We start from the raw sequence: 72,089 nt of genomic DNA, 5'->3' as shown, positions 1-72,089 counted from the left end.
CACCGCAGGATACCTAGCCTCTGACCTGTACTTGAAGCCATAATACTTATGTTGTTGGTCCAGCTGAGTTTCTGGTAAACAGTGACACCCAGGATGGTGATGCCGTTGAAATGTCAGGGGTGACTAGTCAGACGCTATTTTGCTGCCGATAGCCATTGCCTGGCACTTCTGTTGGGTGTACGCTACTTGCCACTCATCAACCTATGCCTGACTGTTGCCTTGAGTTTACTGCATATTGTAAGGCTGCCCTTACCCTTACACACACTACAACGGTAGAGATTTGGTATTAGTATTGGTATTGGTTTATTATTGTCACTTGTACTGAGGTACAGCGAAAAACTTGTGTTGTATATCATTCATACAGGTCAATTCATTACACAGTGCAATGAGGTAGTACAGGGTAAAAACAATAATAGAGTACAGAGTAAAGTGTCACAGATGCAGGGAAGTGCATTGCAAGTAGACAATAAGGTGCAAGGTCACAACAAGGTAGATTGTGAGGTCAAGAGTCCATCTCAACGTGTAAGGGACCCATTCAATAGTCTTATCATAGTGGGATAGAAGCTGTCCTTGAGCCTGGTGGTATGTGCCCTCAGGCTCCTGTATCTTCTGCCTGTTGGGAGAGGGGAGAAGAGAGAATGACCCAGGTGGGTGGGGTCTTTGATTATGCTGGCTGCTTCCCCAAGGCAGAGAGAAGTATAGATTTGGATGTTATTTATGGAAAGCAGAATGAGGCATCCCAGCCATGAGTGCATTAGAATTGTCAAGGTATCAGAGGTGTGGAACTAGGCTGAAGCACCAGAGAAGTCAACATGTCTAATGTTGTGGTGTTGGGAGTTTTAAAGATTAAAACTAAATCATGAGGGTTGTTGGTAAAGGTGGATGGTCACGGTCTTTATCCCAGGGTGGTGGAGTCTAAACCAGAGGACATAGATTTAAGGCGAGAGGAGAAATTTTTAAAAGGGACCAGAGGGGCAACTCTTTTCACACAGAGAGGAGGTGGGTTTGTGGAACGAGCTGCCAGAGGAAGCTGTAGAGGCGGGTACAATTGCAACATTTGAAAGACACGGATAGAAAAGATTTAGAGGGATGGGTCAAATACAGCTCAGAAAGACATCTTGGTCAGCATGGACGAGTTGGGCCGAAGGGCCTCTTTCCATGCTGTATGACTATGAGTCTGTATGAAGCTACAGGTTATTTGCTTGTCTGCTGTCAATTAGAGGGTTTAGTTGGGAAACCAAGTCTAGAATGTTGGATACTAAACTAAACAAACCTCTAACCATTCACACACTCTGGATATAAAGAGGATTGTTGAATCACTGCTTAAATCCAATATCTCAGATGCAATTTATATAATGTTTCTAATTGTTAAAGAATTGTCTTTCTTTTGATTATCACCTTTTTATTCCTTTAATCTCTAAAAGTGAACTGGTAATATATAGGTTGCCTCTGTATAGTGAGGAGACAGTGGGCTAATATTCCAGGCCAACACTTTAATGCATGGTATTATAACACAAAAAATCAATGGGCTTCAGATTAAACTTTAAACCCAAGTGGTATCTCCCAGAACAGATATTAGTGTGAAGAAGAATGAAAGATTTGTGGAAGCTGAGTATGTGTAATTGTGAGACAGAATTGTACAGTTTAGGGGACACAAGGGCTATGGGGATCCGGCAAGGATGTGGAGTTGAGACTAAGGTTGTATCGAATAGTGGACAAGATTGAGCAATCCTGTCCTGTCTTCTCCTATTCTTCTCTCCCTATGTTCCTGTGAATCCTCTAACATGATGAACAGACATTAAACACGGACAGCTTGGATGCATAAATCACTGCTCACACACTGATTTATGGAGTGATCTGCTGTATGCTGCAGGTCAGATGTCACCATGACCTGTTGTACCACATTGGTCAGTGCAATAACAGAAAGCTGCTACCACACAGTGAACAACTGTTTTCAGCCAAACACCAACACTTTCTTGCAAATGATAACCTTAAAGCTGAGGGTTGAGATTCTTCTGAGCACACATCTCCCCATTTCCTCGCCTCTCCCAACCCACAGGAACCTCTAACCAAGGACCAGCAACCAACTCTTTAAAGTAGTCCAATCATGAATCAGGAAAGGCTTCTCTCTCATCAGCAGAGACACACACTTGCTGTATTCTTGCACAGCAAGATCCCACAGACTGCAAAATGACGATGGACATCATCATAATGACACTAGCGATATTGACTGAGGGTTGAATATTTCCCAAGACACCAAGGAGAGGTCCCTCTGGTCCTCTTCAAAATTGTGCTCTGGGGATTTTTACTTGCACCTGATGGGGCCTTGGTGTAGTGTCCCACCTGAAAGACAGGACCTCCGACAGTGCAGCACTCCCTCAGTACTGCACTTGAGGGCCAGTCTCGAAACATAGAAAAACATTAGGAGAGGGCATTCTGTGCTTCACAACTCCTCCACTATTCAGTATGATCAAGGTTAATGCTTACCTCAATCTCATGTTGCCTCTTCTCCCCATACCCCTTTGATGCTCTTTGTGTCTACAAATCTATCCAGCTCCTTTTATATATATTCAGTGTCTTAATCTCCACAGGCAAAAAAAAATGTTGGTCTTATCTGTGATAGCAATGATCCAAGAATGAATAAAAAAAGACCATCACAAGAGCCACTGAACAAGAACAAGTGCTCACTAATGTTCAACAATACAACTTGTGTTTTAATAGATCTTCTTGGTTGGGCTGTGGCCTTCCTTCTATTGATTCTGGGGCAGTAACTGCCCACAGTACCAGCATTGACACTGGGAGTTCATTCTGCAGGGGTGCCATTTGAGAATCTGATGTCCTGTCACTTGAAGGTCACTCGGCAAGGTTCCCAGGTTCAGTGCCCACCAACAAGACATTGATTATAAGATTTCTGTAGCAGGGTCAGATTAAAATGAATACACTCAAAAAAAACTACCTGCATATACATAACACCATTCACAACTCAAAGGCCATACAGATAATGCAATCTTTCTGAAACAAAGTCACCCCCATCCACAACCATTCACTCACTCCACCACCGACGCACAGTAGCAACAGTTTGTACCACATGCAGGATGCAAATCACCAAGACTCCTCAGACAGCACCTTCCAAACCCACCACCTCTACCAGCTAGAAGGACAAGGGCAGCAAAAGCAGGGGGGACACCACCCCTTGGAAGTTGGCATCCAAGCCAAATACCATCCTGACTTGGAAATATATCGCCGTTCCTTCACCGTCACTGGGTCAAAATCTTGGAACTCTCTCCCTAACAGTATTGTGAGTACACCCACACCTCAAGGACTGCAGCAGTTCAGGAAGACAGCTCACACCACCTTCTTTCTCAAGGGCAACTAGGGATGGGCAATTAAATTGTTGTAATGCGGGGCAACCAATTTGCACACAGCAAGCTCCCATGAACAGCAATGTGACAATGACCAAATAATCTCTTTTTATGATGTTGGGTTGAGAGGTAAATATTGGACAAGGCAATGAGAACACCCCAATCATAATTAGGACCTTTGTATTCAAGAGGGCTCATTTTAATGACTCATCCAATAGACAGCTTGTCAAGAAATTCATCCACACTGGGTAATGCAAATCATTTTTTAGAACCATCATTGTAGAATCTTAGAGTCACAGAGCACAGAAACAGGCCCTTCGGCCCAACATATCTACTCCAACCATCAAGTACTGATCTACACTACTCCCATTTGCCAGCACGTGGTCCATGGCTATCCATGCCTTGACAACGTAACTGCTTATCTAGATGTTGCTTAAATGGTGTGAGAGTACCTGCCTCCACTGCCCATTCAGGCTATTGAGGGCCTGAGCTATAGGGAGAGGTTGAGCAAACTTTGTTCCCTGGAGCATAGGAGCCTGAAGGGTGACCTTATGAGATCATGAGATCATGAGGGGCATAGATAAGGTGAATACACACAGCCTTTTTCCCAGGGAAAAGGAATCAAAAATTAGAGGGCGTAGGCTTAAGGTGAGAGGGGAAAGATTTTAATGGGACCTTAGATGCAACTTCTTCACGCAGAGGATGATGCGTATATTGAATGAGCTGCCAGAGAAAGTTGAGGCTGGTACATTAAAGACATTTGAACAGGTACATGGATAGGAAAGGTTAGAGGGACATGGGCCAAATGTGGGCAAGTAGGACTCGCTTAGAGGGGCATCTTGGTTGGCATGGACGAGTTGGGCTGAAGGGCCTCTTTCTATGCTGTATTACTATGTCTATGACTCAGTGTGTTCCAGATTTCAAACACGCTCTGAGTGAAAGAATTCTTCCTCAGATCCCTTCTAAACCTCTTCCACTTTACCCTCAATCTATATCTTCTAGTTTTCCCCTGCCCCACTGAACTCGTGTGTTCATACCTTGACTCCATTTTGTCCGCCTTTGTCCCTTCCCACCTACTTTGCATGCCCTCCATAATTTCAACAACTTTCAGTTCCTTGGCCCTGATCACTTCATTTTCACGATGGACGTTGAGTCTCTGTACACTTCCATCCCTCATCAGGAAGGCCTTAAGGCTCTCCTCTTCTTTCTGGACAACAGACCCAAGCAGTTCCCCTCCACCACCATCCTCCTCCGTCTGGCAGAACTGGTACTCAACCTCAACAACTTCTCTTTCGGCTCCTCCCACTTTCTCCAAACTAAAAGTGTAGCCATGAAGACTCACACGGGCCCCAGCTATGCCTGACTCTTTGTTGGCTACATGGAACAGTCCATGTTCCAAGCCTACACCGGTAACTCCCCCCACCTCTTTCTCCGCTACATTGACGACTGCATTGGGGCTGCTTCCTGCACCCGTGCTGAGCTCATCAATTTCATCAACTTTGCGTCCAACTTCCACCCCACTCTCAGATTCACTTGGTCCGTCTCCAACACCTCTCTCCCCTTTCTGGATGTCTCTTTCTCCATCTCCAGAGACATTAACCACAGATATCTTGTACAAACCCACTGACTCTCACAGTTACCTTGACTACACCTCTTCCCACCCTGTCACTTGCAAGGATGCCATCCCCTTCCCCCAGTTCCTCTGCCTCCGCCACATCTGTTCCCATGATGAGGCTTTCCACTCCAGGACATCTGAGATGTCCACCTTTTTCAGTAAACGGGATCTCCCTTCCACCGCCATCAATGCTGCTCTCACCTCATCTCCCCCTTTGACATAACAGGGAGAAGGTTCCCCTTGTCCTCACCTACCACCCCACAAACCTCCGCATGTAACACATCACTCTTCGCAACTTCCGCCACCTCCAACGGGATTCCACCGCTAGGCACATCTTCCCCTGTCCCCCTCTAACTGTCTTCTGTAGGGATTGCTCTCTCCGTGACTCCCTTATCTACTTATCCCTCCCAACAGATGCCCCTCCCAGCACTTATCCCTGCAACAGCACTGTGCTACACCTGCTCCTACACCGTCTCCCTCACCACCATTCAGGGCCCTAGACAGTCCTTCCTGGTGAGACACCGCTTCACCTGTGAGTCCAAGGGTGTCATTTATTGCAGCTGGTGCTCCCAGTACAGCCTCCTCTATATCGGTGAGGCCTGGCACAGATTGGGTGAACGCTTCGTCGAGCACCTTCGCTCCGTCTGCCACAAAAGCAAGAATCTCCCGGTGGCCATCCACTTCAATTCTGCATCCCACTTCCACACTGACGTGTCTATCCATGACCTCTGCTGCCACAATGAGGCCAGACATAGGTTGGAGGAAGGACACCTCATATTTCACTTTGGTAGTCTCCAATCTGACGGCCTCTACACCGATGTCTCTAATTTCTGGTAACCCCTCCCCTCTTCTCCCCCCCTTTTTTTTCTTCTCTTTTGCCTTCCCTCATTCCTGTGGCCCCCTCCCCCTTTCTCTTTCCCCTTCCCCCACCCTCATGACCTGCCCGTCTATTACCCACCTCCTTCCCTTTATTCCATGGTCCACTGCCCTCTCCTACCGGATTCCTTTATCTTCAGCCCTTTGCCTCTTCTACCTATCACCTATTACATCTCCCCCCTTCCCCACCCTCCTACCTTCCCCGTCTCACCTGGGCTCACCAATCACCTGCCTACGTGTGCTCCTCCCCCACCCTGACTTTCTTATTCCGGCTTCTGCCCTCTTCCTTTGCAGTCCCGATGAAGGGTCTTGACCGAAACGTCGACTGTTCATTTCCCTCCATAGATGCTGCCTGACCTGCTGAGTTCCTCCAGCATCTTGTGTGTGTTGCTTCAGATTCCAGCATCTGCAGAATCCCTTGTGCCTCTTCAAGTCTGATACCTCTATTATGGGGAAAGTTTCCTGCTACTTACCTGATGTATGCCCCTCATGATTTTGTATATCTCTATCAGCCACCTCTGATGCAAGGAAAAACAAACCCAGTCCATTCAGTCTCTCCTCATTCACGAAATACTCCATCCCTAGCAACATCTTGGTGAATCTCCACCACACATTCTGCAGTGCAATCATGTCCTTCCTATAGTCTGGTGACCAGAAATGATCTGTGGCCTAACTAAGAGGTTTTATATGGCTATAACATAACCTATCCGATCCTCTATTCCTATATTCTCGCCGCTGTCTGTAAGGAGTTTGTACATTCTCCCCGTGTCTGCGTGGGTTTCCTCCTTCGTGCTCCCCAGGCCCCTATCATTCATTGTGCATGCTGTACAGCAAGTGGAATTTCAGAAGCAAAATACAGTGCATTAATGCCACCCATATGGTGCGACCCAACCAAGAATGAATATCTATCCAAATTATTCAATCAGTGTAAGTTGTCCCCACTTAGATAGAACATTAGCCAAGATACGTGCGCTCAAGTCTCCGGAGAGGGACTACAGTCTTCTGACTCAGAAGCAAGAGCAGCAGTCAGTGAGCCACAAGAGACAACTAAAATTGAAAGAGCACCCACCGTAAGACCAGAGTCTAGGGCCTGGTAGCAGACCGACGTCTCCTGTTGCTCTCTGAATTGCTCCACTCCACGACAATCTAACGTCATCAGCCAACGGGGCGAGATCGAGGAGGGCACCACGTACTCCCAGAGGAACCTGCCCCCCATTCACCTGTCCTGGTGAATCCGGCCAACAGCTCACTGAATCCCTTTTTAACATCAACAACGTTGGAGCACCAGCCTCAGGGAAATCAGCAAATGGAAAACTAACATGAAGACGGGGCTTTCTGAGGTGGTTTCCACGGCAACAGGAAAAGCACATAAATCTGACGAAGTCATCGCAACAGTTTGGTACTTAATGGCTGAATTGTACCTTGTCTAACTAGGCAGCCCTACTACCTGTTGCAGTCAAATGAAGCAGTGAATGCCCTCGCTCCCAGGCAGATCTTAACACCCCCCCCCCCCCTCCCACCCCACCCCAAGCTCACACACAGCACAGAGAAACAATTAAGACAAGACAAAGTAGGCTTTCTTACCGTTAGTTGGTCTGAAACAAAGTGAATGAGTTCAGCCACACCAGAGTGAGATCTCCCTTTTATAAAAAAAATCACGAAGCACTTATTAATATTTCCGTCTGGAAATTCAGCCCAGTGCACTCCACAGCCACACAGCTAAGTGGCCACCGCAGATGCTGTTGAACAACTATTTTCATTGGAAGGAGAGACAGCGTGTGATGTCACCAGGCAACTCTCCCTCATTGGCCGCTTCCTCCATTTCATCCCTGGCTCCGAGCTGTAGGTCACTGGATACTGTACAACAGGCATTTCCCACGCAAGCTTCCTCCTCTCTTGCTAGAGTACCCTGCTGTAAACACTGATCTACCTCTCAAGCACAGTACTGCTTGCATGTTACACAGTCTGCCCCAGTGTAACTCGGCAAGGTTAAATTGATGCAGGCTTTTGAGCTACTGGACTTTAGCTGGACCTTAGCCAAAAATCCTCGACCCCTGACCTTGTCCTCTCATCGCGCACCCCCCCAACCCCCCCCACTGCCCCGTCTCCTGACACCCGCCAGATTTTGTTGAGCTGAAGTCCCCATCCTGCCTGTTCCAATAAACTCATTATGGACTGGGATTAACTGCCGTATCACATTCTTCATATTCATGCTCAGCATAAAAACAAGGCTCCATTCCAATTTGGCAGCACAAGTCTTGCTGCAGAGGGCTGAGGAACTACCGACGTAAGCAAAACACATATAGCCACAGGCTGAGATAAAATGACCAGCTCTAGAAAAGTGGAAAGACCATTGGTTATGGCCACACACTGGCCATTGAGTATAAAAGTTGGGAGGTCATGGTGCGGTCGTACAGGAGGTGGGTGAGGCCGCACTTGGAGTATTAGAACTTAGAACATAGAACGCTCCAGCACAGTACAGGCCCTTCGGCCCACAATGTTGTGCCAACATTTTATCCTGTTCTGAGATCTATCTAACTCTTCCCTCTCATATAGCCCTTCATTTCTCTATCATTCATGTGGCTATCTAAGAGTCCCTTAAATGTCCATTAAATCCCTTAAATTAGTCTCTTAAATCTCTTAAATGTGCTCAGTTTTGGTCACCCTGCTATAGGAAAGATGTTATTAAACTGGAAAGAGTGCAGAAAAGATTTACAAGGATGTTGCCAGGACTTGAGGGAGTGAGTTATAAGGAGAGGTTGGACAGGCTAGGTCTTTATTCCTTGGATTGTAGGAGACTGAGAGGTGATCTTATAAAATCATGAGGGGTATAGTTTAGGTGAATGCTCTCAGTCTCTTTCCTAGGGTTGGGGAATCAAGAACTAGAAAGCATAGGTTTAAGGTGAGAGGGGAAAGATTTAACAGAAACTTTTTTACACAAAGGGTCGTATGTATGTGGAATGAGCTGCCAGAGGACGTGGTTGAGGCAGGTACAATAACAATATTTAAAAGACAATTGGACAGGTACATGGATCTGAAAGGTTTAGAAGGTTATGGGCCAAATGCTGGCAAGCTTGGGTGGGGCATCTTGGTTGGTATGGACCAGTTGGGCCAAAGGGCCTATTTCTGTGCTGTATAACTCTGCGTGATTGCAATAGTCCTGTAACTTGCCCTTGATGTTGACTCTGGTGGAATGGGTGATTTGGCAGAGACTACAACAGTTGTCTTCTTAGCCAAAGATAAAATTCTACCTTACATAGCACAGGAAGTAGCCATTTGGCTCATTATGTCCACACCAGCTCTTTAAAAGAACTATATAATTACAGACCTAATCTTCTCCTTTGCCTCCAGCTCTCCAATTTTCTCTTCATTTATTCATCTCCTTGCCTAACATTGCCACTGAAGCTGCTTCCACCATCCTTTTAGTGAGTACCTTCCAGAACTCCCTCTGCCAAAAGAAAATTCTCCCCTCATCCCCTGGCTCTTTGGCCAAAGACCTTGAAATCTGATGGACATGTCCTGGAGGTGAATTATTTGATACTTCTGTCATGTGGCTCAGTCTGCAATTCCTGGCAATAATCTACTGCTCACTGCACCCAGTCCCAGACAAGATCTTGTCCGTCTGAACCATGTTAGAACCTGTGCCAATGAAGAGTCAAATGTAGAAAGTGTCTCCTAATAGACAGAAGGATTCTGCACCAACAGGGTGGTCATCATGACCCCAAAGCTGTGTATAGACAACTACGTATCGTCATTGATCCAACGTGGGAAACATAGTCATGGAATTATACTGTATGGAAACAGGAACTTCAGCCTGCCGAGTCTGTGTTGGCTATCAAACACCCATTTAACCTTACATTAATGCCTACATCAACAAACAAAATGCTGGAGGAATTCAGCAAGTCAGGCAGCATCTGAAGAAGGAAAAGAACTTGACTTCCATTTCCCCCCACAGATGCTGCCTGACTCGTTGAGTTCCTCCAGCATTTTGTCCGTTGATCCAGATTCCAACATCTCCACTAATGGCACCATTCTCAGCAGCTCCCCTCAGATTCCACCACTCCCCTACAAACCAGGAGGAATTTACAGAGGCTAATTAACTGAGCAACATGCACATCTTCAAGCTGTGGGAGGAAACCAAAGCCTCCAGAGGAGACCTATTCAGTCACAGGCAAGCACCAGTCAGTAAGAGGTCAGGACTGAACTTAAGTCACTGGGGCAGGGAGACAGGAGCTCGTTGGTCGTACCACTGTGCACAGTTATCTCCCACAAACAACAGCGGTCAGATAATCTACATCAACCATTCCTTTCCCCACTACAGATGCTCCTCGACCTGCTGAGTTCCTCCAGCACATTTTGTGTAGATCCAAATTCCAGCATCTGCTGTCTCTTGTGTCTACAGTCTAGGTCAGTGGAATTTTTTCTTTAACTCACTCACAGGATGTGGGCATCTTGGTTTATTGCTCATCCCTAAGTACTGGTGAACTAAGTAGCTTGTTGGGTGCTTCCAGATGGAAGAATTAAACATATTGCTATGGGGTTGGAGATATCCATGGGCCAGATCAGATAAGGATCCCTGAAGGACATCAATGAATCATTTGATTTTTTTACAGCAATCCAGTAGCTTTGGGCTCACCACTGGCAATAACTTCCAGATTAGTTAAACCATCTGAATTTAACTCTTCTGGATGCTAGGATGGGATCTGCAGATCTTAACCATAGAACCATAGAACAATACGGCACAATACAGGCCCTTTGGCCCACCATGTTGTGCCAACATTCAAACCACTCCTAAGACTATCTAACCCCTTCCTCCCACATATCCTTCTAACTTAAATTCCTCCATTGCTTATCTAACAATCTCTTGAACTTGACCAACGTATCAGCCTCCACCACCACCCCAGGCAGCGCATTCCATGCACCAACCACTGTCTGGGTGAAAAACCTCCCTCTGACATCTCCTTTGAGCATCCCCCCCCCCCCCATTACCTTAAAGCCATGACCTCTTGTACCTCTGGATGTTGATACTTATGACCATGACTTAACCACTATTCTATAACACCTTCCAAACATCAGCTGGCCACCAGTGAAAACTCTGCCACTGCTCTTTGAAACAGGATACATCAGCACATGCTGGGAATGCAAGTTGAACCCACATTCTACTACAGAAAAGCAAGAGAAACCAAGGACTGCAGATGCTGGAATCTAGATGAAAAACACAATGATGCTGGAGGAACTCAGCAGGCCAGGCAGCATCCGTGGAGAAAAGCAGGCGGTCAACGTTTCAGGTCAGGACCCTTCTTCAGGACTGAAGATAGGAAAAGTGGAAGCCCGATATATAGGAGGGAAAAGCAGAGCAGTGATAGGTGGACAAAAGAGTGGGGGGGCTGATTACCTGAAGTGGGAGAGTTCAATAACAGTATGAATGTTGAATTCTCCCACTTTAAGTAATCCCCACTCCCCTTCCCCACAACCCCTTCCCCCCACCATGCTTCTCTGCTTCTTCCATTTCCTCACCCTTTTTTTCCTTTCTCTCCTTACCTTTGACCCATCCCCTGGTGGATCTGCTCTCCCCTCCTCCCCCGCACCTGCCTATCACTATCCCTTACCTACATCTACCTATCACCTCCCTGTGCCCACCCCACCTCCCCTCTTTTGTCCACCTATCACTGCTCAGCTTTTCCCTCCTATATACTGGGCTTCCCTTTTCCTATCTTCAGTCCTGAAGAAGGGTCCTGACCCCAAACGTTGACCGCCTGCTTTTCTCCACGGATGCTGCCTGGCCTGCTGAGTTCCTCCAGCATCAATGTGTTTTTCATTCACATTCTACTACCTCAGACTGAGTGTTACCCACCGATTCTAAGTTAACCATTTTAGAAGAGGGGCAACATCTATGAAGTGACCTGTTCACTGCCATCAATCAAAAAGGCAGCATTTACCCCAAAAAACTGTGCATTTTGCCTTATGGATCAGATAACATAAAACTGAAAATATGCTTCATAATTTACAAAGATGTCTAGTATGAATAAATTAATTAGGTTTTGAACACTCTGGTGAAATATTGATGCTTCTTGCATAGTTAATATACATGTAAAATAAAGACAAAAGAAAATCCTAGAAATACTCAGTAGGTCAGGCAGTATCTATCTATCCCGCTGTTATAAGATGATTGAATGGTTCCCTCTTTCGATGAGATAGATGCTTGACCTCACAATCTACCTTGTTTTGACCTTGCACCTTATTGTCTACCTGCACTGCACTTCCTCTGTAGCTGTGACACTTTATTCTGTATTCTGTTATTGTTTTTACCCTGTACTGCCTCAAGCACTGTGTAATGAATTGACCTGTATGAACAGTATGCAAGACAAGTTTTTCACTGTACCTCGGTACAAGTGACAGTAATAAACCAATACCAATCTGTGGAGAGAGAAACAACTAACGGCCATTCATCAGTATTTCCTCTACCCTGCAGAATTTGCTTTTGGATTCAAATGGATAACAGAGCCTAATCCTTAGCTAGAGACAAGTTTAAACAATAAAGTGCATTTTTCTTTTTGGTAATTGGTAGTTGGTAATTGGCTTATTATTGTCACATGTATTGAGATGCAGTGAAGAACTTTGTTTTGCAGAATATATTATTACAGTTACAGTTACAGTTACAGGGAAAGTGCAGTGCAGGTAGACAAAAAGGCGTGAGGGCCACAACGCGTTGACTGAGAGATCAAGAGTTCGACTTTATCATACAAGAGGTCTGCTCAAGAGACTTATAACAGTAGGATAGAAACTGCCCTTGAGCCTGGTGGTGCATGTTATCAAGCTTTTGTATCTTCTGTCTGATGGAATGGGAGAGAATTGAGAATGATTGGGGTGGGTGGGGTCTTTCATTTTATTGATTGTTTTCCCAAGGCAGCGGGAAGTGTAGGCAGAGTCAATGGAGGGGAGGCTGGTTTTCATTTCCGAGTATAAAGTATCTCATGATTCTGAGCATTGTCATACCACGTACTGTCACTGTGGCTCTCACCTGTGACTGGGCAAGGGGAGAGAATTCAGCCCATTGAATCTGTGCCAGCTCTTTGAAAGAGCTAGCCAACTGGTTCGCCTTCCCTGCTCTTCGTGTGTCATTTTAAAACAAAATATTTTTTACTAGTTTGATTAAAATCAGGTTGCCATTCACATCCCTGAGTGCGACCAAATGGAAGGGCCCCTTTCTCTCAACTCTGTACTTCTCCCTATAACTTGCCTAAAAATGTCCTCCTCTATCTCTTTTCCAATTCAATAACCTACAGTACAAGAGGAGTGATAAATCCTCTGATGATATTTAATTCTGACATTAATTCTTAATACCAGAATTACATCATTCCTCTCCAACACTGTAATAGTTTCTTTGATCATTTAGCAGGTCAGAAGTGGGGATGTTAGCTGATGATTGTAAAATGCTTAAATCCATTTGCAGTTCATCAGCAAATGAAGCAGTCCATCTTTGCATGCAGAACGACCCAGACAATATTCAGGCATCGGCTGATAAGTGGCAAGTGATAATGACCATCTCCAACAAGAGAGAATCTTATGACCTGTCCCTGATGTTCATTGCCAAGTCCGCACCATTAACATGCTGGGATAGTCAACCTTGACCAGAACCTTAACTGGACCAACCAAATAAATACTGGGGCTATATGAATAGGTCAGGGGTTGACTATCCACTCACCAACTTTTATCGATGCACCATAGAAAGCATCCTGTCTAGCTTGGTACGGCAACTGCTCTGCCTGGGACCACAAGAAACTGCAGAGAGTTGTGGACACAGCTCAGCACATCACGGAAACCAGACTCCCCTCCATGGACTCTGTCTATACCTCTCGCTGCCTTGGTGAAGCAGCCAGCATAATCAAAGACCCCACCCACCAGGGTCATTCTCTCTTCTCTCCTCTCCCATCAGGCAGAAGATACAGGAGCCTGAGGGCACATACACCAGGCTCAAGGGCAGCTTCTACCCCACAGTGATAAGACGATTGAATGGTTCCCTTATGAGATGGACTCCGACCTCACAATCTACTTTGTTTGACCTTGCCCCTTATTGCCTAGCTGCAATGCACTTCCCTGTAGCTGTGACACTTTACTCTGTATTCTGTTATTGTTTTTACCCTGTACTACCTCAATGCACTGTGTAATGAATTGATCTGTATGAACGGTATGCAAGACAAGTTTTTCACTGTACCTCAGTACAAGTGACAATAATAAACCAATACCAATACCAATACCAATCCTGCAATGAGTGACTTACCTCCTGACATCCCAAAGTTTTTAGTGTTAACGTGATAAACAGGGCTATGGAAGGAGCAATGGTAAATGATCTGACATTGGGTCCTGACCACAAGAGCATGAGTGGGACGAGAAATGAATCTGATGGGAGGATCTTCTACCATTGCAGTTAGAATCATTCAGCCTAAGCGTGACAGTTCATAACAGCAAGATATCTTGACTGTAGAAAGCAAGGACATCTAGCTTCAGAACTAAAGCTAAACAGAGTCAGGGTAAACAGTGACAGTCAATTAGTATTCCAACTCAAGGAAAACAATTGTCCTAGACACCCACCAAGGGTTGGTTCACACATTGAAGTGAACAAAGACGGAAGGGGCCTGCAGATGCTGGGACCTGGAGCAAAAATACAGAGGAGATCTCAGTGGGTCAAGCAGCAGCTGTGGAGGCAAAATGTATAAGTCGATGTTTTGGGTCAAGGCCTTGCATCAGGACTGAGAGAAAAGAAAAAAGATGTCAGTGTATGGCAGTACAAGGGAGGAATGGGACAGAGGCTGGTAGGTGGAACCAGATGAGGGGAGGGGTGATGGGCAGACAGAAACGGGTGAGGGAGGGGTCAAGGGGAGGGGATGGGAAAGTTGAACGGAGAGAAAAGACACCTAGGTGGACATATGAATGTGGGTGGGATGAGAATACTGGGGCTGTGGGTTACCTGAACTTGGAAAATTCACTCTTCATACTATTGTGTTGAAAACTACCCAAGCAGAATGTAAGATTTTCTGTTACAGGTAGACAGATTTGGCGTCACAGGTAGACAAAATGGTGAAGAATGCTTCAGGCACACCGGCCTTCATCACTGAGTATAGAAGTTGGGACATTACGTTGCAGTTATACAAGACGTCAGTGAGGCCACATTTGGAATATCATGTTCAGTTTCGGTCACCCCGCTATAGGAAAGATGCCATTAAGCTGGAAAGAGAGTCTCGGAGATTTACAAGGATGTTGCCGGGCCTCAAGGGAATGAGTTATGGAGAGAGGTTGAGCATATTGGGACTTATTTCATTGTAGTGTAGGGGAATGAGGGGTGATCTTATAGAGGTGTCTAAAATTATGGGGGGCATAGATAGAATGAACGTGCGTAATCTTTTTCCCAAGGCTGGGAAATGAAGAACCAAAGGGCATAGGTTTAAGGTGAGAAGGGAGAGATCTAAAAGGAACCTGAGGACCAACTTTTTCACCTAGAGAGTGGTCAGTATGTGGAATGAGCTGCCAGAGGAAGTGGTTGAAGCAGGTACATTAACAGCATTTCAAGGGCACTTAGACAGGCACATGGATAGGAAAGGTTTAGAGGGATATTGGCCAAATGCGGGCAAATGGGCATCTTGGTCAGAATGAACCACTTGGGCTGAAGGGCCTGTTTCCATACTGTATAACTCCATGACTCAATTACGTTCTTCTACATTTTGTCTCACCATGACAATGGAACAGGCCAAACAAAAATGGTGGAAGGGAAAAGTAAGGAGCACACTTTATACAGTATATAAGCTACCATTGATGACAAAAGAAAAAGTAACGATATAAAAATTAGATTCAAGATTAATAATCAAGACATTGATATGAATATTGACATAGCCACAGACTTCTTGTTTGTGAAGTGATGTGTATAATCAGACATTTAATACAGTTCCATTACCAAAAGTACATTAAAATTAAAAGCATTTTCTGGCAAAGCCCTGTGAATGTTAGGTCAAATGAAATGAGTGGTCCTCCATTAAGGATAAAACTCATGGCCGCTGATTATAATAGCTGAAACAAACAGACTCTGTGAGGGAGAGATTGGCTGAAATAATTGAGGACAGATTGCAGAAATGTGTTCAGCATGAATACATGTTTAAAAGAGCTTCTGATGTTCAAGGATTCATTCAGAGGTATTAAAGAGCATCAAGCTCATATGTGTATGAAATCAAATGCCAAACCAGTCCATTGTAAACTTGGAGCAACACAAGAGACGCAGGAGGAACTCAATGGGTCAGGCAGCATTTATGGTGGGAAATGGACAGTTAACATTTCGGGTCGAGACCCTTCATCTGGGCTGGAAGAAAGGGGGAGATAGCCAGTATAAAAAGGTGGAAGGAAGAACTAGCAGGTGGATCCGGGTGAGCTGGGGTGATAGGCAGATGAGGGCGGGAATGATGTCAGGAGAGCTGCAGAGATCACAGATGGGGAGCAGTGAGAGAACTCTCAACAAAAAGAGGAGGAAATCTTCTTCAGGGTAGGTGTATCTTGAAAAGACTTTGCAGTGGAGCAGTGCAAAATGGAGACACAAGAGACTGCAGATGCTGGAACCTGGAGCAACACAAGAAGTGCTGGAGGAACTCAGCCTGGGCCAGTATCAAATGCTCTGTAGGATTTGGTAGAAGAATTAACCACACTGGAGCAACAAGATGTGTTGGTGAATTTGGAACTGGTGGATTGGGTGGTGTTAATTGTAATGGTATCTTAGGGGAAATTAGACTGCCCAACTCTACAGAAGTCATACATTGATCCTTAAGACAACAGTAATGATTGGAAATATCATTTGACAATGTCTCAAAGTTTACATGTTAAGTTGGATCTGTCCCATGTTTATAAAATCAAAAAAATGAAAATTTGGTATTGGTTTATTATTGTCACTTGTACCGAGGTACAGTGAAAAACTTGTCTTGCATACCGTTCATACAGATCAATTCATTACACAGTACATTGAGGTAGTACAGGGTAAAAACAGTATCAGAATACAGAGTAAAGTGTCACAGCTACAGGGAAGTGCATTGCAGGTAGACAATAAGGTGCAAGGTCAAACAAGTCCATCTCATCGTATAAGGGAACCCTTCAATCGTCGTATCACCATGGGATAGAAGCTGTCCTTGAGCCTGGTGGTATGTTCCCTCAGACTCCTGTACCTTCTGCCTGATGGGAGAGGAGAGAAGAGAGAATAATCCAGGTGGGTGGGGTCTTTGATTATGCTGGCTGCTTCACCAAGGCTGTGAGAGGTATAGACAGAGTCCATGGAGGGGAGTCTGGTTTCCGTGATGTGCTGAGCTATGTCCACAACTCTCTGCAGTTTCTTGCGGTCCTGGGCAGAGCGGTTGCCATACCAAACTGTGATACATCCAGATAGGATGCTTTCTATGGTGCATCGATAAAAATTGGTGAGTGTCAAAGGGGACATGCCAAATAAACTGCAGATGCTGAAAATCTGAATAAAAAGAGAAATCGCTGGAAACACTCAGCAGGTCAGGCAGCATCTGTGGAGAGAGAAACAGAAATAACATTTGTCAGATCCTGAAGCAGTTACTCCGTTTCTCTTCCACTGATGCTGCCTGACCTGCTGAGTGTTTCCTGTATTTTCTCTTTCCTGTCCTGTGTTTATGCCCAGTTTAATGCCAATGAAGAGGTTCAACATGAGTTAACAAACTTCACTCAGAAGGTGTCGTACTCATCTGCCTCGAGACTGCATGGGGTAAAATGATCACCCAAACTAATCCAGGGATCCAGGGATATGTTGCGGCAGGCAGTTCAGCAATGTTGGTGTAATCAGGATGACCTTCTAATTACAACCACACTGGAGGAGGAGGGTCTTCAGATATCTTGGGAAATGATTAGAAGGCTTCATCAACATAATAGCAAAATTAGGAAAATGGCAGCGTGCCCTTGTGCAGCAGAAAGTGAGTTATTTAGAACTGTGCATGCATTATTACAGGATGAATAACTATAGGAATTGAGACTTATGGGCAACTGTCACAGAAAAGGGAGTTGAGGTCAGCATAGATCATGTTGAATGGCGGAGCAGGCTTGAGGGACCAAGTGGCCTACTCCTGCTCCTATTTCCTTGTGTTTTTGTGAATAGAACTGGAGAGAAGGTTGAGATCTTCATCAGAGGCAAAAATGTGAAGATGTTCCCAGGCTCCAGTCATTTCGAGGAATGATCTAATGCTGTATTCGAGTTCCACACTGACCAGCCAACATGTGACTCCACTTCTCCAGATGGTAAAGGAAGAGGAGCTACAGTGGTGGGACAATGTGTATACAATATGTACAAGGAAAGCTTCAGTGTAGAGTCATTTTTGATGCATTACAACACTAAGTGCTATGACCTGCATGCAAACAACTGAGCCTTCATCCACTTTAACCTGGAAGGTGATTCACATAAGGTACTGGTTATAAACTGCTGTTGGCCATTTTGGAAATGAAGATTGCTATTTTTCACAAGGATACAGAGGTTGTCCATCCTACTGTCTCAAGGTGCAGCACAAAACATACAAGCAAATTTCTACAGCAGATATCTTTTGAAACTGACCTACGAAGTAGCCACAACAAACTTTGCAAGCACAATTTATATTCTACAGGCTGCAGAGTACAATTTTGCTGTAACAGCAGTGAAATAATACACAGTAAGACTCTACTTTGAAGCTAGCATATGAGTGAATGAAAGTATACTGAATCGATAGATTCAGACTCAGGTCTGAATGAAGATATGAGATGCCAGGAATATTTTGCCAACCAGGGTTGCACAGAGTCAGTACGTAATGCAGGGGTACTGAAGGAATTGCAGAGGAATATTATTGAAGAATTCATGGGCAGTGTCTAGAAGAGTTGTGAACATAGAACATAGAAAACCTACAGCACAGTTCAGGCCCTTCGGCCCACAAAGCTGTGCCGAACGCGTCCCGACCTTAGAAGTTACTGGGCTTACCCATAGCCTTCTATTTTTCTAAGCTCCATGTACCTATCCAAAAGTCTCTTCAGAGACCCTATCGTATCCGCCTCCACCACCGTTGCCGGCAGCCCATTCCACGCACTCACCACTCTCTGAATGAAAAACTTACACCTGACATCTCCTCTATACCTGCTCCCCAGCACCTTAAACCTGTGCCCTCTTGTGGCCACCATTTCAGCCTTGGGAAAATGCCTCTGACTATCCACAGTGAAGATCACAATGGGTGCAGAAATCAATGACTCTGTTAAATTTGTTATATCAGTTGTTTTGCTTTCTTTCATATTCATTGTGAATAATAACTTTTACTTCAAGGCAGCCATTCCTTAACTTATTATGCCATAGAACTGTAGATTCATACAGTGTGGAAACAAACATCTCAGCTCCCCGAGTTTGGGCCAGACAACAATCACAGCTCAGTGGCACAGCTACCAGACCTGCTCTCCCACAGGACCAGAGACCCAGGTTCAATCCCGATCTCGATTCGGCCTCTCAAGACCATTCTATCATTCCATTGGATCATGGCGAATCTTCACCTCAGTTTTATTTTTCCACCTTTTTCTTAAAGCTCTCAGTCCCCTTGCTCAATAACGATCTGGGGACGCAAGAGACTGCAGATCCTGGAATCTGGAGCAACAAACTAACTGCTGGCGGAACTCAGTGGGTGGAGCAGCATCTGTGGGAGAAAAGGACTTAGATTCTACAGGAATCAGAAATGAGACCTGATGCAGGGTTTTGACCCGAAACGTTGACAATTCCTTTCATCCCACAGATGCTGCTCAACCTATTGAGTTCCTCTGGCAGATTGTTTGTTGTTCAATAATAATCTCTCCATCTTGGACTTCAAAGCTTCAAGTATGTTAGCACCCACAGACTTGTGGGAGTGAGTTTCAGATCTCTGCTATCCTGTGTGTGAAGAAATGCTTGCTGATTTAGTGGCCCAGTTCTAAAATATTGAACCTCTTGCACTGAATATCCTTCATGAGAAAAATCGTTCTCTTGATTTATCAAATTAATTTCATCATTTCGAAAAGTTACTTGATTAGGTCATCTTTCTGCTCCCCTGAATGTTCCCATCTGCCTACCATCCATCCCTTATCTGAGTCCACTCACCACGTTTCTTTCTCACCAGATTCCATCATCTGCAGCCCTTTGTTGCCTCCACCTATCACCTCCCAGCATCTGTCACCATCTCCGCCCCTCCCTCCCCCACCTGGCTCCATCTGCCCATCAACCACTCCACACCTGGGTTCACCTATCACTTGCCAGGTCCTGCCTCACCTCTCCCCCTCACCTCTTTATATTGACTATCTCCCTTCTACGCTCTCAGTCCTGATGCTGAACTCTTGATCCCTCAATTATTTGTCCACCTGCACTGCACTTATTCTGTCGATCGAACACTGTATTCTGTTTTTTATTTTCTTTTGCACTACCTTGATGTACTTATGTATGGAATGATCTGTCTGGATGGCACACAATGCCAATACCTTGGTTTATAATTGTACATGTGACAATAATAAACCAATACCAATACCAAGGTAAAGGTGAATGGGATTTTTGGGGAGAGGAGGGCAGAAAGAGGGGAGCACAGTGAATGGGTTTGAAGAGAGTGAGAGAGGCTTGGTTATGGAGGCTTGAGCAAAGATGGTGATGGGAGATTTGGTCCTGGACACTCGGGTAAGGGAGAACTAATGTCTTTAAACTAGAAACCATTAGATATTGGTATCCTCCATCTGACACAGCTATCAAGAAAGGAATTTGAGCATGGTCTGATAATGGGACAAATATTTGTGGAGACATAAAATGAATGGTCTAATGTTGATGTGTGGTGCTCATATCTCAGGGCTTGGACGATATGCAGATGCAAGTTCAATCCTTGTGTAACAAGAACAAACTTGATTAAGTTTTTTGAGTGTAAGGAGTTTTATAAGTGTAAGGCAGTGGACGTTATCAACTGCTCTGCCCAGGACCACAAGAAACTGCAGAGAGTTGTGGACACAGCCCAGCGCGTCACGGAAACCAGCCTCCCCTCCTTGAACTCTGTCTTTACCTCTCGCTGCCTTGGTGAAGCAGCCAGCATAATCAAAGACCCCACCCACCCGAGTCATTCTCTCTTCTCTCCTCTTCCATCAGGTTAAAGATACAGAAACCTGAGGGCACATACCACCAGGCTTAAGGACAGCTTCTATCCCACTGTGATAAGACTATTGAATAGTGAAAATAAATAGCCGTGATGCATCCAGATAGAATATTTTCTATGGTGCATTGATAAAAGTTGGTGAGTGTCAAAGGGGACATACTGAATTTCTTTTGCCTCCTGAGGAAGTAGAGGCACTGGTGAGTTTTCTTGGTCGTGGCATCTATGTGATTTGACCAGGACAGGCTATTGGTGATGTTCACTCCCAGGAACTTGAAACTCTCAAACCCTCTCAACCTCAGTACTGTTGATGTAGAGGGGTGCATGTACACTGCCATCAGTCCTCATTGAGGGGTCAGTGATCGAAAGGGCGAGGAGCTTCAAGGTCCTGGGTCTCAGAGGATCTCTCCTGCCCCAATATATTGATGTAATCACAAAGAAGGTGATTTGGTCTGTCACCAAAGACTCTTGCAAATTTCAATAGATGTACAGTGGAGAACATTCTGACTGGTTGCATCACCGCCTGGTGTGGAGGCTCCAATGGTCAGGATCGCAAAAGGCTGCAGATGGTTGTGGACTGAGCTCCATCATGGGCACAGCCCTCCCCACCATCGAGGACATCTTCAAGAGGCGGTGCTTCAAGAAGGTAGCATCCATCACTAAGGACCCTCACCATCCGGGACATGCCCTCTTCACGTTAATATCAACGTGGAGGAGGTACAGGAGCCTGAAGACCCACACTCAATGATTTAGGAACAGTTTCTTCCTCTCTGCCATCAGATTTCTGAATGACCCATGAACCCATGAACACTACCTTGATATTCCTACTTTTGCACTATTTATTTATTTCAGAACCTATCAACCTCCACTTTAAATATACCCAATGACTTGGCCTCCACAGCCGTCTGTGGCAATAAGTCAGTGATAATAAATATGATTCTGATTTTGAGTATTGCATGCAGTTCTGGTCGCCCCATTACAGGAAGGATGTGGAGGCTGTGGAGAGGGTGCAGAGGTGGTTCACCAGGATGCTGCCTGGATTGGAGGGTATGAGCTATAAGGAAAGGTTGGACAAACTTGGATTGTTCTCCTTAGAGCGTAGGAGGCTGAGGGGAGACCTGATAGAGATTCATAGGTAGGGTAGGCATTATGAATCTTTTCCCCAGGGTATTAATGTCAAACACCAGAGGACGTGCTTTTGAGGTTAGAGGGGAAAGTTTAAAGGCAATGTGAGGGGCAAGTTTTTTTACGCAGAGTGTGGTAGGTGCCTGGAATGGGTTACCGGGGTAGCTGTGGAAGCAGGCAGTTTGGTGGAGGTTAAGAGGCTTTTAGACAGACACATGAATATGAAGGGAATGGAGAGATATGATGATACACAGGAAGAGGACATTTAGTATAAATTGGCATCAAGGATCGGCACAACATCGTGGGCCAAATGGCCTGTCCAGTGCTGTACTGCTCTATGTTCTATGTTCTTTGTAAGTAGGGAAATAACATTCAGTAATTAAATAAATCTACTCATCAGGAGAGGTGACCGTGAGATTAATGGATTTTCTGAAGACTCACTTGGCTAACCAGTGGCTTTCTTATCCAGTGTGTTGAATATGTGACTCCAGAGCAGCCAGCTGCCCTCTGAAACCAACAAACATCTGCTGGAGGAACTCAGCGGCTCGAGCACCATCTGCGAGGGGAAAAGAATTGTCAACATCTTGGGTTAAGACTCTGCATCAGGGTCTTGATCTAAAACATTGACATTTGCTTTCCTTCCACAGATGCTGCTTGACCTGTGGAGTTCCTCCCGCAGACCATTTTTCACTCCAGACTTCAGCATCTGCAGTTCTCGTGTCTCCAGCTGCCCCTTGAAATGGCTTCGAGAGTAAGTGGGAATTGATAATAAATATGTTGTTGAGTGTTGTCCATTGCAGTAAGAGATATTTGGTTGATATGCTGGGGCATGTCGATGCGAGGAAAGAGGATGTGCTGGAATGTTTGAAAAACATTAGGACAGATAAATCACCAGGGCCGGTTGGGATATATCCAAGGTTTTATGGGAAGCAAGGGAAGAGATTGCTGCACCATTGCCGATGATCTTTGTGTCCTCACTGGCCACAGGAGTACTGCCAGATGATTGGAGGGTAGCATGTGTTGTTCCTTTGTTTAAGAAAGAGAGTAGGGATAACCCTGGGAATTACAGACCAGTGAGTCTTATTTCAGTGGTGGGTAAATTACTGGAGAAGATTCTTAGGGACAGGACTTATGGGCATTTAGAGAAGCATAGGCTGATTAGGGACAGTCAGCATGGCTTTGTGTGGAGCAGGTCATGCTTCATGAGCCTGATTGAATTCTTTGAGGATGTGGCAAAACACGTTGATGAAGATAGAGCAGTGGATGTGGTGTACATGGATTTTAGTAAGGCATTTGATAAGGTTCCTCATGGAAGGCTTATTCAGACAGTTAGGAGGCATGGGATCCAGAGAAACTTGGCTGTGTGGATTCAAAATTGGCTCACCCATAGAAGACAGAGGGTGGTAGTAGATGGAGCGTATTCTGACTGGAGGTCGATGAACAGTGGTGTCCTGCAGGGATCTGTTCTGGGACTCCAGCTCTTTGTGATTTTTATAAATGGCTTGGATGAGGATGTGGAAGGGTGGGTTAGTAAGTTTGCTGATGATACAAAGGTTGGTGGTGTAGTGGATAGTGTAGAAGGTTGCTGTAGATTACAACAGGATATTGATAGAGTGCAGAGCTGGGCTGAGAAGTGGCAGATGGATTCCAACCCGGATAAGTGTGAAGTGATGCACTTCAGGAGATCGAATTTGAAGGCAGAATACAAGGTTAATGGCAGGACTCTTAGCAGTGTGAAGGAACAGAGGGATCTTGAGGTCCACATCCACAGATCCCTCAAAGTTGCTGCACAGGTCAATAGGGTTGTTAAGAAGGTGTATGGAGTATTGGCCTTCATTAGTCAGGGTATTGAGTTCAAGAGCCTCGAGGTAATGTGGCAGCTCCATAGAACTCTGGTTAGACCACACTTGGAGTATTGTGTTCAGTTCTGGTCACCTCACCTTAGGAAGGATGTGGAAGCTTTAAACAGGGTGCAGAGAAAATTTACCAGGATGTTGCCTGGATTGGAGAACATGTCTTATGAGGATGGGTTGAATGAGTTAGTGTTTTTCTCTTTGGAGAGGAAGAGGATGAGAGGTAACTTGATAGAGGTGTACAAGATGATAAGAGGCATGGATCGAGTGGACAGTCAGAGACTTTTTCCCAGGGTGACAATGGCTAACACGAGGGGACATAATTTTAAGGTGATTGGAGGAAGGTATAAGGGGGATGTTAGGGGTAAGTTTTTTACATAGAGAGTGGTGAGTGCGTGGAACGCACTGCCGTCAGAGGTTATGAGGGCAGATACATTGGTGACATTTAAGAGACTCTTAGATAGGCACATGAATGATAGAGAAATGGGGAGCTATGTGGGAGGGAAGGGCTAGATAGATCTTAGAGCAGGATAAAATGTCGGCACAACATTGTGGGCCAAAGGGCCTGTACTGTGCTGTAGTGTTCTATGTTAGCAACTCTGTCCCTACCAAATTGCATCAGTAAAGAACCTACAGTCACCACAAATAGGTAACTCACTGAAATTATGCTGAGAACTAATGTTAATAAAGTTCCCTCTCAAATTTGATGTCTGGAAGAGAAATGTGACATTGGGTAACACTGTGTCACCTTGACACAGGAGAATAAGGAGTATGTCAGTGTGTTACTGACTATGTCTTCCCCAGCTCCTGTCATTGTACAGAGTCCCTGTGATAAAATGCAAACCTATCACTCAGCGTGTAGCTGTCTGCAGAGTTCTACTCCATGTCTGGCAGCTCTGTCTGAAGAGCAATAGTCATTTGCCTTCAAAAGAATCCAGGGAACAGCTTTTAGACTTACTGAAAGATGTCATGGACTGGGGACTGAATGCAAAACTTTACTTTGTTTACAACTGAGCTTTGAAAAATGGCTCGTGTCTGAGTCATCTCATTTGCTCTTTGAAGTTCAAGTATGAAAATTATAAGGAAGCATTATTCACTTTCAATGCTTTATCAGAGGAAAAAGTGCATTCATATTCCTGCTGTTACTGAAGGGGCAAAATAAGTTTTAAGTCTTTTGGCATCACTTGGGTGTCATGTTGCACTCAACGTGCCATTAGGTTGAACAATGCTCGAATATTAGAGCAAATATTGGCATTCATTTGATTCCAAAAATAGATTTTGTTGGAAGTCCAAAACCAAAATATGGCAGATGCTGGAAATACACAGTTTAGACAACATCTGTGGAGAAATCAGCAGGTTGATGACCTTTTATTGGACCTTAGTCATAGAGTTATGTGGAACGGAAACAGGCCCTTCGGCCCAACTCGTCCATGCTGACTAGGATGCCTGCCTGAGCTAGACCCATTTAGCCTGTGTTTGGTCCATACCCCTCCAAACCTTTCCTATCCATGAAATGAGCCAAGTGTCTTTTAAACATTGTAATTGTACTCACCTCTACCACTTCTTCTGGCAGCTCATTCCATACACCCACCACCCTCTGTATGAAAAAAATCACCCTTTTAAATCATCCCCCTCTCACCTTAAACCTAAAACTAAACTCCCCTACCCTGGGAAAAAGACTGCAACCCTCCACCTTATCTGTGCCCCTCATGATTTCATCAACCACCATAAAGTCACCCCTCGGCCCCCTTCGCTCCAAGGAAAACTGTCCCAAATAGAATTTGCTGAATCTGCAATTAGTTGGTCCGATGGGAATCTTTAAGAGAGGTTTGCTGGGGTAGATGTGGAGACGATGGGCCAGATCACCTTGATGGCTGGCTGGATGTTCGGCAGAGAACTCCACCAACTGCAGTATGTAGGAGCATGCTGATTGTTCTGTGAAAGGCAGGATACGGTTCAAGCTCAGACCCTCAGCATTACGCCAACCACAGCTAGCACATCCAATGGGTATCCATTCATTTGAAAGAGGTAACCAAAATTCCATAAGAAGTAAGTGACATGTTTTTTATAGCTTCATTTTAATTAAGAGTACTTTTAAAATTATTTTACATCAGTTAAATGTATTTAAAGTGAATAATTTTTAGAACTGTTTATTAATAACATTTTTTTGATTATTCACATTCTTTTCAATGGCTTCTATATGTCAAAGATCATCAGAGACATTTGGAAATATCGTTAAGGCTCTCTGAAGCTTGAGGGCACTCGTGGCCTGCTCTGTCTTGTGAAATGACTGAGGCAGACAGCGTTAGCAGGGCAATGCAAGTTGCAAGCCCATCAAAGGTGTTTGGGGTTCTGAGACTGGGAGGTGGTGGTAGGTGCGGCGTGGTGTGAACATGAAGTACGGACCAGGGTCAAAGTGAGGTACCGGCCAACTCTTCTACTTGGACATTCCAAAATTAGGGACCATCAGTGTTAGAAAGACACTAATAAATCCAAAGGCATTCACAAGAAGCTTCCTTATACAGAGAACAGTGAGAATGTGGGGTTCACTCCAATGGGGAGTGACATCAGTCGGTGGTAGTATTGATGAACTTAATGGGAAGCATGTGAGGGAGAGGGGTGGATGTTTTGTTGACATAGCAATAGCGAGAGGGGGCTCATGTGAACTATAAAGTTGTGCCAGTTAGGCCAAATGATCTGTTTACTGGTTATATGCTACACATTTTATGTCAGGCATTTCAGTTTTATTTGGAGGCCAAGTGTGACCTCCTCTGCATTGGCGAGACCAAACGCAGACTAGGTGACCGTTTCGCAGAACACCTGCGCTCTCTCCGTAACCGTGATCTGCATCTCCCTGCTGCCAGTCACTTCAACTCCCCCTCCTACACGATGTCAGTCCTCGGCCTCCTCCACTGCCAGGAGAATTCCAAGAGCAAACTGGAGGAACAGCACCTCATTTTCCATCTTGGAAACTTGCAGCCTAACAGCATGAACATTGAATTCTCCCGCTTTAAGTAATCCCCACCCCCCCTTCTTCCCCCACCCCCAAAAACCATGCATCTTCTTTTCTTCCATTTCCTAGCCTATCTCTCTTTTTTCTAACCTTTTTTTTTATCTCCTTACCTTTGACCCATCCCCTGGTGGACCTGCTCTCCCCTCCTCCCCCGCACCTGCCTATCACTATCTCTTACCTGCATCTACCTATCACCACCTTGTGCCTACCCCACTTCCCCTGTTTTGTCCACCTATCACTGCTCTGCTTTTCCCTCCTATACATTGGGCTTCCCCTTTTCCTATCTTCAGTCCTGAAGAAGGGTCCTGACCCCAAACGTTGACCGCCTGCTTTTCTCCACGGATGCTGCCTGGCCTGCTGAGTTCCTCCAGCATCATTGTGTTTTTCATCTAGATTCCAGCATCTCTTTATTCAGCTTTACTTTTGATGTAGAACTTTTAGGTTGATAAAATCACAAGGACAGCAGAAAAGGTGAGTAGTCTTTTTCCCAGGGTAGGGGAGTCTAAAACTAGAGGGCATAGGTTTAAGGTGAGAGGGGAAAGATTTCAAGCGGACCTGAGGGGCAAGTTTTTCATACGGAGGGTGGTGGCTATGTGGAAAGAGCTGTCAGAGGAAGTGGTAGAGGCAGGTTCAATTATAATGTTTAAAAGAAAGTAAAAGACAGGTAAATAGATAGGAAAGATCTGGAGGAATATGGGCCAAATAGGACTAGTTCATGTGGGCAACTTGGTCAGCATGGATGAGTTGGGTTGAAGGACCTGTTTCCGTGCTCTCTATCTCTATGACTCTATGGAATGATGAAGGGTCAGTTGCTGAGGATATTCAAGGCAGAGACTGATAGCTTTTTGGATATTAAGAGAATCAAGGGTGATGGGATTAATGTGTTATAGTAATGGGGTGGTAGAATATCAACCAAAATCCCACTGAAAGATGGAACAGACATGTGGACCTCAACTGCCTCCGTTGTCCCTATCTTTGATATTCTTATGGTAGCATGTCCTCATTTACTTGAATATTCAGAAAACCATTCAGAATGCAGGGATTAGTGGTGGCATTTAAACCACAGAAGCAGGAAGTGAACACAAATGCATTACTTGGTACAATAGTTTTCTCAACAATCCACAGATTTCCATTTACGTGGCAACATCAGGAGAATATTAACACGCTGGCTATGTTACTGGGCTAGCAGCCAGAGCTGGGGGCCATTGATCCAGAGGCATGAGTTCAAACCCCATCAAGGCAGCTGGGGAATTCTAAATTAAGCAGTTAAATAAGTCAAGATATTTTTAAAACAGTAACCATGAAACTACTAGATTTCTTTTTAAAAACTCGTCTGGTTCAGTGAAAGAAATCTGCTGTTCTGAAGTGCCCTATACGTAACTCAGACCCACTAATGTGTATCAATGCTTCTTAGAGGCATAGAGCCACATAGCATAGAAACAGGCCCTTTGGCCCAACTCATTCATGCTGACTGTGTTGCTCAGCGAGCTAGTCCCATCTGCCTGTCTTTGGCCCAAAGCCCTCTTAATCTGATTTAACGAAAAACTAAGTATATAACTCAGGCTAGTTGACTCTTACCTGCTTCTTCATTTCGAGGGCCATTGGGGCTTGCCAGAGATATCCACATCATATGAGTAAATAAACATAGAAAATAGAACATAACAGCACAGTACAGGCCCTTCAGCCCACAATGTTGTGCCGACATTTTATCCTGCTCTAAGATCTATCTAACCCTTCCCTCCCACATAGCCCTCCATTTCTCTCACATTCATGTGTCTATCTAAAAATCTCTTAAACGTCCCTAATGTATCTGCCCCCACAACCTCTGCTGATAGTGCATTCCATGTACCCACCTCTCTCTGTGTAAAAAACTTACCCCTGACATCTCCCTTATATCTTCCTCCAATCACCTTAAAATTATGTCCCCTCGTGTGAGCCATTGTCGCCCTGGGAAAAAGTCTCTGGCTGTCCACTCGATCTATGCCTCTTATCATCTTGTACACCTCTAGCAAGTCACCTCTCATTCTCCTTCTCTCCAAAGAGAAGAGCCCTAGCTCACTCAACCTGTCCTCATACAACATGCTCTCCAATCCAGGCAACATCCTGGTAAATCTCCTCTGCACCCTCTCCAAAGCTTCCACATCCTTCCTATAATGAGGTGACCAGAACTGAACACAATACTCCAAGTGTGGTCTGACCAGAGTTCTATAGAGCTGCAACATTACCTTGCAGCTCTTGAACTTAATACCCCAACTAATGAAGGCCAACACACCATACGCCTTCTTAACAACCCTATTGACCTGCGCGGCAACCTTGAAGGATCTATGGATGTGGACCCCAAGATCCCTCTGTTCCTTCACACTGCTAAGAGTTTTGCCATTAACCTTGTATTCTGCCTTCAAATTCGATCTCCTGAAGTGTATCACTTCACACTTTTCCTGGTTGAACTCAATCTGTCACTTCTCAGCCCAGGTCTACATTCTATCAATATCCTGTTGTAATCTACAGCAACCTTCTACACTATCCACAACACCACCAACCTTTGTATCATCAGCAAACTTACTAACCCACCCTTCCACACCCTCATCCAAGTCATTTATAAAAATCACAAAGAGCAGGAGTCCCAGAATAGATCCCTGTGGAATACCACTGGTCACCAACCTCCAGGCAGAATATGCTCCATCTACCACCACCCTCTGTCTTCTATGGGCGAGCCAATTCTGAATCCACACAGCCAAGTTTCCCTGGATCCCATGCCTCCTGACTTTCTGAATGAGCCTTCCATGAGGAACTTTATCAAACACATTACTAAAATCCATGTACACCACATCCACTGCTCTACCTTCATCAATGTGCTTTGTCACATCCTCAAAGAATTCAGTCAGGCTCATGATGCACGACCTTCCCCTCACAAAGCCGTGCTGACTGTCCCTAATCAGCATGTGCTTCTCTAAATGCCCATAAATCCTCTCTCTAAGAATCTTCTCCATTAATTTGCCCACCACTGAAGTAAGACTCATTGGTCTGTAATTTCCAGGGTTAACCCTACTCCCTTTCTTAAACAAAGGAACAACATTTGCCACCCTCCAATGATCTGGCATTACTCCTGTGGCCAGTGAGGATGCAAAGATCATCGTCAAAGGCACAGCAATCTCTTGCCTCATTTCCCGTAATAACCTTGGATATATCTCATTCAGCCCCAGTGACTCTTCTATCCTAATGTTGTTGAATTTGCCATGACAATCTGCGTAATTACGAGTCAAGATAATTACATTTTATTGCTTCAAATGGATGAATTTGAATGGATAAAAATATTATCTAAATGTTCAGTGCTGCCTACTGCATCTGCCTTGTAGAATTCTCTGCTGATTTCCAATGTTTTCCTTGCCCTTACCCTGCAGTGACAGAAGATTCAAGATTGTGCCCAGACTGGTGTCTCCCATTTCTCCATACTTGATGTCCACACAGCGAGTACAACTGCTGACTCACGGAACGAGAGACACTGCATTGAATCACAGCCTGATACGGCAATTTCAACACACAAGAAGGCAAGAGGCTGCAGAGAGTTGTGGGCACAGCCCAGTTCACCACAGGCGCAGTCCTCCCCACCACTGACAGCATCTACAGGAGGCGCTGCCTCAAGAAGGTGGTATCTATCATCAAGGATCCCCACCATTCGGGTCATGCCCTCTTCACGCTGCTACCGACTTTTGACTCACCAACTTGACACTCACCAACTTTTATCGATGCACCTTAGAAAGCATCCTATTTGGATGCATCATGGCTTGGTATGGAAATTGCTCTGCCAGGGACTGCAAGAAACTGCAGAGATCTGTGGACACAGCCCAACACACCATGTAAACCAGCCTCCCCTCCGTGGACTCTGTCTATACCTCTCGCTGCCTTGGTGAAGCAGCCAGCATAATCAAAGACCATACCCACCCGGGTCATTCTCTCTTCTCCCTTCTCCTATCAGGCAGAAGGTACAGGAGCCTGAGGGCACATACCACCAGGTTCAAGGACAGCTTCTATCCCACTGTGATAAGACTATTGAACGGTTCCCTTATACAATGAGATGGACTCTTGACCTCACAATCTACCTTGTTGTGACCTTGCACCTTATTGCCTATCTGCAATGCACTTCCCTGTAGCTGTGACACTTTACCCTGTATTCTCTTTTTATCCTGTACTACCTCAAGCACCGTGTAATGAATTGATCTGTACGAACGTTATGCAAGACAAGTTTTTCACTGTACCTCAGTACAATTGACAATAATAAACCAATGCCGATACCAATCCCATCCTCCCAGATGGTATCAACTCCTCCCAGATCCTACCACTCTCCTACACTGGAGGTAATTTGCAGTGGCCAATAAACCTACCAACCCGCATGTCATTGGACTGTGGGAGAATGCAGGAGGTACAGAAGCCTGAAGTCCCACACCACCAGGTCCAGGAACAGCTACTTCCCTACAACTATCAGGTTCTTGAACCGACCTGCACAACCCTAACCCTACCTCAGCAACGGAACACTACAGGTCACCTCTTACACTACCACGGACTTGTCTCTGATTGTCTTTTTTTTGCACTGAAGTCTTGTTTTTGCACTGTTTTTTTCCTCTCTCTCTCCACTACCTTGTATAATTTACATATAATTAACATATCATTTATATTCTGCATGTTGTCTAAACCTATGTACCTGTGATGCTGCTGCAAGCAAGTTTTACATTGTACCTGTATCTGACTGTAATTGTGCACATGACGATAAACTTGACTTGACTCAGTCCCAACCTTGGATGCTGTGTGTGTGGAGGTTGCACGTTCTTCTTGTGACCGACTGCTCCGGTTTCCTCGCACATTCCAATGACATGCGGGTTAGTAGGTTAATTGGCCACTGCAAATTACCTCCAGTGTAGGTGAGTGGTAGGATCGGGGAGTAGTTGATAAAATGCAGGGAGTCCTTATTTTCGATGTTGCGTGGAGGTCTCCTCTTGACCGGCTCATGTGGCATCACCTTATGGCACAGCACTGAGAGGGCATTTGAGGTAAAATCTCCCAATGCTTTGTTCAGGTGAATACTGGAAGGTTTGCAGAAGTTTAATGAGTGGAGTTTATGTAGTGTGCTGTTCATCTGCAACTGATTGCAAGTCCTGTATAAACTCTTTTAACAGGCTTGAAAGGCTCTTCTGCTGACATTACCCGGATCAGCAGGAGATTCCCTTCAGACGTTTGACTGCAGGAGCAGCCGAATTTCCAACTTTGACCCAAGCCAGCTGTTTCCAATTCACCAGGCTGTCATTACAATTTGGATTGAAAATACAACAGTGGCATAAGCCAAAACAAAAGAATGCAAAGTTTGAGCTCAAAATTGACAATAGATTGTTTTTACTGCAAATGTAGCCAGGTTTTTCGATGTCATCAATAAAAATTGAATGTTTGGGGTTTAAGTGAGCACATGCAGACTCTGCAGAATGCCTCCTGATGTGGGAATATAGAAAATGTCAGAGGAAGATAAAAGAAGAATATATGAGGTGATCTTTGTGGCTTTAGGCCCTCTGCAGTCAATGGAGTGTGATCACTGTTGGAAATGCAGCAGTCAATTTGTGCTCAGCAAGATCCCACAGCAGCAGCAATAGAACTAAATATTGAGCAGGACACTCATCTTCAGAATGGTGCTGTGAGATCTTGGTTTAAAATCCTACCTGAAAAAGGCATCCCTGACGTAAGAATATCAGAAAAAGGAGCAGGATTAAGCCATTTGGCCTCTCAAGTTTGCTCTTCTATTCATAGAGTCATAAAGTTATACAGCATGGAAACAGATCCTTCAGCCCAACTCATCCGTGCTGACCAAGTTGCCTTCCTTTGCTAGTCCCATTTGCTTGCGTTTGGCCCATATCCCTCTAAACCTTTCCTATCGACGTATCTAGAACATAGAACATAGAACATTACAGCACTGTACAGGCCCTTTAGCCCACAATGCTGTGCTGACATTTTATCCTGCTCTAAGATCTATCTAACCCTTCCCCCCCCCACATAGCCCCCCATTTCTCTATCATTCATGTGTCTATCTAAGAGTCTCTTAAATGTCACCAATGTATCTGCCCCCACAACCTCTGCCGGCAGTGCATTCCATGCACCCACCACTCTCTGTGTAAAAAACTTACCCCTGACATCCCCCCATACCTTCCTCCAATCACCTTATAATTATGCCCCCTCGTGTTAGCCATTGTCGCCCTGGGAAAAAGTCTCTGACTGTCCACTCGATCTATGCCTCTTATCATCTTGTACACCTCTATCAACTCACCTCTCATCCTCCTTCTCTCCAAAGAGAAAAGCCCTAACTCGCTCAACCTACCCTGTCCAAATGTCTTTTTAATATTGTAATTGTACCCAGCTCTAACATGTCCCCTGGCAGCCCATTCCATATACCCAACACATTCTGTGTTAAAAAGTTGCCCTCACGTCTCCTTTAAGACTTTCCCCTCTCACTTTAAAACTACACCCTTTCATTTTAGACTCCCCTACCATGGAAAAAAGACTGTGTCCATCCACCTAAGCTATTTCACTGAGGGGTGACTTTATAAACCTCTATTAGGTCACCCCTCAGCCTCCTATGCTCCAGGAAAAAAAGCCCCAGCCTCTCATTATAACTCAAGCCCTCCAGTCACGGTAACATCCTCATAAAGCTTTACTGCACCGTTTGCAGTTTATTCAATGAGATTATAGTTAATTTGATCTTTGCCCCTTTTTTGCCTGATCCCCATAAATCTCGATTCTCCCATGGCTCAAAATGTATTTCAGCTTTAAATATTTTCAGCACCTTCATGTTTTTGCTTTTCGTCCTTAAAATGTTTAATCTTTCAGCTCCATGGGTCTCTGGGATGTAGAAGCTTTAACAGCCCTTCGAGAGAAAATTTGCTGCTCATTCAATCTTAAGTAGGCATCTCATTATCCTAATACTATTGTCTCTCGTTCTCGAGTCCCTCTCCAGGGACAACATTCTCAAGGCATCTACCGTCTGGTTCTTATCTTTATTTCAACGAGATCATTAATTATCGCAACAATCACGGAAGAACTGAAGCAACAAACAATCTGCTGGAGGAACTCAATGGGTCGAGCAACATCTATGGGAGGAAAGGAATCATCGACATTTTGGGTCGAGACCCTGCATCAGCCCTGACTCCAATTCCTTTCCCCCTCACAAATGCTGCTCGACTCGCTGAGTTTCTCGAGCAGATTGTTTGTTGTTGCAGTTTCCAGCATCAGCAGTCTCTTGTGTCTCCAATGGAAGAACTGTGTAGGGAGTCTAGATCTTAATTATGGGGTCAGCAACAATAGAACATGGAACATGGAACATTGCAACTCGGTACAGGCCCTTCGGCCCACAATGTTTTGCCGACATTTTATCCTGCTCCAGTGTCTATCTAACCTTTCCCTCCCACATAGCCCTCCATTTCTCTATCATTCATGTGCCTATCAAAGAGTCTCTTAAATGTCCCTAATGTATCTGCCCCCACAACCTCTGCCGGCAGTGCACTCCACACACCCACCACTCTCTGTGTAAAAAACTTACCCCTGACATCCCCTTATACCTTTCTCCAATCACCTTAAAATTATGCCCATTTGTGTTAGCCATTTTCGCCCTGGGAAAAAGTCTCTGACTGTCCACTCGATCTATGCCTCTTATCATCTTGTACACCTCTATCAAGTCACTTCTCATCCTCCTTCTCTCCAAAGAGAACAGCCCTAGCTCACTCAACCTACCTTCATAAGACATGCTCTCCAATCCAGGCAGCATCTTGGTAAATCTCCTCTGCACCCTCTCTAAAGCTTCCACATCCTTCCTATAATTAGGTGACCAGAACTGAACACAATACTCCAAGTGTGGTCTAACCAGAGTTCTTTAGAGCTGCCACATTACCTCGTGGCTCTTGAACTCAATACTCCGACTAATGAAGGCCAACACACTATATGCCTTCTTAACAACCCTATCAACCTGCGCAGCAACCTTGAGGGATCTATGGATGTGGACTCCAAGATCCCTCTGTTCGTCACATTGCTAAGAGTCCTGCCACTAACCTTGTATTCTGCCTTCAAATTCAATCTCCCGAAGTGTATCACTTCACAATTTTCCGAATTGAACTCTATCTGCCACTTCTCAGGCCAGTTCTGCATTCTATCAATATCTTGTTGTAATCTACAGCAACCTTCTACGCTATCTACAACACCACCAACCTTTGTATCATCAGCAAACTTACTAACCCACCCTTCCACACCCTCATCCAAGTCATTTATAAAGGTCACAGAGAGCAGGGGTCCCAGAACAGATCCCTGTGGAACACCACTGGTCACCGACCACCAGGCAGAATACACTCCATCTACAACCACCCTCTGCCTTCTATGAGCGAGCCAATTCTGAATCCACACAGCCAAGTTTCCCTGGATCCCATGCCTCCTGACTTTCTTAATGAGCCTTCCATGAGGAACCTTATCAAACGCCTTACTAAAATCCATGTACACCACATCCACTGCTCTACCTTCATCAATGTGCTTTGTCACATCCTCAAAGAATTCAATCAGGCTCATGATACACGACCTACCCTTCACAAAGCCATGCTGACTGTCCCTTATCAGCCTGTGCTTCTCTAGAATGCCCCTAAATCCTGTCTCTAAGAATCTTTCTCCTGTAATTTGTCCACCACTGAAGTAAGACTCACTGTCTGTAATTCCCAGGGTTATCCCTACTCCTTTCTTAAACAAAGGAACAACATTTGCCACCCTCCAATCATCTGGTACTACTCCTGTGGCCAGTGAAGACACAAAGATCATCAATGAAGGTTGTGAGGGGTTGAGGTCATGCTTCTGAGGAAAAACATAACAGGGCATTGTAGTGACTGCAGTTTATAAAGGGGCAAGTGCAAATCTTCCTGTTGAAGCACTGGAGAATATTTGTTAGTGAAGTGAGTAGTGTCCTGAGACCTTCATTAGTAATCTGGAGATGTGGTTGAATCCTAACATGCAGCTGGGGAAATTGAACTCAGTTAATGAAATAAATCTGGAAAGAAACATCTAATGACATTAATGAGGACCAGGAAATGTTCATATTGTTGTGAAGCTTAACATGGCTCAGTGATTCCCTTCAGAGGAGGAAATCTACCTTCTTTGCAGGCACGGCAGTGCAGGCGGTTAATGTAATGCTATTACAGCGCCAGCGGCTCGGGTTCAATCCCGGCCACTGTCTGTAAGGAGTTTGTACGTTCTCCCCATGTCTGCGTGGGTTTCCTCCAGCTGCTCCAATTTCCTCCCACATTCCAAAGACGAATAGATTAGGAAGTTGTGGGCATGCTATGTTGGCGCTGGAAACGTGGTGACACTTGCGGGCTGCCCCCAGAACACTCAGCAAAAGATGCATTTCACTGTGTGATTCAATGTACATGTGACTAATAAAGATATCTTATCTCTTAGTCTATCCTATATGTGTCACCATAACATTGTTGTTAGATGAGAAGTTGGACCCTTTTGAGTATCTTTTTATGGATTAAGTGCACATTAAAAAATGTTTTATGCATGTTTTAAGTCATTTGCATGCATTTGACACGTATGCTGATGTCATCAACACGCATGACACTGAAGGAAGTATCACGCTCCTGGGAGTGCTGTTTTCTGAATGAGATGTTAACCAAGTCTCCAGTCCCTGCTCAAATCACTGTAAAGAATTACGAGATGCAGACAGATTTCAAGATAGTGAGAAAAAATGGTTTTAGCAATTTAGAGTTTTAATGTTGATGAGGTCACTGACCTTTCATCAGAACTGACAAAACATGGAGCAGAATAAAGTTTTAAGAAAATTATTAAATATTTGAACCACCCAGGTGAGGCCCCAGAACTGCCATTACAGGAACCAGTAGGTAAGATTTAAAGGCTTGTGGTAGATAGATAGATAGATAGATAGATAGATAGATAGATAGATAGATAGATAGATAGATAGATAGATAGATAGATAGATAGATAGATAGATAGATAGATAGATAGATAGATAGATAGATAGATAGATAGATAGATAGATAAAACAGTACAGCACAGAACAGGCCCTTTGGCCCACAACTTGTGCCGACATAGCTAATCCCTCCTACCTACAGAATGCCCATATCGCTCCATTTTCCTCTCATTCATGTGCCCATCCAAGCCCCTCTTAAAAGCCCCCAATGAATTTGCCTCCAGCACCCTATCAGGCAACGCATTCCAGGCATCCACCACTCTCTGAGTGAAAAACGTACCCCTCACGTCTGTTCTGAACCGACCCCCCCTCACCATCAATGCACGCCCTCTGGTATTGGATGGCTCAATAATGGGAAGAAAGACATGGGTACTTAAGGATATGTAAGATAACAAAATAATGTTAGAGGAATTTGTGACCTTAATGTAGCACCAGGGATTTGGCAAAAATGAAGGCAGGACATTGAAGGGAAAGTTAAGCTTGAATGGAAGCTGAATCTAGATGTCAATGCTACACCTATCTGAATTTCACTTCTATTTATTTGGATGTCAAGGATACCTGCCACCCTGGCCATTCCATTTTCTCAGGAGCTTGAAAGCCCAGATGACCAGAATCAAGGGCAGCTTTTTCTCCCCAGTGCTATCAGACTTGGACTTCGATCTACCTTGTTGTGACCTTGCACCTTATTGCACTGCACTTTCTCTATAGCTGTGACATTTTACTCTGTACTGTTATTGTTTTACCTGTACTACCTCAACGTACTCTGTACTACCTCAATGTAACTGCACTGTGTAATGAATTGATCTGTACAAATGGTATGCAAGACACGTTTTTCACTATACCTTGGTACAAGTGACAATAATAAACCAATACCAACACCAATACCAACTTCCGATCCAATCACCTCTTTCACATCCCCTTCCTGGTGGGGCTGCCACCTTCTCAGATTCTTAATTCTACCTCTTCCGTTATTGTCACTTTAGCATTTCTTTTTGCACTATTTCAGATTGCACTGTTGTATTTTACACCATTCCGTTGTTCAGTGTTGGTTGTTGTACCTGTTCTTGCATTTGTTATTGCCATGTATACTGTTTACTCTGTGAGCTTCATGCCAGCAAGAATTTCATTGCACTCTGACAATAAACTAATCTGATCTGATTGAATGGATTGATTGCAACACTGCCCACTTTACACTGCCTGAGGTGACCTTCTACCCTTAAGCAGAAGGTAGCAGCCGGACTTGGCTTCATGAGCCAGGGGAAAAATGCAAAACACATCTCAAGGAAGGTTCCATGGTAAGTCAACCCAGCAATTGCACGTACAGGCTGGAACCCCATGATTGTGTCATCCAGGTTATGTCAGAAATGCAAGAAACAAGAATCAGACCATCGCCACAGCACTGCGTACAGTTGCAATCACATTACAGAGGAATCAGACCATCACCAGAGCACTGCATTTGGTACAATCACATTACAGATGAGTCAGACCATTTCCAGAGCACTGCATATAGCTGCAATCACATTACAGAGGAGTCGGACCATCACTAGAGCACTGCATGTAGTCGCAATCACATTACAGAGGGGAGAGATTGAAAAGGAACCTGGGAGGAAACTTTTTTCACCCAGAGGGTGGTCAGTGTATGGAATGAGTTGCCAGAGGAGGTGGTTGAGGCAGGTACATTAATAACATTCAAAAGTTACTTGGACAAGTACACGGACAGGAATGATTTAAAGGGATCTCAGCCAAACATGGGCAAATGGACTAGCTTGGATGGAACCTTGGTCGGCATGGACTAGTTGGGCTGAAGAGCCCATTTGTTATGCTGGATGGACTCTGATCTCACAATCTACCTGTTGTGACCTAACACCTTATTGTCTACCTGGCACTGTACTTTCTCTGTGGCTGTGACACTTATTCTGTATGGCTATTGTTTTTACCTGTACTACCTCAATGCACTCTGTACTAACTCAATTTAACTGCACAGTGTAATGAATTGACCTGTACAATCAGTATGCAAGACAAGTTTTTCAGTCTACCTCGGTACAAGTGACAATAACAAACCAATACCAACACCATAGCTCTATCACTACACAGAGAGGATGTGATTACATAAAGAAAGACAATGGAAAACATTTACAAAGTCATTGGTAACAAAGCAAATGTCAGTTGGAGGGAAAAATTGGCAATCCAAGGGGGGTTTTTGTTTGGAACAGGGTAAAATACAGTTGGGATATACAGATTTATGAGGTTCCAAGCAGAGGCAGGACCTACTTCCCTTGGTGGAGAGGTCAACAACAAACGGGCATGAAAACAAAGTAAACGGTGGAAGGTATAGAGGAGAGATGGTGAGAAATGTTCTTCAGGCAGAGGATGGAGTGTAAGTCTAGAAAAATCATTGTGTAACACAGTGACAGATTCAGGAGTCCTCACCATATTTAACGGGGTTCTTGGAAGACACAGTTGTTATAACGTAACCTACACGACTACCAACTACAGGTCAAGGCTTTAATGTAAGGGGGGGCAGTTTAAAGGAGATTATCGAGTGTGTAAAAACACCACTGCCAGGGGAAGTGGTGGAAGCAGATACAACTGCAGCGCTTAAGAGGCGTTTTTGCAGACACATGAACAGGCAGGGAATGGAGGGAGATAGACCATGTGTATGCAGATGTACAGCTTAAATTGGCATCATGTTCGGCACAGATGTTGTGGGCTGAAAGGCCTGTTCCTGTGCTGTACCTTTCTGTGTTCCATGTTCTATGTTCCATGATGCATCACGGCTTGGTATGGCAAGTGCTCGCCCGTGACCACAAGAATTGTAGACAGAGAGTTGTGAACACAGCCCAGAACACCACGGAAACCAGCCTCCCCTCCATGGACTCTGCCTATACTTTTTTCTGTCTCAGTAAAGCACCCAGCATAATCAAAGATCCCACCTACCCAGATATTCTCTCTTCTCCCCCCTCCCATTGGCAGAAGATACAAAAGCCTGAAAGCATGTACCACCAGGCTCAAGGACAGCTTCTATCCTGCTGTTTTTTAGATGATTGAATGGTTTCCTAGTACAATAAAAATGGACTCTTAACCTCACAATCTACTCGTTATGACCTTGCACCTATTGTCTGCCTGCACTGCACTTTCTCTGTAACCGTTTATTCTGCATTCTGTTATTGTTTTACCTTGTACTACTCAATGCACAATGATTGATCCATATGAAGTGTATGCAAAGCAAGTTTTTCACCGTACCTCAGTACATGTGACAATAATAAACCAATTTACCAATGCTACTGATAAATCTAGGTCATTGATATAGTGTTCTCTCCCTGCAGGAGTCTTTCATCCTGGTTACAGGCTATCAAGAGGTTTCGGAGATCCATACCTAACTCCATGGAGGCATAAAAAGATATTGAGCTCAGTACATGTGACAACAATAAACCAATTTACCAATTTATTTAGATTTATATTTTTCTACAATTAAGACAGTAGTTCATATTAGACGCATGCTATCAGTGCACAGATCTCCATGATCTCACTTGAGTTGATCATCACCTCCCAAGACTGAAACATTTTGCCAAGGCTTTCTCTTGAGACTGCTCATAAATATAGAATGTCATCCCATAAGTGTGCCTTATCTTTACATATCAATAATAGATAAGATTTTTCTATCATCATCTCTGCAGTTCCATTCCAGTGAAAAACAAGTCTCTCACTCATCTCCGAAACAATCACATTTCATCAGTAAATCCTGATTGCAGTGTCAACAGGGACATCAATTTTTATATATCACAATAGCCAGGGACAGATCTGTACGTTATTAAGCTCATCCTTCCCACCTAACTGACCATTATGTATAAACCACCTGCTGGCTTTCATACTGAGCCAGTTTTTCATCTATTATCACCCACCAATTCTCTGCTTGCTCTGGAAAATAACCATAACCGAGCTTAAAGAATAAAAACAAACTGCAGATGCTGGAAATCTGAAACAAAAAAATAGAAAACACCAGAAAAACTCAGCAAGTCAGACAACATCTGTGGGACAAGAAACAGTCAACATTTTGGAGACACAAGAGACTGCTGATGCTGGGATCTGGAGCTAAAAACATACTACTGGAGGGACTCAGTGGGTCGGGCAGCATCTGTGGAGGGAAATGGACGGTCGACGTTTCGGGTCGAGACCCTTCATCTGGACTGGAAAGGTTGATGGGAGATAGTTTAAAGAGGTGAGGAGAAGGGGTAGATCAAGAGTTGGCAAGCGATAGGTGGATTAGAGGGGAGAGAGCCAGTATCACAGAATAACGTTGTATTGCTATTGGTATTGGTATTAGTATTGGTTTATTATTGTCACTTGTACCGAGGTAACAGTGAAAGCTTGTCTTGCATACCGATCATACAGGTCAATTCACTACATAGATGAAGGATATATTGAGTTAGTACAGAGTTGCATTGAGGTAGTACAGGTAAAAACAATAACAGTACAGAGTAAGTGTCACAGCTACAGAGGGAGCGCAGTGCAATAAGGTGCAAGGTCACAACAAGGTCGATCATGAGGTCAGAGTCCATCTCATTGTATATGGAACCATTCAATAGTCTTATGACAGTGGGGGTAGAAGCTGTCCTTAAGCCTGGTGGTATGTGCCCTCAAGGCTCCTCTATCTTCTACCCTGATGGAAGAGGAGAGAGAATGTCCGGGGTGGGTGGGTCATTGATTATGCTGGCTGCTTCGCCAAGGCAGTGAGATGTAAAGACAGAGTCCATGGAGGGAAGGCTGGTTTCCCTGATGCGCTGGGCTGTGTCCACAACTCTCTGCAGTTTCTTGCAGTCCTGGGCAGAGCAGTTTCCATACCAAGCCGTGATGTCAGAACTGAAATGAGGTTGTCCTGATGTCGCTGGGGCTGAAGTGATTGCAACATTCCAAAGTGGCTTAACGACTGACAAATTACTAATTGCAGTGTAGTCATAATTGCTTAGCCGTTAAGTGTTTAAGTGTTGTTAAGTGTGCGGAAAGTCCCACGATCAGTTTGGCTTTGGCTACGTTTCAAACGCAGCTGCCAATATTCAACCACGTGCACAGACGTGCATTGCAGACTTACACAGCCCTGCACTATCTCTATTAAGAACCGATGTGATAGGCTCCAGTGCATTTGTCACTTTGTTCCATCACAAGACCCCGCCTGGTATTTGACCATGCTGGAATTTCCTTCCGCGATCCTACACCAGGTACCTGGAGCAAGATTGGAATCTGCACTCGTATGAAAGGGAATTTGCCAGCTAGAAATTCAGCAGGACACACTTCTTGAAATTTAGACTCCTGGATCACACTCTGGTCCAATGAGTGAGCCAGATGCCAAACCATCAGGAAGGTCAAACAACCCAGTATTGGATTATTGGAGTTTAAACTGTACAGTATATCCAAACTTGCCATGATTCAAAGTGCTTGAGGCTACTGTAACCACACTTCCAAAATCTGAGACCCCTACCACCAAGAAGATCAAGAGCAAGTTCACCTCCAAGTCGCACACCATCCTGACTCGGATACTTATTGCCATTCCTGCGTCAATGCAGAGTCTAAATCCTGGAACTCCCTACTCAAACGGCACTGTGAAATCCCTTCACATGAAGGACTGCAGCAGTTAAAAAAGTCAGTTCATGCCCAGCTTGTTAAGGGTGATTAAGAAAGGCCAATAAACATTGGTCTTCCCAAAGAATGGAAAGGTAAACAGTGAGTAGGATCCAATGATTCTAGAAATGGTTAAAACAGCAAGCAGATAAAAAGGTGAGAAGCAGAATGTTTTTCAGAGGGGAGAGAACTAGTATCAGAATCTGTCAGGTTTATTGTCACTGTCATATGTCGTAAAATTTATTTTTTAGCAGCAGCAGTACAGTGCAAGACATAAAAATTACCATAATTTACCAAAAAAAAGATAGTGCAAAGGAGGAATAACGAGGTAGTGTTCATGGGTTCATGGACTGTTCAGAAATCTGATAGTGGAGGGGAAGAAGCTGTTCCTGAAACGTTGAGTGTGGGTCTTCAGATGAGATAAGATATCTTCATTAGTCACATGTACATCAAAACACAGTGAAATGCATCTTTTGCGTAGAGTGTTCTGGGGGCAGTCCGCAGGTGTCACCATGCTTTCAGTGCCAACATAACATGCCCACAATTTCCTAACCTGTACGTCTTTGGAATGTGGGTGGAAACCGGAGCACCCGGAGGAAACCCATGCAGACACAGGGAGAACGTACAAACTTCTTACAGACAGCGGTGGGAATTGAACCCCGGTCGCTGGCGCCGTGAAGTGTTTCGTTAACCGCTACACTACCGTGCCTCCTCCCCGATGGTAATAATGAGAATAGGGCATGTCTTGGATAGTGAGGGTCCTTAATAATGGATGCCTCCTTCTTGACGCACCGCCCTTGAAGATGTCCTTGATGGTGGGGAGGGTTATGCCCGCGATGGAGCTGGCTGAGTCTACAATCCTCTGCAGCCTCTTTTGATCCTGAGCATTGGAGCCTCTGTACCAGGTGGTGACGCAACCAGTCAGAATGTTCTCCACCGTACATCTGTAGAAATTTGTAAGAGTCATTGGTGACATACCAAATCTCCTCAAACTCCTAACAATGTAGAGCTGCTGCTGTGCCTTCTTCATGATTGCATCGATGTGCTGGGCCCAGGATAGATCCTCCAAGATGTTGATGCCCATGAACTTGAAGCTGCTCACCCTTTCCATCACTGACTCCTCAATAAGGACTGGTGTGCGTTCTCCCGACTTCCCCTTCACAATCAATTCCTTGGTCTCGCTGATGTTGAGTGCGAGTTTGTTGCGACACCACTCAAGCAGTCGGTCATCTCAATCCTGTGCACCTCCTTGTCGTCATCTGAGATTCTGCCAACAACATTAGTAACCATTAACATTCAGCAAGATTTGGGTATTATCCATAAACAGTAAAACTTCACAGATGTATAAAAGTAAATTAGGAAGAAAAATGGTGTTTTTTATTGTCTGAGGATAAGGGGAAAGGGGTTAAAAATGAATCCTTTGGTTCCCTGTGTTAAACGTGCATTGTGGCAGCTACCATTCATTTCACCCAACACTTCCACTGATGTCAATGGAATTGAGTTTTGAAGCCATGGTGCAACATATTGGATCCTGAAAGGTCTTCGGGGAGAATTCAGAACCAGGGTCACTGTTTGAAAAGAAAGAGTCAGCTGTTTAAACCACAGATGAGGTGATTCTTTTTAATCTCAGAGGTCCATGAATCTTTGAACCTCTCTTCCTCAAACGACGGGTGGAATCTGAGTCTTTGAACATTGTAAAGTGAAATGTATTCTTGGTAATTAGTTTATTATTGTCACATGTACCGAGATACAGTGAAAAACTGTTTTTGCATGCCATCCAGACAGATTATTCCAAACATAAGTACATCAAGGTAGTACAAAGGGAAATGCAATAACAGAATGCTAAATACAGAGCTAGTGCAGTGCAGGTAGATAGATAAGGGTACACGGGCCACAATGAGGTCGATTGAGTGATCAGGAGTTCAAGAGTCTTATCAGCATGTGGATGAAGGGTTACCAGAAATAGGCAGGAGTAATGAGGTGAAGTTACAATCAGATTAACCAAGAATCTAGTTGAATGGCAGAACAGGCTTGAGGAGCTGATTGGTCTACCCCTGCCTATGTATCTTGGTACATCTGAGGAAATGAGCTTTGCAAGTGGAGCTCAGTATGAGAACACCACCATATCATGCAATTAGCATAAGCAAACTGGAACAAACTTCCACCTTTTTTCAAGACTATATGGCATCAACCTAATCCCCGATCATCAGGTGGGAGAAACTGAATTACTGAATGCAGGAATGAGGTGCTTCAGCTCCTGAAGCCTGGTTCTAGTGTGCTACCAGATCAACATGCAAATGGGCAAGTTGGAAGGGGAGAATGAACCCTGGAATGGTGAATTCACCTGTGGGAGTTGTACCCAGGCAAGTCTTGGTTTCTCCCATTTACATGTCAACATTAGCCCATTAGATTTTTCCCTGTTGACAGGCATTCTCTGTGTTCTGGCTCCACAAGAAATAAAACCAGGACTAACACAGTGAAAAGGTAATCTCATTCGGAAATCAGATTTAGTCTTCACCTGACAGTTACTCAGCTGAGGATGGAATAAGAACCTAGCAACCATGTAACCAAGGGCAACACAATATCATTCAGTACAATAGTGCTGTCAAGCCCAGGCTGACGGGACTGAAAGGGACCCAATCAGTGACGACGTGTAGACTTTTGACTCTTTGACCAGATTTTTAATAACTTCTTTGCAGCTTTCTGATTCAAGATATATGCCCTGAGATTTGTGAGACAATTTTAAAGCTGGTTCTCCATGACAATGTTAAACATGGTCTATTTTTCATTACATGGTGCAAACAAAATGGAAGAAGAATTGGTACAAAAATTGTAATGGACACCAACTGATGTGGAGAGGGTTAATAATGAGGGGTGACGAAGAGAGTTTACTTTAGGAAGGTCTTTCAGGATAGTGAGGTGGAGAGAAAGAGAGAGATAAGGAGCATTGAGTCATAGAATCATACAGCACAGAAACAGGCCCTTTGGCCCACCATGTCTCTACACTATTAGGTAATTAGTAATTGGTTTATTATTGTCACATGTAGCGAGATACAGTGAAAAACTCTGCTTTGCACGTCAGCTGTACAGATCACTTCAAAACATGTACGTCAAGGCAGCACAAAGGGAAAAACAATAACAGAATGCAGAACGCAGTGTTACAATTACAGAGAAAGTGCAGTTCAGACAGACAAATAAGGGGCAATGGCCACGGCAAGGAAGAATGAGAGATCAGGAGTTCATCTTTGTGGTACAGGAGGTCTGTTCAAGAGTCTTACAACAGTGGGATAGAAGCTGTCCTTGAGTCTAGTGGTACACGTTTTCAAGCTTTGGTATCTTCTGCCCAAAGGGAGGGGAGAGAAGAGGGAATGACTGGGGTGGGAGGAGACCTTGATTATGTTGGCTGCTTTACCAAGGCAGTGGGAAGTATAGACAAGAGGTCATGGAGGGGAGGCTGGTTTTCGTGATGGACTGGGCTGTGGCCACAACCCTCTGCAGTTTCTTGCAGTCTTGGGCAGAGTAGTTGTTATACCAAGCCGTGATGCATCTATTCTGATTCCATTTACCAGCACTTGGCTCATAGCCTAAATTGATGATTTAAGTGCTTGTAAAATTGCATCTTAAATGTTGTTGGAATACCAGCCTTCACCACAGTCTCAGGCAGTGTACCCCGGATTGCAGTCACCCTTTGGGTAAAAAAAGTTCTTCCACAGATCCCCTCTAAATCTCTTACTCCACAATGTAAACTTGTACCCTCTGGCTTAGACACCTCTGCCATGGGGAAAATCTACCCTGTCTGTGCCTCTCATAACTTTGTACACTTCTGTTGGGTCCTCCCTCAACCTCCTCTGCCCCAAGAAAACAACACCAGCCTCTCCAGTCTCTCCCTATAACTGCAACACTCCCTCAGGTAACATCCTGATGAATCTCCTCTGCACCTTCTTCAGTGCAACCATGCCCTTGTTGAAGGCATTTATAACCTTGTAAAAAGGCGGGTAAAAGCATGAAACCAATGAGAAATCAATGCGAGAGGAGATATGGGTAGGTTTAGTATGGAAAGCACACACAGGCAGGACCCTCTCAGATCCCCTCCTGGCTAACTGTAGCAACGAGGAAAGGCCAGAAGGAGTGCTGCAATGCACACAAAGTGCTGGAGGAACTCAGCAGGTCAGGCAGCATCTATGGAGGGAAATAAACAATTGACCTTTCGGGCCGAGACCCTTCATCAGGACTGGAAAGGAAGAGGGCAGAAGCCAGAATAAAAGGGTAGGGGGCAGGTGACGGGTAGTCCAGGTGAGAGGGGGAAGTTAGGGGAATGGGGGTGGGGGGGTGACAGGGAGAGATGTGAGAAGCTGGGAGTTGATAGGAGGAAGAGGCAAAGGGTTTGAAGAAGAAGGAATCTGGTAGGAGAGGGTAGTAGATCATTGGAATAAAGGGAAGGAGGTGGCAGGTCAGGAGGACGGGGGGAGGGGAAGGAAGAGGGGTGAAGAGGCCACAGGAATGATGGAAAGCGAAGCAGGGGAGGGGTGAAGGAGAACTGGAGGAAGGGGTTACCAGAAGAAAGAGAAATCGATGTTGATTCTGTCAGATTGGAGAGTATCAAGACAGAATATGTATTGTTCTTCCAACCTGCGTCTGGCCTCAACGTGGCAGTAGAGGCGGCCACAGACAGACATGTCTGTATGGGAGTGGAATGTGGAATTGAAGTGGGTGGCCACTGGGAGATCCTGGCTGCTGCAGCGGGCGGAGCAAAGGTGCTTGGCGAAGCGGTCACCCAATCTGTGTTCGGGTCTCACCGATGTGGAGGAGGCTGCACCGGGAGCACTGGACGCAATAAATGACACTGATGGAGTCTCAGGTGAAGTGCTGCCTCACCGGGAAGGACTATTTGTGTGTTGGAAAGAGTGGCGTTGTCTTACTTGGAACGGAGGAAGCTGAAGGTAGACTTAAGATGTCTAAAATTATGAATAAGAAGGAAGAGCCTCATTCCATTAGCACAGGGGTCAAAAACCAAGGGCATAGATTTGGTAATTGATAGGTTTAAAAGCATAGTGTAGCAGTTACTGTAACACTATTACAGCACCAGTGACCTAGGTTCAATTCTGGCCACTGCCTGTAAGGAGTTTATACGTTCTTTCCATGTCTGCATGGGTGTCCTCTGGCTGCTCTGGTTTCCTCCCACATTCCAAAGGCATACAGGTTGGGAAGTTGTGGGCATGCTATGTTGGCGCCGGAAACGTGGCGACACTTCTGGGCTGCCCCCAGAACACTCTATGCAAAAAATGCATTTTACTGTGTGTTTCGATGTGCATGTGACTAATAAAAATATCTTGTCTTATCAAAAATATTTTCACCCAGATAGTGGTAGGGGTTTGGTTGCAGAAACGGAAACACTCACCCTCACATATAAAAAGTGCCTGAGGTGCATTTGAAGAGCCATGAGCTGCAGGGTTGAGGGCTTAGTGTTGGAAGGTGGGATTCACTTGGGTCATCCTTTCCTTAACCAATATGGGAAAGATGGACTAATTAACCTCCTTCTGTGTGATGCATTTCCTCTGATTCAAATCTAAGTGGAAACCCAATGTGAAGTGCATCTCTGGAGTTATCGTTGCAAATGTTATCGATTGAATGTGATGGCAAATGAAGACAATGCAGCACCGTGAGTGGGTGTTTCAGTGGAGGTGACAGCAACCTGGAGATGTGTGTAGGCAGAGACGGGAGAGCAACCTTACAAAGAACTGAAACGAATTTAATAAAGACTCTAATGGAAATAAGAAATGCAAGCCAAGGCATCAGCGATCTGAAAGTGATGCATTGAGTAGTCATCTACCCAGCGATCAGCAACCTCAGCTACGTGCCCACCAACCATTCTGAATGTGCATTCACTTTTCTGACCCTGAGCATGTCAGTGGGTGATGCAACGCCTGTGATTGCGATATATGCAGCATTTTAACTCATGGTTATAAAATCAGAATCATACAGCATGGAAACAAGCCCTTGACTTACTGACTGCATGCTGAGTCCATCAAGAGGTATCCACCATCTTAGTGTAGAGAAACACAAAGTTGTTGAACTCCTTCGACTGGAGGGCTGTGCTATATAGAACATAGAACAGTACAGCATAGAACAGGCGCTTCGGCCCACAATGTTGTGTTGACATAGTTAATCCCTTCTACCTGTAGAAATACCATGTCTCTCCATTTTCCTCTCATTCATGTGCCCATCCAAGCCCCTCTTAAAAGCCCCCCATGAATTTGCCTCCACCACCCTATCAGGCAACGGATTCCAGGCATCCGCCACTCTCTGTGTAAAAAGTATATCACTGACACCTGTTCTGATCCTACCCCCTCTCACCTTAAATGCATGCCCTTATATCCTGCAATAAGGAGGTGTACATCATCTTAATTTCATAATAATGACACATGAATTTTAATTTGGAGACACAAGGGACTGTTGATGCTGGAATCTGGAGCAACAAACAATCTGCTGGAGGAACTCAGTGGGTTGAGCAGCATCTGTGGTGGGAGAGGAATTGTCAACGCTTCGGGTCAAAACCCTGCATCAGAATTTTAATTTCCATGATCAAGGCATGCAGGCCATTTAAGTTCCTTGGATGGGATTTTAGCACAATTCTAATTTAAAGATTCAGCATTTTAGTTCCTGGATTAGGTCTAGCTTCTGAGATCAGGATATTCAACACAAACTTAACTCCTGCAATCAGATGCCATTTCAACTGCTGGGATCAAAGGCATCCATCATTTTAACTTCCAGGACTGGGACACTAAGACAATTTCTGGAATCAGGGTATGCATGGATTTTTAACTCCTGGGATCAATGGACAGTAATGTCATTTAATCCTCAGGCTGAAGGGTGCCCTTAAGGACTCCAATAAAAGATGGAATCAATCAGCATCTGGTCAGTGAAAGACTGGGTGCATATCCTTGCTAAAATTCCGAGACATTCCCTGAGGTTAAGGAGTAGGAAAAGATTCTAACTGGCCCAACAAGGAAACCTCAGACCTCTTTTACTTTGATCCATCTCTTCTCCTTTCAAAACATACCTGAAACTCCTCCTCCTTCCACACAGCGACGCAGCTCATAGAGCCGCTGCCTCACAGTGCCAGAGACCTGGGCTCAGTTCTCATCTCTTTCTGTGTGGAGCTTGCATGTTCTCCCTGTGACTGCATGGGTTTCCTCAGGATGCTCTGGTTTCCCTCCACATTCCAAAGATGTGGGGGTTGCTGGGTTAATTAGCTGCTGTAAATTGTTCCTAGTGTGCGTGTGAGTGGTATAAGAAGGGATGAGAATGTGGGGACAATAAAATGGGATTAATTAATGTAGGGTTAGTGTAAATGAGCGGTTGATAGTCAGTGCAGACGTGATGGGCCAAAGTAGGCCCAGTACCTGTGCTAAATGGTGCCCCACAAGGCTGCGTCCTCAGCCCTGTACTCTACTCCCTATACATTCATGACTGCGTGGCCAGATTCTGCTCTAACTCCATCTACAAGTTTGCAGATAATACCATCGTTGTAGGCCATATCTCAAACAGTGATGAGTCGGAGTACAAGAAGGAGATAGACAGCTTAGTGACATGGTGCCATGACAACAACCTTTCCCTCAATGCCAGCAAAACAAAGGAGCTGGTCATTGACTTCATGAAAGGGGGTGATGTACATGCACCTGTCTACACCAATGGTGCTGAGGTCAAGAGGGTTGAGAGCTTCAAGTTCCTAGGAGTGAACATCACCAATAGCCTGTCCTGGTCCAACCACATAGATGCCACAGCCAAGAAAGCTCACCAGAGCCTCTACCTCCTCAGGAGGCTAAAGAAATGTGGCATTTCCCTTTTGACACTCACCAACTTTTATCGATGCACCATAGAAAGCATCCTATCTGGATGTATCACGGCTTGGTATGGTAACTGCTCTGACCAGGACCACAAGAAACTGCAGAGAGTTGTGGGGGCTGTCCAGCATATCATGAAAACCAGCCTCCCTTCCATGGACTCTGTCTATACCTCTCGCTGCCTTGGTGAAGCAGCCAGCATAATCAAAGGCCCCACCCACCCAAGTCATTCTCTCTTCTCTCCTCTCTCATCAGGCAGAAGATACAGGAGTCTGAGGGCACGTACCACCAGGTTTAAAGACAACTTCTATCCCACTGTGCTAAGACTATTGAACGGTTCCCTTATACGATGAGATGAACTCTTGACCTCACAATCTACCTTGTTTGACCCTGCACCTTATTGTCTACCTGCAATGCACTTCCCTGTAGCTGTTACACTTTATTCTGCTATTGTTTTTACCTGTACTACCTCAATGCACTCTGTACTAGCTCAATGTATCTGCACTGTGTAATGAATTGATCCATACGAACGATATGCAGGACAAGTTTTTCACTGTGTCTCGGTACAAGTGACAATAATAAACCAATACCAGTACCAATATGTCTATCCCCACCCAGCCTTCCCAAGTTTTCTTGTTTCTGGGGATATCGTCCCCATTTTTTTATCCACTTTGCTGCTCCCATACATTGTTCGTCTCTCCCACTGACGTTGGATGGGAAATGATGCTTGTGAGACTGGACACTTGTTCTCCTGCACAAGATGATGCTGTTGTCTTACCCAAAATGCATCAGTTACAATAGGTCCCCTGCTTCACAACAGCACTCCTCGCCCAGTGTCCCTCAGCTTCTGCACAACAACTCTCCCTATTTCTTCTCCTTGTCCCACCCACAACCACAGAATGATCTAGAATCCTCCAGTTGTATGACTTATTAGGTCCATCCATGCTGTCCAAGAAAGGGGTATTTCCAGAGTAACCTCACACTCCAGCTCTCAGTGAGTTGGCCTGTAGGTTGGAAGCTGGACACCCGCTAATGTACAGTGGGTAACATTCCTAGACGGTACGAAGAGGAATGTATGATTCTATGAACCCACACTTGTGATATTTGATACTAACTGTAATTTCTATTTGCTTTTTGATCAAGGGGTGTTAGAAATGCAGTAACCACAAGGAACTCTCTACAGGGTCACAGACAGGCATGTAGGTGCCTCTCAAAGCAAACCCTGCCTTCTTGGTCCCAGAATAAAGAACAGCACAAGGAGGGTCAGTGAGTCATACAGCACGGAAACAGGCCCTTCAGCCCAACTGGTCCATGCTGACCAAGACTCATCTAAGCGAGTCCCATTTGGCCCATATCCCTCTGAACCTTTCCTATCCATATCTGTCTAAGTACCTTTTAAATGTTGTTAATGTACCTGCCTCAACCACTTCCTCTGGCAGCTCGTTCTATATACTGACCACCCTCTGGGTGAAAAAGTCGTCCTTCAGGTTCCTATTAAATCTCTTCCCTCTCACCTCAAACCTACATCCTCTTGTCCTTGGTTCCCCAGCCCTGGGAAAAAGACTGTGCGTATTGAGCCCTATCTATGCCCCACATGACTTCATACATCTCTACGAGATCACTCCTTGTTCTCCTACGTTTCAATGAATAATGTCCGAGGCTGCTCAGCCTCTCTCTGTGACGCAGTCGGAGAGGGTGAAGAACATTCTGAGAAAGGGGAATAGCTAACAGTCTTTATTCACATCTCAACCAAGAACATTGGAGCAAGTGTTGGGGTCCTAAAGCCAGATCTTGTAGCGCAACCTCTCCGCGGAAGCTGCCTGGCCTCTTGACCATTTCCAGCATCCGAGCATGAGCAGATAGAAGCAGGAATAGGCCACTCAGCCCCTCAAGGTGGTTCCAGCAATAGCTTGCTTCTCTTCCTTTGCATGTATGTATATAACCATCCCACTCCCCAACCGTCCTTCCCGATGCCTGAATGCAACAGGGTCTTTGTTCTATTGGATTTCATCCCTCCTCTCTAACATTCAACCAAAACAGCTTCTAACTGACTTTGTTCAATTGATCTGCCTTCCTATTCCGGGAAGGCCTGCATCCATTTTAAGTGTAATCCTCGGTTTCTCTTAATTGGCTTCATAGGAGCTTTCCCCAGCAGGTCATGTAACAGGACCTTCTTGCAGTGTAGCAGTCATTTTACCATCACAATATATCACAGCTGACAGCATTACAACATAATGAAGCTTTGTCTTCGGTTTGCCAAATCACTTCAATGGCTGTGCACTTTGTTGTACTGCAGGAGCCCTTACAAGAGTAGCCATGCAAAATTTTTTTTTGAAACGTACCTCCACAATAACATCAACTTACATTTATACAATGATTCTACACAAGTTCGAGTTTATTGTCAGAGGCATATATACACAGGGTATAAATGCCATGAAAATTAGCTTTTTGCAGCAGCAGCACAGTACGTTACAAACAACAAACATAAGTCAACATAAACCTAAATTAAAATAAATTATGCATAACTTACACAACAGTGCAAGTTGAGAGAGAGAAAATAAAATATAGTCCGAGGTGGTGTCAGGCTTTTTCAGGTCAGTTCAAGAACCTGATGATCTTGTGTATGATATGGTAATAACTGCAGACCAGCTTTACAGGAATGGTTACAGGAGCCATATTGTCATAGATTCTTACAGCACGGAAGCAGACCCTTTGGCCCAACTCGTCCATGCTAACTGTGTTGCCCAGCGAGCTCGTCCCATCTGCCTGCATTTGGATCACAATCTTCTAAACCTCGCCTATCCATGTACCTATCTAGATGGTTTTTCAATATCGTGCCCACCTCAACCACTATTTCTGGCAGCTCATTCCAAATATGCACCATCCATTGTGTGAAGAAGCTGCCCCTGATGTCCCTTTTAAATCTATTGCTTCTGATCTTAAAGCTATGCCCTCCTCCCTGGGAAAAAGACTATGTGCTTTCACCCTGTCCATGCCCCTCATAATCTTACCTCTCTATCAGATCACCCCTCAATCTCTTAGGTTCCAGGAAATGAAGTCCTAGTCTACACAACCTCTCCTTGTAAGGAGAGAGGGATTTCATCTACAGGATTAGATTAGAGAAGCTGTGGTTGTTCTCCATGAAGATAAAAAGATTCACAGCATAAACACAAAACCTGCCGATTCTAGATGCTAGAAACCTGAAACCAACTGGATGATCTTGTTTATGGCTTATCCCCATGGCAACCATATCAAAGATATTCCCTTTGTCCTATCGACTCCTCTCTGCAACTCAAAACCTACTTTTCTTTATCTTTTCCTAGTTTAACAAAGGGTCTTCAGCCTGAAACGATGATTCTCTTTCTTTTCCCACAGATGCTGCCCGACCTGCTGTGTGTTTCCAATATTGCTATTGACAGGGGATCAGATAGGGGTGTACAAGATCATGGTCAGTTTAGAAAGGTAAATCAAGGGAAGTTCTTCCATTGGTGGATAGTTCAAAACTCTGAGCAACTCAAGACAAAAATACTCTTTTGTGGAGAATGATGATGATCTAGAACTCACTTCCATGAAGATGTAGAGACAAGGAGAGAATTGGTAATTGGTAGTTAATAATTGGTTTATTAGAATCAGAAACAGAATCAGATTTACTATCACTGTCTTATATGATGTGAAATTTGTTGTTTTACAGCAGCAGTACGGTGCAAAAATATAAAATTACTTTAAATTACAAAATAAATAAATAATGCAAAAAAAAGGAACGATGAGGTAGTGTTTATGGGTTCATGAACCGTTCAGAGATCTGATGGCGGAGGGGAAGAAGCTGTTCTTGAATCGTTAAATGTGGGTCTTCAGGCTCCTGTACCTCCTCCTTGATGGTAGTAACGAGAAGGTGGTATGTCCTGGATGGTGAGGGTCCTTAGTGATGGATGCTGCCTTCTTGAGGCACCACCTCTTGAAGACGTCCTCGATGGTGGGGAGGGTTGTGCCTGTGATGGAGCTGGTTGAGTCTACAATTCTCTGCAGCCTCTTGCGATGCTGTGCATTGGAGCCTCCATAACAGGCTGTGAAGCAATCATCCAGAATGCTCTCCACCGTACATCGATAGAAATCTGCAAAAGTCTTTGGTGACATCCTGAATCTCCTCAAATGCCTAATGAAGTAAGATATTTTTATTAGTCATATGTACATCGAAACACACAGTGAAATGCCTCTTTTTGCATAGAGTGTTCTGGGGGCAGCCCACAAGTGTCTCCACGCTACCAGTGCCAACATAGCATGCCCACAACTTCCTAACCAGTACATCTTTGGAATGTGGGAGGTAACCGGAGCACCCGGAGGTAACCCACACAGGCACGGGGAGAACGTACAACAAGTAGAGCTGCTGGTGTGCCTTCTTTGTAATTGCATCATTGTGTTGGGCCCAGGACAGATCCCCAGAGATGTTGACACCCAGGAACTTAAAGTTGCTCACCCTTTCTACCGCTAACAGATACAGTGAAAAACTTTGTTTTGCATGCCATCCAGACAGACTATTCCAAAACGTTAGCACATTGAGGTAGTACAAAGGGAAAAGCAATAAGTGAATGCAGAATATGATGTTACAGTTACAGAAAAAGTGCAGTGCAGACAGACAATAAGTTGCAAGGCCATGACGAGGTAGATGCGAGGTCAAGAGTTCATCTTTATTGTATGAGCTCCGTTCAAGTGTCGTTTTAACAGCAGGATAGAAGCTGTCCTTGAGTCTGGTGGTACATGTTTTCAAGCTTTTGCTTCTTCTGCCCAATGGGAGGTGGGGAGAAGAGAGAAAGACAGGGATGAGAGGGGCGCTTGATTACACTGGCTGCTTTTCCAAGGCAGTGGGGATTGTTCAGAGTCAATGGAAAGGAGGCTGGTTTTCGTGACAGACTGGTCTGTGTTCACAGCTCTCTGAAATTCCTTGTGGTCTTGGATTGGTGTTTGTAGGAAAATAATTTGAGGGTAAGAGAAGGGGAGTGGAATTGATGAGATTGTTCTAATAGCATACAGTACAGATTCAATGGGCTGAATCATAATAAAACTATGATTTAAAGATCTGGTCATCTCTACCTTCTCCACTTTATCAAACCCGTAGCTATGAACATCCATTTGTCAGCTTTGTCCTTTCGAGAGAAAAGAGCCCCAATTACCTCTTCTCAGCTTGTGGCCAATGAAGATTGAACGGAATGCAGATTCGGAGTTTGCCTTGGGCTGAATCAATTATTCACAGGCCCAATACCCAGACCACTGATTTGCATTCTTTGAAGTCTTTTCGTCTGATTCAGGAATCATATTTGGAAATTAAGTTCAGTTCAAATAAAATGATGCTCAGAGAATCTGAAAGTGGAATTTTGGAATTTATGAGACACCAAAGGATAATCCAGGGACATCTGAGATGTTTTATGAAGGTTCCTCATGACTTCTTTGCTCTTGTTCTTTATATTTTCTTCTTTAAAAAAAAGCCCAGGATCCCATTTGTTATTGTAACTACTTTTAAGAAGGTCTGTTATGAAATAGGGAAAACTTACTATGCATTGTAAGCCCTCAGCTGAAACATTGTTTATAGAGTCATAGAGTAATACAGCATGGAAACAGGTCCTTCAGCCCAACTCATCCATACCAACCAGGATGTCCACTTAAGCTAGCCCCATTTGCCTGTGTTTGGCCCATATCCCTCCAAACCTCTCCTATCCATGTATCTACTCTCTGGGGTCAGAACAAGTAACATAGTTTAAATAAGAGGTATGTATTTGTGTAGCTTCAGATCAACAACTAGTACCTTTACGATACCTTTGGTATCATAACTTCACCCAGCTTGCTTCTCAGGAATGTTATCGAACAAAGAAAAAGGTATTGGTATTGGTTTATTATTGTCACTTGTACCGAGGTAGAGTGAAAAACTTGTCTTGCATACTGATCGTACAGGTCAATTCATTGCACAGTGCAGTTACATTGAGTCAGTTCAAAAAGCATTGAGGTAGTATGGGTAAAAACAATAACAGTACAGAGTAAAGTGTCACAGCTACAGAGAAAGTGCAGTGCAATAAGGTGCAAGGTCACAACAAGGTAGATCGTGAGGTCAGAGTCCACCTCATTGTATCAGGGAACCACTTAATAGTCTTATGACAGTAGGATAGAAGCTGTCCTTAAGCCTGGTGGTACATGCCCTCAGGTTCCTGTATCTTCTACCTGATGGAAGAGGAGAGAAGAGAGAATGACCTGGGTGGGTGAGGTCTTTGATTATACTGGCTGCTTCACCAAGGCAGCGAGAGGGAAAGACAGAGTCCGTGGAGGGGAGGCTGGTTTTCGTGACGCACTGGGCTGTGTCCACAACTCTCTGCAGTTTCTTGTGGCCCTGGGCAGACCAGTTGCCGTTGCTGTACCAAGCCAAGTATGCACTTTGCCAAGTAAGTGACTTAGTTTGGGAGATAAGGGGCAGGTGACAAAAACGCTTGCTTCAAGAGCTGGGTTTGAAGGAGAGGATTAAAGTTGGGGGACAGATATAGGGAGGTTTAGGATGTGAATTCCAGGGATCAGGAATTCTCAGTGACTGAAAGCATCATTGCTATCACTGGATGATGGAAATCAGGTCTGTAATGGAAGCCAAGTCAGGAGGATCACAATGTTGTTGGAAACTCAGGTGTCTGGAGGAGGTTACACAGATGAAGTGGCATTAGGAAAGACTTGAATGCAGCGATGAGAGTTAAAAATTCAAGGCATACCGAAGTTTGAGAACACTGGGTGATGCATGGGCAGGAAATGGTACAATTTATGCATCACCCAAGAGAGCTGTGGTGGGGAACCTTTGGAATGGTTATTATCAAGGAACTTTCTGAACCTCTTCCATAGCTAACATATTTTGAGCTCAAATCTATCCAGGAAATTTATCATAGGAAGCAGCTTCAGGGAGAAATTCAATGCTGTGCCTCTCTACAGGAGAGCAGTAACCAAGTGCACGTGATCAAATGTGGTATTTGCCACAGGCTTGCACTGTAATAGTACGATCACGACTGTGTGGGGAATCAGAACTATGCAGGGAATATTGCTGTGGACTAATTATGCTTATATAACAAAATAATGAATTCTGCAACAATTCATTGCAAATGACAGGATTTCCAGACTTACAGTATGATGCACATCGGGTATACAATGCACAAAAGACCCACAATTGGTTGCAGTATTAATTAAACATTGCTTGCGATTCTGCGTAGGGATGTCAATATTTCTGATGTATGTACTTTCTTTCATGGATATGTATAATGTTCTGTCTATTCCTTTTATGGATAGAATCCTACAATTGTTGCCCATTGAGTCCATGCCACGTCCTAGCAGAATCATTCCATCAGCTCCAAAAGTCCACACTTTTTCAATGGCCCTGCAAGTTATCAAGTACCTATCCAAATTCCTTCTGAAGATGTTGATTGATCCTTTTTCTACCAACTCCACAGCCAGTGAATTCCAGATCACTAGATCAACTGAAAACTGACAACACTACATCACACAGAGAAACCCAATGTCTTTGAACTTCACACTGAAGTTCTCAATCCTTGTGTAGCATTCATCGCTATCCTCTTGCCATTAAAATGCAGTAAAGCCACTTCTAGGCTTAAGGAGTACAATACTGTTAGAGGAGCCATTGAACAAGATGGCACTGGAGAGTGACATCTCATTGCAAGCTGCTCCCTGCAGATCTACTCATTACTTCTCTTATCATCCTTTTACTCTTTTAAGTCTAAATTCTATGACTCTAAGAATTATTAACAACGTTAAGAATTATTAAGCACAGTGGTGTAGCGGTTAGTGTAGCGCTTTACAGCACCAGCAACCCAGGTTCAATTCCGGCCGCTGTCTGTAAGGAGTTTGTACATTCTCCCTGCATCTGCGTGGGTTTCCTCCGGGTGCTCCGGTTTCCTCCCACATTCCAAAGATGTACTGGTCAGGAAGTTGTGGGCATGCTATGTTGGCGCCGGAAGTGTGGCGACACTTGCAGGCTGCCCCCAGAACACCCTACGCAAAAGATGCATTTCACTGTGTGTTTCGATGTACATGTGACTAATAAAGAAATCTATCTAGCTATCTATCTCATAGGTCTGGTGATATTCCGACTTCCAGGAGCGACTGATATACCAACCCGACTCTCAGGCAAGACTATTGAACAGTCCCCTAGTATGATAAGGTGGACTCTTGACCTCGCAATCTACCTCATTGTGGCCTTGCAATTTATTGTCCGACTGCACTGCACATTGTCTGTAACTGTAACACTTTATTTTACATTCTGTTATTGTTTTCCCTTGTACTATCTCAACGTATTGTTGTAACAAAATGATCTACACCGGATGGCATACAAAACAAAGTTTTTCACTGAACCTCGGTACATGTGACAATAAAAAACCTATTTACCAATTCTGGATACTACTTCAAGCCTGCAAGTCCTCTATGCTGCTCCATTTCTGGCTTGTCCCCAAATGACTTTACTCACTCTGCAATTAGTGGCAATTTTTATGCTACTGGGCGCTAAGTTCTGGAATGTCCTCTCTTCTCCCTTGCCAGCTCTCTTTCATCCTTAAAATCCTCCCATTTTGACAAAGCTTCTTGACATCGTTCCCAATTTTGCTGATACGTTAATTTTTCTTTGCTGACCTGCTGTGGTTCATCCAGGAATGCTTTACAAGGTAAATGATGTCAGAGACCAGATAGTCAGTCTGCTGAGAGAGTTTGAAAACTCAACATATACGTATAGTGGTTATCTTGCAAAGAAACCCTTACTGCCTTATATATGTATAATAATCTGACATGCTTGGAAATTTGATGATGCCCGACTGGCATTGCCTCTTCTCATTGTTGCCATCAGGCAGGAGGTACAGGAACCTGAAGGACCACACCTCAAGGTTCAACAACAACTTCTTCGTCACTGCCGTCAGGTTCTTGAACTGACCTGAAAAACCCTAACACTACCTCAGACTGTATCCTCAGACTGTATTTCCCTCAACTTGCACTGATGTCGTTATGTTACTTTTTTGTTCATTGTGTCATGTAAGTCATGTACAATTTATTTTAATATAAGTTTATGTACTTTAAGTTGGTCGTGTTTGCAATGTACTGTGCTGCTGCTGCAAAAAGCTCATTTTGATGGCATTTATACCCTGGGTATGTATGCCCATGACAATAAACTTAAACTAGAACTTGACTATTAGATAAGATATCTTTATTAGTCACATGTACTTCAAACACACAGTGAAATGCATCTTTTGCCTCAAGTGTTCTGGGGGGCAGCCTGCAAGTGTCGCCACGTTTCTGGCGCCAACATAGCATGCCCACAACTTCCTAACCTGTACGACTTTGGAATGTGGGAGGAAACCGGAGCACCCGGAGGAAACCCACGCAGACACGGGCAGAACGTACAAACTCCTTATAGACAGCGGCTGGAATTGAACCCGGGTTGCTGGCGCTGTAATAGAGTCGTGTTAACTGCTACACTAGCGTGCCTGCCCACCAACATACTTTTACTTCACTTTTCTTTTGATTTTACACAGAAGAATGGCAAATATTCCAGAAAACCTAGTAAGCTTAAAAGGAGCATGGGAACAGAACCGGTGAATGGGAAGGGAGAGCAGGAACTTAGACCCGAGTGAGTGGGAGAGGGAATGCAAATGTAAATCCCTGGCGAGTTGGAATGGAGTGCAGGATCCGGGGCCCTGGTGTGTAAAAGGGAGCACAGGAACCAGGCTCCCAGTGAATGGGAACGGAGTGCAGCAAACTTCGAGATTTCCGAATAGTTGGGTCGCGGATTATCATAGTTTTACTGCAATGCCAGAAGGTTTTTGTCAAGACATTGCAAATTGGCGGTGAGAATCAGATATCAGTAGTGTTTCTTCTAGTGACTCTTGTTTAGGAAGCTTTAGCTGAGTTTGAAACCCCAAAACTAATTTTTTTTTGTGTGTGTTTTCCTATAGCCATGCCTGGCAAAATTGGCCAGTGAGAAGTCTAAGGTTCTTGTGTGTACTAACCAGAGTGAAAGGCACAGCAAATAGTAGTGGCAAGAGACACTGGCATTGGCTTCACTATTGGATGTAACTGGTTTAGTCGTGTCACTGTCGAGGAGGATCGGGACAGCCTAGCTATTCCAACTGGCTGTGTCAGGACCCTTAGCGTGTGTGACTGAGCTTGAGAACCATTCAGATCATATATTGAAAAAGATATTCTTTAAAGTCAGCAATATTGTAAGTCGAAGGAGAAGCTGACATTTTGAGCGCCCAAAGCAATGTGATATGGAAGTGTAAAACAGCAAGAACCCCTGACAAGACAGAGCTCGTGGAACATAGCATGTAGAATCATCTTCTTAAATGACAGAAGATGTCTTATTCAAAGATATTGTAACTGCAAGATTACTTTAATCCAAAGCTGTTAGAAAAAGCTGAAAGCTACAAGCTTGATGCAAAGAGCCAGAACCACAGTGAGGCAATTAGTGGGCATGCTATTTCTATCAATGAGTACACTCACTGCAATGCAATTCTGGTGTCTCTTTAGATCATGTCGTAGGCGGCAGATTTGTGTGTGGACTGGTAGATGAACAAATTCAAAATAGTTGAGCACACAAAAGCTGACATTTGAATTTGCACATCAAATTGCAGCACTGGTGGAAGTGACATCCAGGAATACTGAAGAACTGTGTTCACCACAAGTGACTGGTATAGCTGTCGTCCAAAGGCAGAGCAAACAGTGAAGATGAAGCAAACTATCTTTGCAATGGGAAGTGGCATGTCTTGGTCTGAAGCTTGGATCTAATGGCCTGCAACCTGTGCGGGGAGTAGTAGCTCCCAATAGCTCAAAACCTGAAAGTAGAGCAGAACAAAGCTACTCCCAGGAACAGAGCAGTGTAAAATGCCACTCCTTTTAGATCTTGCAACTGTGCTCACACCATCGCATTACTCACCAAAAAAGACCATGAAATAACTATTGAACAAAGTGCAAGTGATGTGTCAAGTTTGGTGTAGGTGTAGTAATAAGCTTCATGATGAATGGTGGGCAAGAGAAAGCCATTGCTTCCACCTTGAGGGCAGGCACAGTAGTGTGGCGGTTAGCGTAACGCTTTACAGCGCCAGTGACCCGGGTTCAATTCCCGCCGCTGTTTGTAAGGAGTTTGTATGTTCTCCCTGTGTCTGCGTGGGTTTCCTCCGGGTGCTCTGGTTTCCTCCCACATTCCAAAGACGTACGGGTTAGGAAGTTGTGGGCATGCTATGTTGACGCCGGAAACGTGGCGACACTTGCAGGCTGCCCCCAGAACACTACGCAAAAGATGTATTTCACTGTGTGTTTCGATGTACATGTGACTAAGATATCATATCATATCATCATATATAATATCATATATTCAAGCAAAGAATACAAGTATGCAGAAATTGAGATGGAAGTATTTGACATAATCAATATATTTCATCTGTTTTTAACAAGGTGGGTCCTTTACCTCAGTAACAGATCATAACCCAGTACCAGTGATATTGGGTTCCAACTTGTACAAGACATTGCTAATGTTGTATTTGGTTCAGTTTTGGTCACCTGCTGCAGGAAAGATGCCATTAAGTTGGAAAGCGTGTAGAAAAGATTTACGAGGATGCTGCTGGGACTCAAGGGTCTGAGTTATAGGGATAGGTCGGGCAGGCTAGGACTGTATTTGTTGGACCATAGGAGAATGAGGGGTGATCTTACAGAGGTGTATGAAATCATGAAGGGTATAGAAAGGGTGAATGAACACAATCTTTTTTCCCAGGGTTGGGGAAGCAAGACCCAGAGGACATAGGTTTAAGGTGAGAGGGGAGGGATTTAATAGGAACCTGAGGGGCAACCTTTTCAACCCAGACATTCCGTTTATGGAATGAGCTGCCAGAGGAAGTGGTTGAGGCAGGTACAAAAACAACATTTAAAAGTCACTTGGACAGGTGACTTTTTAGTCACTTTAGAAACTTTCTAAACTTAGTCACTTTCTAAACTTTAGAAAAGTTTAGAGGGATATGGGCCAAACCAGGCAAATGGCACCAGCTTAGATGAGCATGTTGGTCAGCACAGACCGGTTAGGCTGAAGGGCCTATCTCCATGCTATATGACTCTTTGAATCACCTTTAGGATACTTACAAAGAGACTAAGATGGGCAATCCTTATAATCAGGTACAGGAGCTCCAAGCAGAATGCCATTATGGATGTCCTGTTCTGGTGAACTCATGAGGATTCAAAGTTGGAAGTAAAAATATGATCTACATATTCAGTGAGGTTAGTGACGATTTTCCAGTGAGTTCATCTTAAACTACAGACAAGACCCAGAAAGAACTGGTGTTCAAAAAAATGCCTTTGAACAGACATTGAAAAAAAAGGATGGAATTTGACGAGAGTATGGAGCTGAAAGCTCCACAAATGAGCAGTCATGTAAGCAGGGATGCATCAAATGGAGATACCTTCCATATTCAGAGGAAAGACTTTGGCTGAAGTGTAAACTGAAGACAAAGGAGTATTCAACATGAAAGCCAGTGCAAGCAGCTTTGTTTATTAGCTCTGTCAGGACAGTGACCTTGAAACATTTGTAAACAAACAGTGTTCACCATAGGTGTGAGAATAAACCACTGAAGCCTCCTTTGTTGTCATGCTCAGAGATTACATGTGGACCTTTGGGAGAAAGAGACTGACAATTTCCAAGTGTTGATTAACAGTCACTCAAAATGGTTCATGCATCACTGCTGAATTTACTTCAGATGACCTGAGATCTATGTGTGCCTGCCATGATTTAACTGAAGAGCTGGTTTCAGAAAATTACTCCTAGTTTTGATCTACTCCTCACCAACTTCATGAAATGGAATGGAATCAAATGTATTCTGCTCTCTTCATATCATCTCGCTTCAAATGGAGTCAGTCAGTTAGAGTAGTGAAGGAAGCTCTCAGGAAGCAATTGTTGCAGGGGTACTCAAACCTCAGTGTTACTCAGAGACAGAAGAGACTGCAGATGCTGGAATCTGGGGTGAACGAACAAATTGCCTGAAGGACTCAGCATGTCCACCAACATCTGGAGGCAAAGGAATAGTCGGGTGGAGACCTTGCATCAGAACTGCATGGAACTTTGTTTAGCAGATACATAGAACAAGGAATACTACAGCACAGAAATAGGCCCTTCAGCCCACAATGTCAGTGCTGACCACAATGCTAAATTAAACCAATCCCATCTGCCTGCCCATGATCCATACCTCTCCATTCCCTGCCTGTTCATGTACCTATCTAAACATCCTTTAAGTGTCCCACCCGGGTCATTCTCTCGTCTCTCCTCTTCCATCAGGTAGAAGATACAGGAGCCTGAGGGCACGTACCACCAGGCCTAAGGACAGCTTCTGTCTCACTGTGATAAGACGATTGAATGGTTCCCTCATACAATGAGATGGACTCTGACTTCACAATCTACCTTGTTATGACCTTGAACCTTATTATCTACCTGCACTGCACTTTCTCTGCAGCTGTGACACTTTACTCTGTACTGTTATTGTTTTTACCTGTACTACCTCAATACACTCTGTACTAACTCAATGTAACTGCACTGATCTGTACGATTGGTGTGCAAGACAAGTTTTTCACTGTACCTCCGTACAAGTGACAATAATAAACCAATACCAATACTATTGTGTCTGCTTCTACCACCAGACCTGGCAGCACATTCCAGGCACCTACCACTGTGTGGATAAAAGATCTACCCCACATATCTCCTTTAAACTTTCCCCCTCTCACAGTAAAGCTTTGTCCTCTAGTGTTTGGGTGAAAGACATTGACTATCTACCTTATCTATGCCTCTCATAAGTTTATGAACTTCTATAAGGTCACCCCTCGGCCTCTGACATTCCAGAGAAATCCTTGCTGAAGTACAGAACAACTCCTCACACTACCACAGGGCATGCATCTACAGACCTTTTAATGAAGAGAAAAATGAAAATAAGCTTAAGTCTTGTTTAACCAAATATAGTTTCTTGAATTGAACAGAGTAGTTAGATCAAAATTATCGCCATGATCTGAAGCAGTCTCAAGCAAAACAAATAGATGACTCTCTGTATCACTGGCGCTGAGGTGGAGATGGTTGAGAGCTTTGTTCCCAAGGTTAAATATCACCGACAATTTGTCCTGGTCCAGCCACATAGACACTTTGGCCAAGAAAGCACACCAGCCCCGCTACTTCCTCAGAAGGCTAAGGAAGTTCAGCATGTCCCTGATGACTCTTACCAATTCTTATAGATGCACCATGGACAGCATCCTATTCAGATGCATCACAGCTTGGTATGAAAACTACTCATAGGCAGGCACGGTTATGTAGTGGTTAAGGTAACACTATTACAGCGCCAGTGACCCTGGTTCAATTCTGGCCACTGTCTGTAAGGAGTTTGTACGTTCTCCCTGTGTCTGTGTGGGTTTCCTCCGGGTGCTCCGGTTTCCTCCCACATCCCAAAGACGTACAGGTTAGGAAGTTGTGGGCATGCTATGTTGACGCCGGAAGCGTGGCAACTCTTGTGGGCTGCCCCCAGAACACTATGCAAAAGATGTATTTCACTGTGTGTTTCGATGTACGTGTGACTAATAAAGATTATTTACTCTGCCCAAGACTGCAAGAAATTGCAGGGAGTTGTGAACACAGCCCAGTCTATCACAAATACCAGCCTCCCCTCCATGGACTCTGTCTACACTTCCCACTGCCTCAGGAAAGCAGCCAACGTAATCAAGGACCCCTCCCATCCTGGTCATTCTCTCTTCTTCCCCCTCCCATTAGGCAGAAGGTACAAAAGCTTCAGTTTTTCACTGTACCTTGGTACATGTGACAATACTAATACAGTAATTTTCGACACAGTGTGATTGGAAAGCAAAAAATGTCAGACGCTGGAAATCTGAAATACGAACAGAAAACACTGGAAATACTCAGTGGGTCAAGCAGCACCTGGGCAGTGAGAAATGAGGTTAATTTTTCAGGTCATCTGTGGAGAGGGGGAGACAGGGTTGATAGCTCCTCATAATGGGGGTGGTCAGGATTAGTGTAAATGGATGTTAGTGGTCAGCACAGTCTCGATGGGTTGAAGGCCTCTTTCTATGCTGTGATTCTATAAATGATATTCCAGTGTGAAAAGCTGTGAGCTTTGCCTGATTTGTGGGTTAGTTACAATGATTTCAGGTTGTGACCTGTTAACCTGATGTTTGTCATTAAACGATGTTGATGATGTCATCATGCATAGGCTGAATGACAGCAGCAAGTGCCCAGTCCAGTTTCCAGATGGGCAGGACTTCCACTGGAACTGGGTATAAACTCTTCCATTGGTGTTTACAAGCAATTTACACATTAAGAGAGCGCAAATAGGTCCAATTTCTCGGCAACCATGCCTTAATGCATTCAAGAAATCATTACACAGGTCTTCTCTTTTGATCTCGACTCCCCCATCCCCTTTCCCTGACTCTTAAGAGTCATTTTATCTCCAATTTTTCCAAGTTCTAATGAAAGGCCACTGACCTGAAATGTTAACTTTGTTCCACTGCTTCACCTGCTGAGTATTTCCAACTTTTTGTTTTATAATTCTGGATGTTAAATTCTTCTTTCTGCAACCCAACATCATCCTCTGAGGCTTGTAACCCTGTGGGAAATCAAATTGATGAATGACCCTTTGTTAAATCTCCAGAAGCAAAGCATTGTAAATAGTTTAAAGCAGGTTAGTGAATTCAATAACAGTAAAGGCAAATGAGAGAAAAAATCACAATTTGGAGTATTTTAGAGCTGGGGAGAGAACACCAGTCAGATGAACAAAAACAGCAAAAAAAACAAATCACATTTCTGAACTGCTGAGATTCACACAATAATACAAAGTACAGGTTTGGCAATCATGCAGATGTATTTCTGCCAGACAGACTTTTACTATGATTGTGATGATGCAATATTTTCAGAGAATGCATATTTCTTTTCAATATAAAACAAATATTTCATGTCAGAGTTGGATTAGACTGGTCTGGCTGAAGGGAATTCTTGGTTCATTTGTTCTCCTATATTCCAAATCACTAAGCTCTCGCTTTCCCTTTCATTGCCCAGCCGAGTGTTGCATTCCTCAATGGAAAAAGATCTTGGGAGGGAATAATGGATGTTTGGGATCGAGTTACTGGCCAGAGGCTTGAAAGATTCAACCCAGCTGGACATAGGACTGACCTGCCCTTGAGTGGAGTCAGGACCTGAAGCATGGGAATATACAGGTCGAGATCCAAGCCAGTTGGCACTGCAGGGAATCTCAGGATTTCCGCAGGAATTTCTGGAAGCACATTCCACAACTCCACCGTTTTATTTCTCCCCTGAATAGTGAAACGAAAGCCAGTGGGCCCCATGGAAATTTGTGTTCTATTGCCAAGGGAAGAACTTGGATACTTTATCCATTTGATCCTTGGAATTCCAAAACACAACTTTACCAGCAAGGAGTATTTTGCAGGAATTTCCCATCTTTCACAACCATAACATTAATAGGAAGGGCTGCAATCCTTAGTATGATAAGATGGGCTCTTGACCTCACAATCTACCTTATTACGACCTTGCACCTTATTGTCATGAATGATAGAAAAATAGGGGCTATGTGGGAGGGAAGGGTTAGATAGATATTAGAACAGGATAAAATGTCGGCACAACATTGTGGGCCGAAGGGCCTGTACTGTGCTGTAATGTTCCATGTTCTAAGTTCCTTGTTCTATGTCTACCTGCACTGCACTTTCTCTGTAGCTGTGACACTTTAATCTGCATTCTGTGTTGTTTAACCTTGTACTACCTCAATGCACTGGGTAATGAATTGATCTGTACGAACAGCATGCAAGACAAGTTTTTCACTGTACCTCAGTTCATACAGACTGTACCTCAGAACCTCAGAGTTCTTGTGATGTGACTCTTGACTCCTTCTGGCACAAGTATTGGCCCTGGTCAGTAATATAAATCTCATTCTCAGGGCAGAACCCCAAATGTTAACTCCATTCTTGGACTTCAACACAGTGTCGGTGCAGTGCTCAGGTTTATTAGCCTTTAGAACAGATGCTAAAGTAGTTTGTATCCAGTGTGGATAATCTAAATGATATTAGAGACATAGAGTCATACAGCACGGAAACAAGCCCTTCAGCCCAACTGGTCCATACCAACCAAGATGCCCATCTAAGCGAGTCCCATTTGCCCACATTTAGCCCATATCCCTCTAATCTTTCCTATCCATGTATCTGTCCAACTGTCCTTTAAATGTTTTTATTGTACCTGTCTCAACCACTTCCTCTAGCAGCTCATTCCATATACTGACCACCCTCTGAATGAAAAGGTTCCTATTAAATCTCTCCCCTCTCACCTTAAACCGATGCCCTCTAGTTCTTGATTTCCCCAACCCTGAGAAAAAGACTGTATGCCAGTATAAACACATGAGAGGGGGAGGTGATATAGTGGCTGGTAGGTGATAGGTGGAACCAGGTGAGATGAGGGATGACGGGCAGAAGGAGCCAGGGGCAGGAGGGAAAGGGGAAGGTTAGAGAGCTGGTAGGTGATTGATAGATAAGGGAAGGATGATGGATAGATGGAAACAGATGGGAGGATGGGATATGAAGGGTAGGCTTGGGGATAAGAGACCCAGGTGGATAGGTGTGCAGGTGATGTGCAAGCATTCCATAAGCCTTCTTCACCACTCTATCTACCTGTGTAGTCGCTTTCAATAAGCCATGGACTTGCACCCCAAGGTCTCTCTGCTCTTCAACACTTTTAAGGGTCTTGCCCTTAAGAGTTTACTGCCTCTTGACATTAGTCCTACCAAGGTGCAACACCTCACATCTATCTGCGTTAAACTTTATCTGCCATTTCTCTGCCCACATCTGCAACTGATCTATATCACACAGTATCCGTCGCCAGTCTTCTACACTATTCACAACTCCGCCAATCTTGTTACCGTCAGCAAACTAACTAACCCACCCATCAACATACTCATCAAGCTCATTTATGTGCATCGCAAACAGCAGAGGTCCCAGTACAGATCCCTGCAGAACACCACTACTCGCAGGCCTCCAGCTCGAATAAGTCCCTTCAACCACCACCCTCTGTCTTCTACAGGCAAGCCAGTTCTGGATCTACACAGCCAATTATCCACTGACCCTATGCATCCGAACTTTCTTGATTAACCGATTATATGGGACATTTGTCTTTGCATGTACATAATATACCAGTGGATGCACAACGTCTGGCCCACAGGACACAAAGGAATATCATCATTCATCATATAGAATTTGTTTAGAGTCATGATTACCTGCTTTTGAAACATCATGTGAGGTTTGCAGGGAACCACTCCGTACTGTTTTCTGTAGTTTATCGGGCCACTCAGTCACGCCGTCTGCAATTTGGCGGCTGCCTGAGGACGCAAGAGGCGATTGCAAAGTGTCTCCATGACACTGAGCCAGTCTTACTGCCACTTCTCCACATTCCCACTTCCCCAGGTACGTTACTGCATCAGCCCCACTGATACACGACGTGATCAGGAGCCAAGTGCTCCCCAGATCACCATCACGAGGACACTGCCATTGCTTGTAGTCCTCCAGCTGAGCATGGGAAGAGGCAGGAGGAGTACACCATTAGGCAGCAACAGCAGAAGTCCTCTCCGGGTGGTCAACTGAGCACATAACATTATCTGGAGAATCACCTCTGGACTTCATTTCACTAGCTCCATAACAGGTTAATGGTGGCCCTTCTTGGAAGCTCACGTTCGAAGTCATTGGCCAAGAACACGCAGACACAGTAGTGTAGCGGTTAGCACAGCGCTATTACAGCACCAGTGACCCAGGTTCAATTCCGGCTGCTGTCTGTAAGGAGTTTGTATGTTCTCCCCATGTCTGCATTGGTTTCCTCTGGGTGCTCCAGTTTCCTCCCACAATCCAAAGACGTACGGGTTAGGAAGTTGTGGGCATTGCTATGTTGGCGCCAGAGGCGTGACGACACTTGTGGGCTGCCCCAGAACACTCTACGCAAAAGATGCACTTCATGGTGTGTTTTGATGTACATGTGACTAATAAAGAAATCTCAGAAAGAAAGGTAATATAACAGAAGTCATTCTAGCTATCCATGTCAAGTCGTATAGACTTCACCTACAGTTGCTTTTCCAAGACATGGTTGGCTTGCTGCTTGCAGGAACCTGATCGCGAGGACCCAAAACTGTTCCCATCAAGAATTAACCATTTCTCAGGCACTGGGACTGTAAATATACCATGTTTTGAACATTGCTTTCATGTCTTGTCCAGAACACCAACATTAAAGAGCTAAAGAGTACTAATACTTCTGAGTTTGATGAAAGTCAACAAAGAGACAACATTATTTGCTGAGCTTCACCTCATGGCAACTTCAGACCAAACTCTGAAGAATCATTAAAAGCAAACAACCAGTTTTGTTAATGATCCATAGACATTAGGGTGATCATTTAAGCTTTAACACCTGACAATGGGCTCCCAGCTACACTGGTTCTCAATCTGCTACACACAGCTGGAAGGCTTAGCTGGAGACAATCAGTCTTACCAGACAGATGTGGCATCTGTCCTGCCAGACTGACAGATGTGTTACAGCGCTGAGTACTGACAAGATTGTTTGGTAATGCCAAACCTTGCCATTAAACAAAGTGTTTTTCGATACAATAAGAGACAAGTGTATAATAGGTTGTCAAAGCAGATAGTTCTGATGAAAGATCATTGACCTGAAATTTTAAATCTGTTTTCCTTTTCACCAATACTCTCTGGTCTGCTGTGTCCTTTAACCATTTGATTTAATTTTGATGGGCAGGCACGGTAGTGTAGCGGTTAGCGTAACGCTACTACAGCACCAGCGACCCGGGTTCAATTCCAGCCACTGTCTGTAAGGAGTTTGTACGTTCTCCCCATGTCTGCCTGGGTTTCCTCCGGGTGCTCCGGTTTCCTCCCACATTCCAAAGACGTACGGGTTAGGAAGTTGTGGGCATGTTATGTTGGCACCGGAAGCGTGGCAACACTTGCGGGCTGCCCCCAGAACAGTCTACGCAAAGATGCATTTCACTGTGTGTTTCAATGCACATGTGACTAATAAAGATATTTTAAATAGTTCATATTCCCATAGGAAGAGAGGCATGTTCACTGCCCCACTACCCCACCCATCTACAGTGATACCTCCATCAAAGGCAAATAGGAAATGACAATAAAATATTCATCAGGAAGGGTCTCGATCTGAAATGTTGACTGTTCCATTTCCCTCCGTAGATGCTGCCTGACCCGCTGAGTTCCTCCAGCTCCTTTGTGTGTTGATCCAGATTTCCAGCATCTACAGCCCCTTGTGTCTCCAATGAAGTTAACCTGTCACTTTATTAACTTAGTAGATAGAGCAATTCCACATTGCTTTAATGCATTTGTAATTAATATTCAGACTCAAGTGAAACCCCCTCCAGGTGACCTGCACCTTGTAACTGGTCGTCAGTATTATGCATAGTCTGCACAAAAAAAGTGCAATGAAGTAAGATTAACAAGTTGTTAAAAATAAAGTCAAATCTCAGGAAGATCTCAGTAAAAGGATATTTCAGTTGTTTAAACTATAGATGAAGATGATTAAGGCCTCATTAATTAGAAGAAATCTCGCAGAGTGTGGAGAACTAAATTATTTCTGCTTGCTGATTCAATGGAAACCCAGCTCTTTAAAAACAAGAATGGAGTAGTTTCCAAACCCTTGGTTTCTTGCATTGTCGTTCTGTTCTTAAAGACTATCGGCAAACCATCCTGCTGAAGGCCAGAAATCCATATTCTTTAAAATTCGATGCTGCAGTTAATTACAAGGTGTGCAAGATTACAAGCTTATTTGAAACAGTTATAAACTCAGCCTTCCACAGTGGAGCACAGGTAAAGTTTGACGCCAATATTCCTCACCGCAGTTCCTGAAGAAACCCATTTCCTGGCACCCAAATGCGAGGAAGAAAGAGGAGAAAGGATTTATTGTTCCAACTTTCCCGGTACAGTATATTTAGAGTCGTCCAGATGTTCCTTCTGCCTGAGTATCAGAATCAGAATCAGATTTATTATCACTGACTTATACGACATGAAGTTTGTTGTTTTGCGGCAGCAGTACAGTGCAAATATATAAAGTTACTATAAATTACTAAAGTAAATAAATAGTGCACAAAAAAGGAATAACGAGGTAGTGTTCATGGGTTCATGGGACTGTTCAGAAACCTGATGGTGGAGGGGAAGAAGCTGTTCCTGAATTGTTTAGTGTGAATCTATAAATTACCAAAATATATAAATAGTGCAAAGTAAAAAGGAATAATGAGGTAGTGTTTATGGACTGTTCAGAAACCTGATAGTGGAGGGGAAGAAGCTGTTCCTGAATTGTTTAGTGTGAATCTATGAATTACCAAAATATATAAATAGTGCAAGATAAAAAATGAATAATGAGGTATTGTTTATGGACTGTTCAGAAATATGATGGCAGAGGGGAAGAGGCTGTTCCTGAATCGTTGAGTGTGGGTCTTCAGGCTCCTGTACCTCCTCCCTGATGGCAGTAATGAGAAGAGAGCATGTCTCGGATGGTGAGGGTCCTTGATGATGGATGCCGTCTTCTTGAGG

Source organism: Pristis pectinata, chromosome 6 (genome assembly GCF_009764475.1).
Source record: "Pristis pectinata isolate sPriPec2 chromosome 6, sPriPec2.1.pri, whole genome shotgun sequence".
NCBI classification, from domain to species: domain Eukaryota; kingdom Metazoa; phylum Chordata; class Chondrichthyes; order Rhinopristiformes; family Pristidae; genus Pristis; species Pristis pectinata.
Note: the sequence above shows the minus strand (reverse complement) of the source record.